Consider the following 72,089-nt stretch of genomic DNA (forward strand, 5'->3'; position numbering starts at 1 on the left):
TATATGAATATGTATGTATATGTGTATATGTTATAAATTGAAAATGTCAACAAAGTATTTAAACGTATAATGCTTTATATGAACGTATTTGTTTCAATATGATTATCGACGAAATTAAAAAAAAATATATTAAATGATTGAATTATCAGAAACATTGAATTATGATTACAAGTCTCTGTTGAGAGGTCCACTATGATTTGAGAAAATCTATTCCTCTTAACGATATTCGAAATAATTTGTAAAGCTATTTATAAATAAAAATAAAAAGTGTCATTTACGAAAGTTAGACAAAAGCTAGTGGAAAATTGGTTTCCATAATATTCTATTAATCTATTTTCAAACGTATAAAAACATTTTTAGTTTAAAAAGAACTTTATTATTAAAACGTATATAACTTTTATAAATATCTAGAATCACTTTTGACAACTCATTACTTAACCAGTATAATAAATATAACGATATTTATATTTTATTTCATTAAATATATATAACGATTTAAATTAATATTATATATATTTATACGCGTATTATACATACATAGTTTTTATACTTTTACTATACTTTAACTTTACCTTTACTTTACTTTTACTTTACTTTAACTTTAATAATTCACTTTAATAATTCATACTTTAATAATTCACTTTAATAATTCATACTTTAATAATTTACTTTAATAATACATACTTTAATAATTCACTTTAATAATTCATACTTTAACAATTCACTTTAATAATTCATACTTTAATAATTCACTTTAATAATTCAAAAATCTATTATAAATAGAATTCAATAGGTTTCATTATTTCATATAAACTTAAAAATATATTATTCTAAACTCTCTCAATCGATTTACATATATATATATATATATATATATATATATATATATATATATATATATATATATATATATATATATATATATATATATATATATATATATATATATATTGCTCTGTATTATTTCAAGATATTATTAGTATACATAAAATATTACGACGGAGTGATGTCCGAGTGATTTCAAAATAGTTTTTTGAATGAGTCGAAGCTAAAGAAATTATGGGTTATAGCTATGGAGGTGATGGGTATGGTTCATGGGTATGCTCGTGAGGTCAATCTAGTGTTTATCATCTCCGTTGCGTCTACGTACTTTCCTGCAATATTGAATCTCAATATTGATACGTGAGCACTCATAACTTAACTTTTATATATCAATAGTGTATCCCTGACTAGTGCTCGAGTATATAGGATTATGCATGCTTGTACATTCGATATTGTCCTTAGATAGGTTTGTTGAATCCTGAATTAGATACATATGCTACTGAGATAGGGTATATGATATGCTTGTCATTGGAAAGCTAGCGAAAAATTAAGAACTTTTCATTTAGATATCGAATGGTTTCGATGAACGGATTAGAAGTTATAGTCAACTGAATTTTAGTATTATTGTTAAAATGATTATTATTACTATCGTCGTTATTATTTTAATAGAAATATCATTGTTATTATAAAATATCATTATTACTATTATGTTAGTATTATCATTTTATCATAATACCATTTTTAGTAAATATAAATATTGTTATAGAATAATAATAATTATTATTACAAAATAATACAACTTTTACTTATTATTATTATGATCAATATTATTTTATCAAATAAATAGGGGATACAAAGATATTTTTCACCACGCGTAATATAATTACATTAATAATACTTACCACTATAGTTTTACGATATTAAGTGAACTTTATAAATTTTACTACTTAAGATATATAAAAGTATATATTATATATAAACGTTAATATAAATTTTTATTAATAAATGACTTTTATTATTATAAAATCTAATAAATATATTTAAATATATAAAACGACTATAGTTAAGTTATATAATAAACACGTATAAATTTTAGAAGTCATTTTGGGTCAAGTTGACTTTTGTTGACTTTTGCATATTAGTCTCGAGCATTAGGATTGTGGTACACTATGACTTGACCAAAAATTGTTAGACAAATATTGACCAACATATAAATATATATAATTAATATAGGTTCGTGAATCCGAGACCAACCTTGCACTTGTTAAATGACGTTATATGTATTTTTACTACGAAATACAGTATGGTGAGTTTCATTACTCCCTTTTTATATATATTTTTGGGCTGAGAATACATGCGCTGTTTTATAAATGTTTTACGAAATAGGCACAAGTACTAAAACTAATTCTATGTGGGTTTAAACCAGAAATATACCCTTAGCTTGGTAACATTAAACTACTTGTCTATGTACGGTAGGCGCGAATCCTAAAGATAGATCTATTGGGCCTGACAAACCCCATCCTGACTATGGGATGCTTTAGTACTTCGAGGTTTATATAACACACCTGATTCGGTGTACTTTTAGAGTGTAAAACATGAACGTTAAGGCTTGTTACCGAGTGCCTACAACTTATAGAATACTTTTATACACTTGCGATTGTACATATATTTATAAACGAAAATCTTGTGGTCTATTAATATATTGAAATGATTGTTATGATAAACCTATGAACTCACCAACCTTTTGGTTGACACTTTAAAGCATGTTTATTCTCAGGTATTAAAGAAATCTTCCGCTGTGCATTAGCTCATTTTAAGGATATTACTTGGAGTCATTCATGGCATATTTTGAAAGATGTTGCATTCGAGTCATTGAGTTCATCAAGATTATTATTAAGCCAATTATAGTTGGATGTATTATGAAATGGTGTGCATGCCGTCAACTTTCGTTGTAAAGAAAGTTTATCTTTTAAAAACGAATGCAATGTTTGTAAAATGTATCATATAGAGGTCAAATACCTTGCGATGTATACAACTATTGTGAATCGTTTCGGGTCCTTTCAACTGCACTGCGACTGCATTTCTGAATTAAACCACATCTTCTATTTGATTAACCCGTATTTATTTTTCAAGCCAAACAATCCATTAAACATGGCCCAATCAGTTCATGAGCCCACCATTTAATTATATTGAAACTCATCATAGTGATTTAATAAGCCGAATACCATTATCTAAAATGATTTCGTGAGTTTGGTCAGGAAATAGGAACTTCGAGCGAGTAAAAGTAGAACGAAGAAAATATTACGCATCCAGTCATCATCATCTACAACATTACACTATTCATTATCTTCTTCTTTCCTTTCATTTCATCATCTTTCTTTGATTAAATAGTAGCAACGGTTAATGGTGTTCGAACCCAATTAAGACTGAACCAGTATGCAGTAATTGTGACAGATACAAGGGTACAGCAGCTCAATGTTGATAAATAAAAAAATGAACATTGAGGTTTTGGGTAATGGTTGTAGTGGTGGTGAGTGGCCGGCCTTCGCACAGAAACATAAAAACATTAGTAGTAGTCTGTTGTTCGAACCCAAACAGGCAGCTACATTAGAAAATTTTAATAGGTTTATCAAGGTTTTTGCAGTTGGTTTTTGGTTTAAACAGATTCAAAGAAGAGGAAGAAGGAAAAAAAATTGTATCTACAATGGTTGTTTTGGTTGGGTTGTGGTTTTGGTGGTCAAAAAAAGCAAAACAGGAAACATATATGATGCAGTAACAATGGCGATGGTTAGTGATTTGATTATTGTGATGATTTCATCGAATAAAAAAATAATACGAACGAGATATTTAGAGAGAGAGAGAGAAAAAGAGGGTGGTTACCGGTTGTTTATTATGGTGGTTCATGGTGATATAAGGTGATTGGGTTGTTTGGTCGACAGAAGCAAAATAGAAGTGGAAAATGGGTTTTGGTCTCGGTGGTGGTAGTCATGGGAGAAAAGAGGGTGGTTTGAGTGGATAACAAAAGGAGGAATCAAGAAGAAGGAATGTGATCATTTATGCGAGTGTGTTATTTATGTGTCTATTACCTATATATTTATATATCTATATGCACCGAATGTTTAAACTTATAAAGCAAGTTACACAATATCTTTGTTGACTAATATCATATATACAAAACTCAAATAGTAATATATATTTTAAATGAAGACAACAAAAACGTGCACAATCATCAGTCACTTTACAGTTCTTATATTTGATATTATCTGCCGACAATTTTCACGGATATTATATTGTACTCCGATGATAATTAGTGGCGGATAAAAGTGTTCTGAAAAATCCCAAAATTTTACAGTAATTATCTTTATTTATTTTAGTCAATTATGGTATAAAATTTGGTCATTAATTAATAAATAAAAATTAACTCAGTTATCCGCGCTCGATCCTGGGTAAAATATAAAAAGTGTTGAAATTTATTAATTAGCTTCTAAATATATTTTTAATAAGCCTAAAATATAACTCATTTTCAGATCACCGTTTATTTTAAATCACATAAGTTCATTTTTAACTTGATTAATAACTATCAAGATGACAAACGAGTGCTACGAGCATTTATTAAATAAATTCTAAATCATATATATATATATATATATATATATATATATATATTCAATATACTTTTCATATATATATATATATATATATATATATATATATATATATAGATTTATAATAATATCATATATTATTTTATTTACACAAATGAATTACATCGTATAAGTTTCTATTTCAACTTAATATATATATATATATATATATATATATATATATATATATATATATATATATATATATATATATATATATATATATATATATATATATATATATTTATTTATTTACGGATAGTGGTTCGTGAATCGTCGAGAATAGTCGAAGGTCAAATTGAATTCATGAAAACAGTTCAAAATTTTTGAGACTCAACCTAACAGACTTTGATTATCGTGTCAAAAATATATTATCGTATCGAGAGTTTGGTTTAAAATTAGTCGAAATTTTCCGGGTCGTGACAGTACCTACCCGTTAAAGAAATTTTGTCCCAAAATTTGATCGAGGTCGTCATGGCTAACAATAAAAATGTTTTCATGACGAATATGAGTTGAGAAATAGAGTTATATCACCATAGAGTAATATGGATAAAACAATTCAGTTACTCGAAGAGTATGAGTGAAGCTATCGGAAAAGAGTGAAATGAGAAAATAAAGTTTCGTCTTAACTTCTGACGTATTCACGGTTTATTTCTGGAATTCAAAGGATTTAAAGAAAATATTTGAAATCTATATAAGATTTGATTCTTCGGTAATTAAGAAAATTAGGATCCTCTTTAATTAAATGCGGTAATCTGCCTCGAATACTACGTCTGATATTTCATTATAAATTGATCTCTTACGTTCCATTATTTTCACCAATCCTATACTTTCTGCCTCAATCCATACTTTCAAAAGATTTTGAAAATGCTAAATCCAGTTCTGATTCTTGATATTTTCCTGGCTATCGTATCCTTCTTTCTTCTTTTTTATTTACCACCAGAGAAATCTGTTTACTTCTACTATGCTCTAGGGATTATAGTGTTTATTATTCTCCCGTGTCTTTATATTGCTATTCGCATAGATACACACGGTTTATAATTTCTATGTTGTTGTTGTGCTTATATTTCGGAGCTCCATGCTTTTGTTTTCTCTTCCCGACCTGAAGTAAAGCGATCAAGACGTCTTAGTTTTGTTGGTATAAAGTTCGGATGAACATGATTAAGATTCTAAGCAGAAATGAAAGGTAATAGCACGATTGGATTTGTAGATTACCGAAAATCACGGAAGATAGAACTATCAAAAATATATTTTCTTGATATGTTCGGAGGTTAAATAGAATAAAAGAGTTATGTAACATGGCATATGATGAGGGTATGATCTGTGAACCATCATCACGTTCCATTAGAAATTCAGCATGACTTACTATAATATAATCACGTTGGCCGGGCGTCATTATATTATACTAACTCATGCTTCAACTCCCAACACTTCTCCGGAAATCATTCATAATTTAAACTCAAATTTTATAGAAGGATAGAAACTAAAACAGTTTCTTTTATGATGTAACATAGATAGCATGAAGAGATAGATAATTTCGGACAAAGATATTGATGAAGGTATCTTCAGAAATATCGAGGATATTTATAACGAAAGATACGATGATATCTTAGAATTTAGAATATTTAGACTCAGAAGATGATGAAGAAATTTGTCCTCAAGGATTTTGAATAAATAAGGAGCAAGATAATCGTTTAAAGGTTTTAGCAGATACTGAATCATCTGGATTCATTAAGTAAAAGTTTAGTCCTGGTGATTTGTCTACAACCTCCTTCATAGTTTGCTCAATCTATTTTCTAGTACCAATTTTCTATTGAGTGTTTCCAACACTCCATTCTTTATTATCAAGCTTTTTGGTCATTAAGACCATCTACAGTGTTTGCTGCTTCATCAGCACTCTCATATCTGAATCATTGGTTATCAATCTGAGGTGTTTCAATAATTATGAAGGGTTTGAATAAAGATTGTAATTATCAAGATACAAATGATGTTTAAGATGGAATCAAGTGGCAAACTTGAGGAATTATTTAACTGTAGTAGATGTAACTTATTAACGACATTTTAAGTCAAAATGTTGTAATTAATATTTCCTACTCTTTTAATACTTTTTAATTGTCCAAGGTTAGTAGTCCAATGTTAGTAGTCCAATAGCCCAATAGTCCAGTAGTTCAATATATAATTTAATTAATCAAGACATATCGTGACCCATTGTATACATGTCTCAGACTCGATCACAACCCATGGTATATATATTATTTTAGAATCAACCTCGACTCATTATATGCTAACTCGAGCATTACTGCATATAGTGTCTTATGGGTTATTCAAAATAATATATATAGATGATGTCAATATGATATGTCAAAACATTGTATACGTGTCCCGATTTATCTGACGATATTTAAAGTGCGTAAAATAAATAACAGAATTTAAATGACGATAAATAAAATTGCGAGAATTAAAATTGAGATAAATAAATTGCGATAAATAAATGTAATAAGGAATTAACAGTTAGCTAGGAATAGTTAGCTAGGATTTTGTTAGCGTGGATTCTTAACAAAATTTCTCATAGTTAATTTGTTTGTTTCTAACAAATTTTATTTTGTCCAATGTTTTCTTCATTATGCCACTTGTTAGATTCTGATAGGCCAAAATCCAAATATGAAATTGAATGAAAATAGTTATTCTGCGGTGAACGGATATGTATATCTGTATAATTGAGCAGTATTGTTAATGACTACTGAATCTGAATTGAAGAATGTACAGTGTACTTATTAATGTGAAATCTAAATATTCATCGGGTATTACCTACCCGTTAAAATATTTTCAACATTAACAGTTTGTACAAAGGAATTTTTAATTACAATCTTTATGAAAATATATTTACATATATATTTTATTCAGATGTAATCTTGGATTTGATGAATTAATATGCTATTAATCTCATCCGATTTACGGCTAGAACTAGACTATATAATTTCTAAAACTTTAGATATTACATAATCGCCGTAAAATATTTCTTCAATGAAGTTATGAATTAATACTTCATCGTAGGTTGTTGTTGGTATTCCTTGGTATCTGTGATGAAAGGACCCGTTCATATACATTATAAACGCTTCACAATAGTTGATTACATCGCGAGGTATTTGACCTCTATATGATACATTTTACAAACATTGCATTCGTTTTAAAAAAAAATAAACTTTCTTTACATCGAAAATTGACATGCATGCATACCATTTCATAATATCTACTATTCAACTATAATCGACTTAATAATAATCTTGATGAACTCAATGACTCGAATGCAACGTCTTTCGAAATATATTCCATGAATGACTCCATGTAATATCTTTAAAATGAGCAAATGCACAGCGAAAGATTTCTTTAATACCTGAGAATAAACATGCTTTAAAGAATCAACCAAAAGGTTGGTGAGTTCATTAGTTTATCATAAATAATCCGTCAATTCCATATTTTTAATAGACCGCAAGATTTAAATTCCATTTCTCATAAACATCATCTCGTATCAGGCATTTCGTACGGCATAGAGATAAAAGTCATTCATACGAACTACAAACACCTGGTAATTGACCTTAACAAAATGCATATAGAATATCCCCGCATACCGGCATTTCGCACGGTCATGCTCAAAGCTTACAATCAGGACACTCTTTTAAATATGATGGTTGTGTACACCTCACAAACAGATCATATCTTTTAAAGCTGGCGGTTGTAATACCTATTTCGAAGTACTAAAGCATCCGTAACCAGGATGGGGTCTGTTAGTTCCCGTAGATCTACCTTTAGGATTCGCGTCAATTTGGAGATCGGTTTCCAAATTCTCAGATTATCAGACTAAAAGGGGTGGTATCTGGTGTACGTCATAACTCATTCGTAGAATGTTTTTAAGTACTTGTGTCTATATCGTCAAACATTTATAAAAATTGCGCATGTAACCTCAGCCCAAAAATGTAAAGGGTAAAAAGGCAAATGAAACTCACCATACTGTATTTTGTAGTAAAAATACATATAACGTCATTGAACATGTGCAAGGTTGGCCTCGAATTCAAGAACCTAAATTAATTATATATATTTATATGTTGGTCAATATTTGTTTAATAAATTAGGTTAAGTCATAGTGTACCACAATCCTAATGCTCGAGACTAATATGCAGAAGTCAACAAAAGTCAATTTGACTCAAAAATGATTTTCAAAATTTATACATGATTATTATATAACTTGAATATCATCTTTTTATATATTTAATATTTTTAAAAGTCATTTGTTAATAATATTTATATTTAAAATTTGTATATGATAAAAATATTCTTTTATATATCTTAAGTAAATAAATTTATAAAGTTCATTTAATATCATAAAAATATAGTGATAGGTATTATTAATGTAATTATATTACTTGTAATAAAATATCTTTGTATTACATATTCATTTGATAAAATAATATTGGTAATAACAATAATAAGTAAAAGTTGTATTATTTTGTAATAATAATTATTATTATTCTACTAATAAAAATAACTATATTTATATTTACTAAAAATGATATTAATTATGATAAAATGATAATTTATAATAACAATTATATTTCTATTACAAATAATAATTTTAGTAAAAATGATAGTTTTATTATTAGTAATAATTTTAATAATAATAATAATGATAAAATTAATAAGAACGATAATTTTATCTAAATCACTATCTTACAATATTTTAATTTCATCATGATACTCATACTCATTATTTCCTAATCAATTTGTTAATAGCTTTTAATCGTCTTTTATATCGCGTTTATAATAATGATAATAATAGTAATCATAATAATTAGGTGTTACTAATATTAGTTTTAATTATAATAATACTAATAATAATAAATATTATGATAATATTAATGATAATACTAATAACTATTTAAATGATAATAATAATACTAATTATAACTTTAATGATAGTAACAATAATATTAATAATAAAATAACAATTTTTAATGATAATACCTTTTATTGATAATGATAATAATAATAATAATAATAATAATAATAATAATAATAATTATAATAATAATAATAATAATAATAATAATAATAATAATAATAATAATAATAATAATAATAATAATAATAATAATAATAATAATAATAATAATAATTAGATAAAAACTATAACGATGATAATAACGACGATAATAATAATCATTTTTAATAATAATAATACAAAAATTCAATTGACTATAACTTCTAATCCGTTCATCGAAACCATTCGATATCTAAATGAAAAGTTCTTAATTTTTCACTAGCTTTCCAACGACATGCATATCTTATACCTTATCTCAATCACATATGTAACTAATTCAAGATTCAACATATCCTATCTAATGGCAATATCAAAAGCATAAGCATGCATAATCCTATATACTCGAGCACTAGTCAAGGATACACTATTTATATACAAAAGTGAAGTTATGAGTGCTCACGTATCAATATTGAGATTCAATATTACAGGAAAGGTACGTAGATGCAACGAAGATGATAAACACTAAATTGACCTCACGGGCATACCCCTGATCCATACCCATCACCTCCATAGCCATAAACCATAATTTCCTTAGCCCTATTCTACTCGAAAACCAATTTTAAAAACCCGTTTTGAAAATGCTCGCGCATACCCCCGTTGTAGTATTTTATGTATATGGATACTAATACTACTTATAATAATATTAGGATTAATAATAATAATAATAATAATAATAATAATAATAATAATAATAATAATAATAATAATAATAATAATAATAATAATAATAATAATAATGTATATAATAAATATACGAAGTAATATTTTTGGTGAAATGAATCGCAGAAGAGTTCGAGCTTTATAGCCCCAGACCTCGACCCTCCACCTCCGCGATCGCGATGGTATTTGGCTACACAGCTCTGCGATCGCAGCCACACTGGTACCAGCTCATTCCCATTTATCTCGTGGGCTGCCGACGATTTTTATTATATTTTATATATAATATATTTAATTTATATAATTAATTATATATTATATTATATTTACGTGCATAGTTAATTTATAATTTTAGTTCTAATGACTCGTAGGTTGTCACTCGACTTATGTCCTATTTTCGGTTTTTCGAACGCATATTCGTACGCTTAGAAAACTAGCATTTTATGTTTAGTGACTCGTACTTTTATATATGACAAGACTCAAATCAATGAAAAACTAATCCACTCAAAATATAACTTATTCATTTGATTGTTTTGGTCATTTGCTTCTTTAAATCGAAGTTTCGTTGTTTAACAAAATGTATATTTTTAAATCAAACGTTTTATGACTAAGTAAATATTATATTTATCACTTTGTAAAATATATATATATATATATATATATATATATATATATATATATATATATATATATATATATATATATATTCATTAAAAATATAAATTTGTATGTAGTTGAAATATTTACTTAATAATATAATATTTGATTTTTAAAACTAATTCTATTTTATAATTTATTTAAAATCGTTTAGAAAAAATAATATAACGCGTAACGTTTTCATTTTAAAATTTAAATAGATACAATTCATTTATGCATTAATTGTTTTAAATATCAATTGCATCACTAGGCAAGTGTTACTATCGTGTACTTAATTAAAAACATATATATTTAAAGGAACGCATTCTAAATACACGTTACAAGTTATATATATATATATATATATATATATATATATATATATATATATATATATATATATATATATATATATATATATATATATATATAACAACTAATATTCCAACTTAAGTTTATTAAATCAAAGACATTTTAAATAAACAAGTTCTATTATATCGAAAAGCATTTTCGTACATTTGAAACTAAATTAATTGATTGATATGCAATTTATTCTTCCACTAGCTTTTGTCTAATCCTTGTTAATGACACTTTTGTTCTTACTTGTAAATCACTTTACCATTTTCCGAATATGGTTAAGAGGAATAGATTTTCTCAAATCATAGTGGACCTTTCAACAAAGACTTGTAATCATAATTCAATGTATCTGATAATTCAATCATTTGATCTTATCTTCTAATTCCATCGATAAACATTTTGAAACAGATACAATCATGTAAAGTATTAAATCTAATATTTTGTTTACGTTTCAAGTTATAATATATATATACACACATATACATATATAATCATATTCGTTTAATGGTTCGTGAATCGTTGAGAACAGTCGAAAGGTAATTGGTCATATGAACATAATTCAAAGTTTTTGAGATTTCAACATTGAAAAATTTGCTTATCGTGTCGGAGACATATAAAGATCAAGTTTAAATTTGTTCGGAAATTTCCGAGTCGTCACAGTACCTACCCGTTAAAGAAATTTCGTCCCTGAAATTTGATAGAGGTCGTCATGGCTAATAATGAGAATGTTATTATGACAATTATGAGTTGATAAATAGAGTTTTATCATCATTGAGTGATATGGATAAAACAATTTGATTATATGAAGAGTACGAGTGAAGTTATCACCAAAGGGTGAAATGAGTAGGTATAGATTCGTCATATCTTTTGACATAGATAAGATTGATTTCCAAGTTCAAGAGATTTGGAGGAAAATCTTCATAATGAGATTTATGTCTTTGATAATCAAGGAAATTAGAATCCGCTTTAAATGCGATCATCTATTTTGATTGCTCTGTCGGATCTTTTACTATAAATCCACCCCCCTTTCGTTTCTTTACGACTCACTCCTTCTATTCTTTCTTCCTTAACTCATATTTTAAAGTATTCGTCAATATGCTTCATCCAGTTCTGATCCTTGCTATACTCCTATCTTTCATATCTGTCATTCTTCTTTTTCATCTACCACCGGAGGATTTTGTTTACTTTTACTATTACCTTGGGGTTATAGTATTTTTAATTCTCCCGTGCCTTTAAGTTGCAATACGTATTGATATGCACGGTTTGTAATTTACGTGTTGTTGTCGAACTTTATATTTTCTATTATATTCAAGAGTTCCATACTTTTGTCTCCTCTTCCCGACTTCAAGTCAAGTGAATAACGGTTCAGAATTCGTAGGTATGGATTTCGAAATGAATATAGTTAATGTTTCAAGAAAGAAATTATAATAGTACGGTCTTGATTTGTCAAATTACCAGAATACCCTGGAAAAGACCGAATTATCAAGAAAATATTTTCTTGATATTTTAGAGGTTAAATAGAATACAAGACTCGTGTAACATGGCACATGATGACGTTTTGATCTGTGAATCATCACGTTCCATTTAGAAACTCAGCATGACTTACTGTAATATAATCACGTTGATCAAGTGTCATTATATTATATTAATTTATGCTTCAGTTCCCAACACTACTTCAAAACATTCTTATTTTAAACTCGAAGGTTTCAAAATTTAGAAACTAAAACAGTTTCCTTTATGATATGATTCAGATAACGCGAGGAGTCAAATAATTTCAGATAAGAATAGGTATGGAAATATCTTCAGAAATATGGGGATATTTATAATGAAAGATATGATGATATTTTAAAATATCTAAGATCAGAGGATGATGAAAAATATTGTCCACAAGAGTTTTAAAGTAAGGAGTAAGATATTCGCTAAAGACTTCAGCAGACACTGAATCATTTGGATTCTTTGAAGGAAGATTTAGTCTTTGTGATTTGTTCACAGCTTCCTTCATACTTTGCCCAATCCGTTTTCCAGTACTAAATTTTTCGTTTGAGCTTTTCCATTCTTCTATTCTTTATTATCAAACTTCTAACTGTAATTGCAGTCTACAGTCTTTACACTTCATTGGCCTTTTTCAAAACTTCATAGTACTGATTCGTAGGCTGGGGTGTTTTTCAGAAATTTCACATTTGAAATATGTAAGTTTAGGAGATAGACGTTATATGAATATATATAACCGTTGAAGGGAAAACGCTGCTAGATTTCAAAATACTAATTACTGATTTCCAGTAATTGGCATGACATTTCTTGTTACAAGATGCGAATGAGTAAATGATGGGGTTTCGATAAATATAATGATTTTTCGGGAAGTCAAAGATCAGTGAAGTTGTTGGTAAGTTTATTGCTAATGTGGTGAGACATAAAAGATTCTTCGGTAATGGTGACAAAAGGGCAACATCTATATCAAGGTTATAATAAGACTGTTTCAACTGAAAAGTCGAAGTTGACTTGCTGGAGCTGTGACAAAACTAACTAATTTGAAAAGGAATCACAAAGTTATTTTTGCTGATAAATGCTAAAGGATCTGACACGGATACGTGTTAAACTATGACTTTTGTTTCGAGAGCTTTTCAGATACTTAACTATGGGTAATATGTGGTTGGATCATCATCTCGATTTTTCATTTGTTGAAGTGTCTTCAGGAATTTTCGAGGGGTTTGAACACGTATTGTAATCGTTAATATACATATGATGTTCTAGCACAGTTTTGAAGTCAAAGTATAGCTTTGAAAGATGTAGGGATCTAAGAGTGATAATACCGGTTGAATCTTGACTTAAATTTTGATTTGTCAAAATCATAATACATAATCAAATTTGGTTGAGAATGGTTGTTTTGATTTCTATAAAAGAATGTATATTTTTGTGAGAGTAGTGAGTATAGTTGATGATTGCTGAATCAGATTCGAAGAATGTAACATATAAATTGTGAATTAATATATATATATATATATATATATATATATATATATATATATATATATATATATATATATATATATATATATATATATATATATATATATATATATATATATCTCGGGTATTACCTACCCGTTAAAAAAAAATTCACAATTAATATTTTGTACAAAAGAATTTTATTACAGTCTTTATGAATATATATATATATATATATACTTTCTTCAGATGTAACATTGATTTTAATGAGTTAATACTAAATTAAACTCATTCGATTTACAGTTGAAACTAGAATTGCATAATCCCTAAAGGCTTTAGAAATTACATAACTTTTACGAAGTATTTATCCAATGAAATTTGAAATTATGAATTAATACTTCGTTATTTGTTAATGCATGATGTTGGTGGTTGTGGAATTCTTGTGAATTTTGCAAGGTACGAATAATGTTATCAGAAAAGTTTCGAGTACATCGATGATGAAAGTGTAAAATCAAACATATATTTGAATAATATACTTGATTTATTATGAATTGGAATTTATTGAATTGAGATAGGGATTGTAATTAACGATGGTTAAGTTGCGGGCGAAGGATGTACATTATTGTATATTTGTAATATGAATTAACCGAGTAGTTAAGATCCATACATAATAGCTTAGTAAGGAAAGATTTATTTTGATCTCAACATTTATATATATATAAAATATACATATAATTTCCTCAGAGGAAATGAGTTAATACTTCATAACTCGTTGATACAATATACGCGTTATTGATTCGTAATGATGCCCACAGTGATTCTTGAACTGACGGAGTTTTTGATGTTATAGGTGCTGTTGATTTTGACGATGCTGACGGCACTGCCTGTGCTGATGATGCTATGGTACTGTTGATGCTGTTGGTAAAACAAGTCTAGCATGTAAATCACACACCATTCTTTTCAGGGTTTCTACTCTTCCTTTTATCACTTTGGTTTACACAAGATTTATGGTTAGGGCTAGAATAGATAATCTCTACGACTTTAGAGTCTACATAATCGTCGCAGAATGTTTCTCTAATGAAGTTATGAATCAACACTTTATCGTTTGTTGTTGTTGGTAGTCCTTGGTATCTACAGAGCGTATGACATTGGTGCTCGTGGGACAGATTGTAAAGTTGAGATTTACGACGCGTTTGTGGTTTAGGGTGGTACTGGTAGTGTTGGCGTTGATGATGGTGGTACTGGTTATGCTGCTGATGCTGCTGCTGGTGTTTGTAACCTTTGCATCATGTTCTCCAAAGCCACTAACTGAGCGGATAAATAAAGTCTAAAATTTGATGTAATATATAATCATGACGAGATACTCTGGAAATGAGAGAGAAAATGGTGTTTTAGACAGGTTCGCTGGTAAGTGCTTTAGGTTCATCGCTAAGAGGGCAATGTGGTGGATGGAAGGGATCGCCTTCTTCTTGTCTCCAATAATTGAGGAGGCTACGAACCCATCCCCAATTCATCCAGAATAGATGATGGCTGATTGGTTGATCCATTTCGGTCACACTGCTTTCGGAGCTTTAGTGGGATTCCATTTCAGAATCCGAGGAACTTGAATTAACGACGAATTCCATTTCGTACAATTGGATAAAGGATTTTTCGATATGAAATGATTTTCTGGCTATCGGATGGTATTCTAATTACATAGAGCATCCATATTTATAGAACAAAAGATTTTGTAGGTTATGGAGGAATTTACGGAATATGTCAGGCAAAGTTTACAGTAATAGATACGATAAGATATGATTTAGTAGATACGCTAAGATTTGAATTTTGTCTATACACTATTCATGAAATCAATGCAGTAAGACGTGTCTATACTAAGAATGATAAGCAGGTAATTTCCTAAGGATGATAAGTAGATGATTTTCGACACAAAATGATAAGCAAAACTTTTGACATGCAGACACGGTCGAAGTCCAGACTCACTAATGCATCCTAACGACTTATCAGTTAGACACACTAATGCAGACCTGGTTCGCTAAGACCACCGCTCTGATACAAACTGAAAGGACCCGTTCATATACATTATAAATGATTCACAATAGTTGATTACATCGCGAGGTATTTGACCTCTATATGATACTGATGTGCGTAGAGGTGTATACAAAATAGTTATATTTTTATTGCGAAATACTATTAAATACGATACAATTTTACACAAGTTATTTATTTATTTATAGAGTGGATATACCTAAACCTTGCTACAACACTTATAGGCAGTGTACCTAATCGTACAGTAGTGTAGTTTTTAGTAAGTCCGGTTCGTCCACAGGGAACTAGCCAAGTTTAACGCTATATTTTTAAAACTATATTTGTAAATATATAAATATATATATATAAGTAGTATTATTATTTTAAAAGGGGGTTTTTACCGTTTAATGATCGGTTTGTCGATTTTAAAACTTTAGTCGCAGTTAAAACCTAATGTAAAATATTAAAAATAAATATAACTTAATTTAAACCGTAAATTAAATGACAATAATTAAAGTGCGATAAATTAAAATGCAATAAATAAAATGACAATAAATAAAATTGCGATAATTAAAAAGTACGATAATTAAAAGTGCAATTAAATAAAATGACAGTAAATAAAAGTGCGATAAAGTATGAAATAAAGAAATTATGCTTATTTAAACTTCCGTAATCATGATGTTTGACGTGTTGATTTTAGTTTATTACCATGGGTTAATTGTCCTTTGTCCTGAATTATTCGATATTTCTATCTGGTTTTTGTCCATAACAGTCCATCAGTCATAAATATAAAGTGCGAGTGTTCTCGTCAAATTATCCTTATATCCGAAGTCAAATATTCCAACTAATTGGGGACTTAAACTATAATTACACCAATTTTCCTTGTATGTAATTCACCCCTGTTTTAATAAGTCCATTGACTATTAATCCATTCCCGTATCTGGTTAAATAAACGATTATTAGTACTTATAAATATTCCGCCCATCGTGTCCGATCGAGTGTATGTGGTTATTTATAATTACATCCAATTGTAAATCTTTATATTAAATTAACGAATTATCATTCAATTAAACAAATATAAAGCCAATTAATAGCCCATAGTCTAATTTCCACAAGTGTCGGTCTTTTGTCCAAACCCCAATTATGGTACAAAGCCCAATTACCCCGTCTTTAATATTTTAGCCCAACATAACGATTACTTCAATTTAAATAAGCATAATAATAACTTAGCTACGAGACATTAATTTAAAAAGGTTGAACATTACTTACAATGATTAATAATAGCGTAGCGTTACAGGACAGAATTTTGACTTACACACTTACAACATTCGCTAACATACCCTTATTATTATTAATCTTAAATTAAAATTAAAATTATAATATAAATATAATTATATATCGTGAGAGAGAGAGGATAGAAAAAGATGTAAAACATTCAACCAAAAACTGCAAAATTTATAGATGTGGCCTGCCTTTCACTGCCATGCGATCGTATGGAAATTGTGCCTTCTGGCCATGCGATCGCATGGCCTACTTTTCCAGCTCACAAAGATTCCAAAACGTGGGCTGCTGCATTTTTTTAATATATATATATATATATATATATATATATATATATATATATATATATATATATATATATATATATATATATATATATAATATATAATTTATATAATTATATATATATTATATTATATTCTTATACATAGTTGACTCGTAATTTTAGGTCCGTTGCGTCGCGCGTTGAGAGTTGACTCTGGTCTCGATTTCGAATTTTCGAACGTCCTTTCGTACTATTTAATATCTTGTACTTTGCGTTTTGCAGCTCGTACTCTTGTAATTTTTAGACGTTTCTCATCAATAAATTGAACCACTTTGATTGTACTTTGTACTTTTGAGCCTTTTGGTCATTTGCGTCTTCAATTCGTCGAATCTATCTTTTGTCTTCACCTTTTATTATTTAAACGAATAACACTTGTAAATAGAACAATTGCAACTAAAAGCTTGTCTTTCTTGAGGGATAATGCTATGAAATATATGTTCGTTTTTAGCATTATCAAATATTCCCACACTTGAGCGTTTCTTGTCCTCAAGAAATATAGTCTTGAAATAAAAATACTAGAATCACTTCTTTATTCTTCACACTTTGTACATCAGTGATTTCTATACGACGGTATGAACAATGGTAGTAACATTGTGGTTTACAGTCCCACATGACTATGAAAATTTAGATCCTTTAGGAAATTGGATCTTTATGAAAATATTTGATCTTTTGAAAATTAAATCTAGCTTTTACCCTAGATAAGTTTTCTGGAATAACCCTTCACCGGTGTTTGCAAATTGTTTTTGTGGGTTTGGTGGGTTTCAGATTTGAAAATTTTAGCTCAAAACTTGCGGTTTTGTGTCACCCACTTGCTAACCTTGTATTGGGAAAGCAACACGTCCAGTATACTTGCTCCATATATTACCTTTCGGTAAACTACCGTCCGGTTGTAAAGGAAAGCATTGAACAAGCAACTGTTAAGGCAATGTCCCGTGACATGCTTTTGATTATGGTCTATATCGTGTCAGATGCAATTACTATCCTTTGTAGGAGCAATAGTAAAGCTCACCCAATGGTTTTTCGATCTGGCATAAGGTCCTGTCTTCGACCATGCTATGCAACCACCGTTCTTATAGTTGACACCCGATTTGGTTCAGGTGACCTAATGAATTTCAGGTGAATTCCTAGGATTTTACGTTCAATGGTAATGAACGCATTAAAAATGGGTTTTCAGAAAACTAATCGGTTTGTAATTTTGATCAAAATATTTTCTCGTTCAAGCTCGAGTTTAGATATCATCGAATTCCACGAGTTTGTAATTCTCAATCTTTAAAGTCAATCTCAAGGATTGAATAATATCAGTCTTAAAAGCTGATTTTTGATATTTAAGGAGATTATCCTTTCTGAGGATCTGATTCATTAGTCTTATAAGCTAATTTGCACGGTGCCTCCCATTGTACGAGACATATCCTATCATGGTTAGGATAAGTCTAACCACTTGGAGACCCTGTTTGATGCCGAGGTCCGTGGATTTCCAGCTGATTTTCGAAAAAACTTTTCAAGGTTTTTCGTAGACTCTACAACTGGTCTGTACGACAACTTCCTAACCTAAATCAAGAAGCGCGTTTCTTTTTCGGAATACTTTACTTCCTTTTAATGTTGGAATTGATTCATCGTGTAGATCCATCTTTTCTTTCAAATATATTATAAGAAATTGGGTAAAACTGATAAAATTGTCCAAAACAAAAGTATCTTCAATTATTTCTACAAAAATATGTGATATATGTTCTAAATAACTTGGTAAATTTTTTCCACACTTGGATTTTATTTTCCTTTCTTTGCCTTTTTATTTTCCTCTATTCCATTTTAAATGAATTCTAACATTTTGGGTTGTTTCTCAATTTATGTCCTTTCCGAGGTAACAATAATTTTGGTGTTAACACCTAGTTTTATCGCTCATAAATATGTATAAACATGATTTTGAGTTCATTTAATTGAAAATTCTTAAAAATTTTACTAGAATTGGGTAGTCAGTATATAAGACTAGGGCTGTTCTTTATTATCAGAGAGCACTAGATTCTAATACAACTACTGCGTTACTAGTATTTTTAATGGTAACCAAGTGTATAAGTTAAAATTTTAAAAAATCCGAAATAATTTAACCCCTACCCACACTTAAGATCTTGCAATGCCCTCATTTGCAAGAAATCAGTAGCTATTTAAATTTTTGAGGGTGATTAGCGTAGAAAAATGATTAAATTTTACCAAAGTTTCCAAACATATTGGCGTTTGTTTGTTGAATGATAAATGGTGCACATCATTTGTTCATTCCGTCTTGTTGTTACATCACATTTGTTTTTCTTTTTGTCGTCAAAATTAGTAGCTTTTGCTGAACTTAATGCCAGTCTTTGAAAGTTCGATGTTTTACCCTGTTGTGTACAATTGACAATATACATACATACAAATAATAACATGCATGGTAATTTGAAATGGGACTTAACATCCCACTTTCAAATCAAATATGAAATATTAGTACAACATAATAAAAATATTAAACATTACATTAAAAGTATCACAATATTATATGTTTTAAACATAAGTAAATAATAAAAGATAAAAATCACCAACGAAAACTATATCAATCTGGATAGGGGTTCCAGTTCATGTCATCGGGCGGGTTCCACGGTTGGTTATAGGTGTACTGATAGGCCTAGTTAGGGTCGTAAAGAGTAAATGATGGTCGCATATCGGGCTGGTGTGGAGGATAGTAAGCAGGTCAGGTCGATACGTAGTTATTTAGTACCTGAGGTGATAGCTGGCTCATGATCTGATGCTGATGATAGTGCCATCTATCATGCTGTCGTTGCCTAGAATTCTCGTACACATTCTCGGCGTGCCACTGCTCGAACTGACTATGTCTAGCGTCGTTTGTCATTTCTACCTCATCTATACACTGGTAAACATCAGTCATAGCCTCCCTAATGACATCCCTAATGTCATCCGGTTCCTCCATTTCCTCATCTGAACCTCTCTCTACATGTGGATGACGACCATCATATGGTACTGCCTGATTGCGTCTGCTCTTTAATACCTTTGCACCCTGATAGACCTTCAATCCTAAAGTATCAACCTGTTCCGTACACACCATTAGTGGACTCCCTTGATCCCTTTCTACACCTAAATACTCTCCAATGAGAGTAACAAAAATACCTCCTCCTATTATTCCCCCGTCCTGTATTCCCGCCATTATTTTGGACAGATAAAAACCAACACAGTAGGGGATATTAACAAAGCTTCTAGTGTTTCGAATACACTTAAGGTAAAATAAGTCGTGTAAGGTCATATTCTCCTTATTTTTACCTCTTTGTGTAATCGAATTAGCTAAAAATCTATGTATAATACGTAGCTCAGCTTTGTTAATATCTAAATAGGAGTGTCTTCCTCTCAGCAAAAAAACATTATAATTTGACATACGCCTCCAGACGGCGTCCGCGTCAAAATTCATATCTACCCTTTCACCATGATAAATCAAATTTGTACAATCAGGTAGTAGTAATTCACCAGGAGTGTAAATATGTAAAGCCCTGGCCATGTCCAGCATGGACATCCTGTACATCCTACGGCCAAGTAAAAATCTAAGAAAACTTCTATCATCTAACCTAACTACATCCGCATTAAGTGATATAGTACTCATAAACTCAACACACCATTCCTTATATACAGGCCTACGAATGGTGAATAAACGTTCCCAATCGGGAAAAGAAGAGTTGCCATACCTTTGGATCAAATGCTGTCTAACTGAGTTAACTAGTTGGACCCTTTCCAAAGGCTCCCAATCGATTACCCTCGGTACTTCTACATTTTTCTGTACCAGTTTAAATTTGTTACTTTGATACGTCGGGCAATCTCTCCAACATCGATCAAATCTCAAATTAGGATGCAACTGTTCTTCATGAATCATTGGGTGTTCTATTATCAGATGAATCGGAAATTGTACATAGGTATTAACATATTCTTGTTGCGGATCATAGTATGGTACATGTTGATCAGGTTGTTGTTGTTGTTCCTGTTGTTGCTCCTGTTCATATTGCATTTCTGGTTCAGGTTCCGGAGCAGGTTGCCTAGATGATGATGATGCACCATCAGTATCGGTATATCTCTGCAAAACACATTAAACACAAAATATGTGCATCCAAATATGAATTAGTGTTAGCAAAATAATAACTTGAAACAATTACAATAACATGTTTAATCCATATTAAACTTATACACATTTTCACAATTTTTACAATTCTACACTTTTTCAAATAAGCATATATGAAAATGTTTACAAAGTTCATAAGCATTCAACTTAAATAACATGTTAAAATTACCATTACTAGCAATTAAACAAGTTTCAAATGGCATTTATATCAAATTAATCAAGTTCATGAATTTTGGACTTAAAAAGTCCACTTTAATTCTCAAAAATCATGTTTAGGATCAAAGTTTGGATCATTTAGCTACCAAAACATGTTACACTACTTAATTTAGCAATAATTCATGACAAAAATGGCCATAACCTGTTTATATCAAAAAGCCCCAAAATGTTCAAGAACACAAACCCTAGATTTCTAGAAAATTTGAAGTTTTTGGCTTCAAATCATGTTAAATAGCATCAATCTAGGTTATACATGCATAATATACTACCAATTTAACTCTATTTACGCTAAAAATTAACAAAATCAAATTAGGTAAAATATTGGTAATTATCACAAAAACTAGGAAATTTAAGAGTTTAGGGGTGTAATTTTTACCTTCTTGTTAAAAAATCCAAACCTAGGCATGATTGTAGCGAAGTTTTGTGAGAAATTTGGAGTAATTTGGTGAAAAATTGATGAAAATTGAGAAGATTTTAGAGAGTGTTCGTGTTTTGTGTGTGTGTTGTGTGGACAGAAGCAGGCAACTGAATTCTTGTAACCTGCCCAGTTTTTCAAGGCCATGCGACCGCATGGTTTTGTAGGCCAAACCCCATGCGATCGCATAGAGTATTGTTTTTTTATTTTTTTAAATAACCTTTAACTAATAAAACATAATTTAATAAATTTTAAAAATTTGTTTCTTTTAGAATGAGGGCGTTTCGGTCGTTGTCCTAGTCCGTCTCTCAACAAAATTTTAAAAATTTGTCATTTCAAAGCGTTGTTTTAAAAGCAAAGATTTTTGGGTTTTTTAATGTTTTTGGCATACTTTAATTCAATAAGATAAAAATAATGATAATAAAAGTTCTCGTCCCACCCTCGGGTAAAGCAATTTCGGTTCAACGACCTAGTTTTCAACTCACGACGAATTTTTAGATATCAAATTTTTAACTTAATAAAATAAAGTAAATTTTTGTTTTTAAATTCACACCAAACTTAAATTTAAAATACATAAAATTAAAAATTCATATTATTAATATTTTTATACATACAAACTTATATTTAAAAAAAAATTTATTTTTTTAAAATATTTAAAAACTTAAATATATTGATTTAAAAAGATTTACAATAGTAATTTAATATTTATATATTAATTTTAAAAACAAGGTAAAAATTAAAATTAAAAATCTTTTTGGTCTTTTATCCCACTTTAATTAATCAAATATTATCAAAAATATACGCCCCTCTTTTCGGTAAAGTAATTTCGGTTCCATAACCTAGTTTTACTCCTGACGAATTTTTGAAATATTTTAGGTTGATTGATTAAAGATATTTATACCTTAAGAATAAATGGTAAATTTCGCTGTGAAGTAATAAATTTTTGTATGATATCAATAATTTCGGTTACGCATACCTAATTTTATTGAATACCAATTTAATACTTTATAGCGAACAATTCAGCGTTTATTATCAAAAGGTTAAAAGCAATAAAATCAAATAAAAACTGTACATACTTACCTGTGAGATAGAATTCTCAGAGACCTGCTTTAGCCAACTCAAAGGAGAGTCGTGTGATTTGGTTCTCCATAGCTACGCAAGCGTAACCTCGATTCTTCAATATCTTTTCTTCTATACATATAAACGGTCCTTATCTGCATAGAGTAACAAATTCGGTATTTGAATATGTTTGATTGTTTGAACACTTACCTTCGTGTGACCATTTTTCGCATTTATGACATCTTTCAAGGTGTCGTGCTCTTCTTTTTGTTACGGATTTTGATTTTCCTTTACCAAAATGTATCTTATGATGATCTTTCCTGAGTTCTTTTCTTACTCCGTCCATTTTACCTCTTATGAATGATACCAATTCACTCGGGAGTGTGTCATTATTACATTTAGTAATCAAAGCGTGTAGCATTAGACCATGGTTCAAATCAAAGGAATTCTTCATCTCGTAAAATCTAAAAAAAATAAAAATTCAGAATGGAGGGAGAATACTAGTTCTTTAGGGTCTGCTAGGGAAAGACCATTCGGATTCCATTTTCGAAAACTACACGAAAATAGAATATCTAACTCTAACATAAATATATATTACCCTTAAAAGATTCTAACTTTGCCACACTTAGTTAGCTGTGGTGTCGAAATTGTGATTAACTTCATCTTCATCTTCCATTGGATTATCTATGTAATGTTTAACTCTGTGACCATTAACCTTAAATTCAATTCCATTTGAATTTATTAATTCTGTTATTCTGTACGGGAAAACTCTTTTGACTATGAATGGTCCAGACCATCTTGATTTCAATTTTTCAGGAAATAGCTTGAATCGTGAATTAAAAAGAAGAACTCTGTCTCCGTCTTTAAATTCTTTTGAACTTCTGATTATTTTATCATGCCATTTCTTCATTCTTTCTTTATAGATTAACGAATTTTCATATGCTTCATGTCTTAATTCTTCTAATTCATTTAGCTGACTTAACCGTAGACGTCCGGCTTCATGCAAATCAAGATTACATGTCTTCAAAGCCCAAAATGCTTTGTGCTCAATTTCTACTGCAAGATGACATGCTTTTCCATAAATGAGTTTAAAAGGTGTGGTTCCAATTGGAGTTTTGTAGGCTATTCTAAAAGCCCAGAGTGCATCCTCCAATTTCATGGACCATTCCTTTGGATTTGATCCTATGATTTTTTCTAGAATACGTTTTAAAGCTCAGTTGGTATTTTCAACTTGTCCACTTGTTTGTGGATGATAAGCAGTGGAGATTTTATGAGTTACTCCATATCTTTTGAGAACTTTCTCAAGTTGATTATTACAGAAATGAGTACCCCGATCACTTATTAAAGCTTTCGGTGTTCCGAACCTTGCAAAAAGATGTTTTAAGAAGTTGACTACAACTCGTGCATCGTTAGTTGGAAGAGCTTGTACTTCTGCCCATTTAGATACATAATCAATGGCAACGAGAATGTAGAGATTATTATGAGATTTTGGAAATGGACCCATAAAGTCAATACCCCAAATGTCAAATACTTCACATACTTAAATGACATCTTGTGGCATTTCATCACGTTGACTTATTTTTCTGGCCCTTTGACAAGCATCACAGGATTTTCAAAGAAAGTTTGCATCTTTGAAAAATTGTAGGCCAATAGAATCCAGCATCGTAAACTTTTCTTGCTATGAGTTGAGGCCCATAATGCCTCCTGTTGGTCCTGTGTGACAATGGTTTAAGATTTGACTGGCTTCATCCCCGAATACACATCGGCGTATTATTCCATCCGGACAACTTTTAAACAAATGTGGATCTTCTCAGAAATAGTGTTTTATATCACTAAAGAATTTCTTTCATTTTTGGTACGACAACCCTTTTTCAAGGAATCCACATACTAAGTAGTTTGCATAGTCTGCAAACCATGGAATACTATTATAATCGATCTTCAATAGATATTCATTAGGAAAGTTATCTTGTATGGCCGATTCATTTAGAACTTCTAATTCGGGATTTTCAAGACGAGAAAGATGATCAGCGGCGAGATTTTCTGCTCCCTTTTTGTCTCGGATTTCAATATCGAACTCTTGTAGGAGTAAGATCCAACGGATTAATTGTGGTTTGGCATCTTGTTTCGAAAATAGGTATCTAAGAGCAGAATGGTTGGTATAGACCACCGTTTTAGCTAGAACGAGATATGAATGAAATTTGTCAAAAGCAAAGACAATATCAAGGAGTTCTTTTTCAGTAGTTGTGTAATTCGTTTGTGCTCTTTGTAACGTCTTACTAGCGTAATAAATAGGTTGAAATCGTTTTTCAATCCCTTGTCCTAAAACGGCTGCCATTGCAAAATCACTTGCATCGCACATGATTTCAAATGGTAGATTCCAATTTGGAGTTATCATGATCGGCGCATTAGTGAGTTTTTCTTTAAGAATATTAAAAGATTTGATGCATTCATCTGAAAAGATGAATGGATCATCCTTTTTAGGAGTTTATTCATAGGAGTGGCAATTTTAAAAAAATCTTTTATGAAACATCGGTAAAAACCGGCATACCCTAGAAAACTCCTAACTCCTCTAACATTGGTGGGATGTGAAAGTTTAGCAATTACATCTACTTTAGCTCTATCTACTTCAATTCCTTCTTTTGAAATTTTATGACCAAGAACGATGGCTTCTCTAACCATGAAATGGCATTTCTCCCAATTAAGTACTAGATTTGATTGTTCGCATCTAATAAGCATTCGTTCAAGATTAACTAGACATGTTTCAAAAGTATCACTGAAGACTGAAAAGTCATCCATGAAAACTTTCATGCATTCTTCTATCATGTCATGAAAAATCGCCATCATGCACCTTTGAAAGGTTGCAGTTGCGTTGCAAAGTCCAAATGGCATGCATTTGTAAGCAAAAGTACCATAAGGGCACGTAAATGTGGTTTTCTCTTGGTCCTCGGGTGCTATTGGAATTTGAAAATATCCGGAAAAACCGTCAAGAAAACAATAGTAACTATTTTCGGCTAATCTTTCCAACATTTGATCAATGAAAGGTAAGGGAAAGTGATCTTTTCTGGTGGCGTCATTTAATTTTCTATAATCAATACAAACACGCCATCCTGTTACAGTCCTAGTAGGAATAAGCTCATTTTTTTCATTTGTGATGACAGTCATGCCACCCTTCTTAGGTACACATTGAACTGAGCTTACCCATGGACTATCAGAGATTGGATAAATTAAACCTGCATCAAGCAGTTTAATAATTTCTTTCTTAACAACATCTTGCATATTAGGATTTAGTCTTCTTTGGTGTTGCACATACGTTTTATGACCTTCTTCCATAAGGATTTTATGTGTGCAATACAAAGGACTTATGCCTTTAATGTCATGAATCTTCCATGCAATAGCTGGTTTATGAGCTTTTAGCACAGAAATGAGTTGAGATTTTTCATTATCAGTAAGAGAAGACGATATTATTACAGGTAATTCAGATTCACCATGTAAATAAGCATATTCCAAATGGTTTAGAAGTGGTTTTAACTCTAATGTCGGTGGTTCTTCTATCGATGATTTGTATCGATATCTGTCTTCCTCTTTTAGCATTTGAATTTCTTCTGTTGTTGGTTCATATCCATTAGCCATGAGTGTAGCTAACATTCCAGCTTCATTAATTGGTTCAGTTCCTTCTCCTAAAGAACATTCTCTTGTTCCTTGTAATTCTGGAAATTCTTTTAACAATTCTGCATGTGAATCTATAGTTTGAATATAATAACATGTATCATCTACAGATTGTGGTTTTTGCATGGCTCTATCCACAGAAAAGGTAACACTCTCGTCCTCTATACTTAGGGTCAGTTTCTTACCGAACACGTCTATTATTGCTTTAGCGGTGTTTAAGAATGGTCTTCCTAATATGAGAGGAACTCTATAATCTTCTTCCATGTCCAGAATAACAAAATCTACTGGAAATACTAAAGTACCAACTTTAACTAGTATGTTCTCCATTATCCCTCTAGGATATTTTACTGATCGATCGGCTAGTTGTATGCTTATTCGTGTTGGTTTCAATTCTCCATGGTCTAGTTTAGCGTATAGTGAATACGGCATTAAATTTATACTAGCACCTAAGTCTGCCAATGCTTCTATTGAACTAAGACTACCCAGAAAACATGGAATTGTGAAACTTCCTGGATCTGATAATTTTTCTGGTATCTTATTCAACAACACTGCAGAACAATTAGCATTCATTGTAACAGCCGAGAGTTCTTCCATTTTCTTTCTATTTGTGATTAGATCTTTCAGGAATTTAGCATATCTTGGCATTCCTGAAATTACATCAATGAAAGGAAGATTTACATTTATTTGTTTAAACATATCCAAGAATTTGGATTGCTCGGCTTCAAGTCTTTCTTTTCTCATTTTACTCGGGTAAGGAAGTCGTGGTTGGTATGGTTTAACATAAGGTTTAGCCTTAACTGTGTTATCTTCATTAACCTTTTCAACTACCGGTTCTGTTTCCTTCTCTTGATCAGATTGTTGTACCTGTGGAGGTGGAATAACATCATCAGAAATTACAGGCATTTCAGGTGGTTTAAGTGTAATACCACTTCTTGTGGTAATGGCTTTAGCTGTTTCATTCCGGGGGTTAGCATTTGTATCGCTAGGTAGACTTCCCAGTTTTCTTTCACCTATCAACCTTTCTAGGTTGCTTACTTCTTGTTCCAGATTTTGAATAGAAGCTTGTTGATTTCTAAATGCTTGAGCATTTTGTTCATTGGTTTGTTTCTGAGATGTGAAAAACTGCGTTTGATATTCAACTAGCTTCGACATCATATCTTCTAAATTTGACTTTTTATCATCGGTTTGTGGTGGTTTATTTTAAAAAATAGGTCTTTGCTGATTGTAAGTATTATTGGATACTTGTTGATTTCTAGGACCTTGTTGATTATTGTATGGAACATTTCGGTTATAATTCTGGTTTTGATTGTAGATTGGTCTTGGCGGTTGATAATTATTCTGATAATTATTTCCAGGCCTTTGGTTCATGTATGAAACATTCTTTCTTTGTTCCATTATTTGTTCAACACTGAGACAATCTTTTGTCAAATGTGGTCCTCCACACTGCTCACAACTAATTCGTATTGAATGAATATCTTTAGTCATCTTTTCCATTCGTCTCTCGACAGCATCTATCTTTGCGGAAATGGAATCAAAGTCTTGGCTAGAATCGGCTCTAGCTGCTTTAGATGATCTAACGATATATTTTTCTTGGTGCCACTCATGTGAGTGGGAAGCAGTGTTATCAATAATTTGTAAGCTTCAGTTGCGGTTTTCTTCATAATGGAACCACTAGCTGCTATATCGATGTCTTTTCGTGTAGTGATGTCGCATCCTTGGTAGAATATTTGTACTATTTGATAAGTGTCTAAACCATGTTGCGGACATCCTCTTAACAACTTTCAAATTCTTATCCACGCCTCATATAGAGTTTCATTTGGCTTTTGCGTGAACGTAACAATTTCTCCTTGAAGTCTCACAGCTTTAGATGCCGAAAAGAATTGTTTAAGAAAATTTTCAACTAAAACGTCCCATGTATCAATCGCCCCTTCAGGTAACGATTCTTTCCAATCTTTGGCTTCTCCCTTTAAAGTCCAGGGAAATAACATGAGATATATCTGTTCATCCTCCACTTCTCTTATTTTAAATAAAGTACAGATCCTATTAAAGGTTCGAAGATGTTCGTTTGGATCTTCCTTCGGCACACCACTAAATTGGCATTGATTATTTACCATGTGTAGAATTTGTCCTTTGATTTCATAATCTGGCGCATTAATGTCTGGTTGAGTAATTGCGTGACCTTGGCCAGTGCGTTTAGCTCTCATTCGGTCTTCCATACTTAGAGGTTCCAGATTTTCCATGATTGAATTTGTTGAATCTGAATCACTAGAGGATTCTGACTTAATGGTTTCTTCCTCGACAATCTCTAGATGAGTGATTTGTGGTTCAGGAGGAATGATTAGTGATTCAGGATCTCTGAATTGCCCCTGAATATCCTCCGGATTCTCAATGGTGAGGTTGGGTTCAAAAAATGGATTATCTGAAATTTGATTTGGAGTACTTGGTCGACTAGATGACGATTCTAAAGAAAAATCAATGGCGACAATATTGGCTAGATGTCTTGATCAAGTTACAGGTGGTGAACGTATGAAAGGTGGTGAACGTTTTTCTCGGTGCATTCACTGAAAAACCTATTAGTTATAAAAGATAAAAATTATATAAGTTATCAAATTAATAGACTTTTTTGATTTTGCCCACGTTTTGAATAGCCAATAGATGCAGCAGGTAGCCAGGACCCTTTAAATCGGAAGCCCACAACTCGCCACTAACAAATCCAACTATTACTACGAACCAGAAAATTTGGGATGTCTATCAATTTAACCGCTTAAAATAATTTTTCATTTTGAAATTTTAGAGAAGAAATAGAAAATTCTATGTCCTAAAAACTAGAGCATCGAGAAATAAGAAAGAAAAAGAGCGCGTCGAAAAAGTCGAAAAATAAAAGGTCGAAAAATAAAAATAAGAAAGAAAAACGTCGAAACTTAAAATTCTAAAAATTAAAAATTAAAACTTGCGTCTAAAGGTATTAAGCTTAAAAGGAATTCTATATCCAAAACGGCAATAACTTAAAAAGTACTAAAATCTTAAAACGGCGTCGCAAAATTCTAAAGCACCTATATCTTAGTCTAAAGAAAAAGCACTTAAGGGATTTTACGGCAAAGCTTAAAAATATAAAAATAAACTATGGCTTTAACTAGACTATAACTTAAAACTAATTACGAACGATAAATATTATAAAAGATACGATTTAAACGATTAAAAATATGCTAAAATATAAAAAAAATTAAACTTAAAGTTATAAAAATACAATTTTTATAAAAAATATTATTTTTTAATTATTTATTTATAAAAGTATTAATTTTATAATTTAATAAAACTAGTTTAAAACTAAAAATACAAAATAATAAAACTAAAACTAATTAATAAATAAATAAAACTCTAATTAGGTTTTAATTAATAGTAATAATTAATATTAAACCCTAAACCTGTTCGGCAGTCAAAGGTTTCAGGGCTGTCAACTCAAACCATGCGATCGCATGGGTTGATAGTTAAAATCTCATGCGATCGCATGAGCCTCGGATCCGGTTCAAAAATTGGGCTGCTACAGTTCTCGGGCCCGATTGATTTTTATATTTTTTTCCTATTTTTAATATATATAAAATATAAATATAAATTATTAGTAAATAAAAAAATATTACTTATTAGTTTTTATAACTTTTCACAATAAATAAAAAATATAAACTTTTTAATTTAACTAAACTTTAAAATATAGATATATTTTTCTTTTTCTTGTTTTTGTATTTTTTGTATATTTTTTTTAAAAAAAATTTAAAACTTATATTTTATACAAAAACTTAATTAAAACTAAAAAAAATCTTTTTTTTATAGCGTTGCACTTTCGGCGTTTAGGAGTCCCCGGCAGCGGCGCCAAAAATACTTGGTGTGCGTAGAGGTGTATACGAAATAGTTATATTTTTATTGCGAAATACTATTAAATACGATACAATTTTACACAAGTTATTTATGTATTTATAGAGAGGATATACCTAAACCTTGCTACAACACTTATAGGCAGTGTACCTAATCGTACAGTAGTGTAGTTTTTAGTAAGTCCGGTTCGTCCACAGGGAACTAGCCAAGTTTAACGCTATATTTTTAAAACTATATTTGTAAATATATAAATATATATATATATATAAGTAGTATTATTATTTTAAAAGGGGGTTTTTACCGTTTAATGACCGGTTTGTCGATTTTAAAACTTTAGTCGCAGTTAAAATCTAATGTAAAATATTAAAAATAAATATAACTTAATTTAAAGCGTAACTTAAATGACAATAATTAAAGTGCGATAAATTAAAATGCGATAAATAAAATGACAATAAATAAAATTGCGATAATTAAAAAGTACGATAATTAAAAGTGCAATTAAATAAAATGACAGTAAATAAAAGTGCGATAAAGTATGAAATAAAGAAATTATGCTTATTTAAACTTCCGTAATCATGATGTTTGACGTGTTGATTTTAGTTTATTACCATGGGTTAATGGTCCTTTGTCCTGAATTATTCGATATGTCCATCTGGTTTTTGTCCATAACAGTCCATCAGTCATAAATATAAAGTGCGAGTGTCCTCATCAAATTATCCTTATATCTGAAGTCAAATATTCCAACTAATTGGGGACTTAAACTATAATTACACCAATTTTCCTTGTATGTAATTCACCCCTGTTTTAATAAGTCCATTGACTATTATCCATTCCCGTGTCCGGTTAAATGAACGATTATTAGTACTTATAAATATCCCGCCCATCGTGTCCGATCGAGTGTATGTGGTTATTTATAATTACATCCAATTGTAAATCTTTATATTAAATTAACGAATTATCATTCAATTAAACAAATATAAAGCCCATTAATAGCCAATAGTCTAATTTCCACAAGTGTCGGTCTTTTGTCCAAACCCCAATTATGGTACAAAGCCCAATTACCATGTCTTTAATATTTTAGCCCAACATCAAGATTACTTCAATTTAAATAAGCATAATAATAACTTAGCTACGAGACATTAATTTAAAAAGGTTGAACATAACTTACAATGATTAATAATAGCGTAGCGTTACACAGACAGAATTTCGACTTACACACTTACAACATTCGCTAACATATCCTTATTATTATTAATCTTAAATTAAAATTAAAATTATAATATAAATATAATTATATATCGTGAGAGAGAGAGAGGATAGAAAAAGATGTAAAACATTCGACCAAAAACTGCGAAATTTATAGATGTGGCCAGCCTTTCACTGCCATGCGATCGCATGGAAATTGTGCCTTCTGGCCATGCGATCGCATGGCCTGCTTTTCCAGCTCACAAAGATTCCAAAACGTGGGCTGCTGCATTTTTTTAATATATATATATAATATATATAATTTATATAATTATATATATATTATATTATATTCTTGTACATAGTTGACTCATAATTTTAGGTCCGTTGCGTCGCGCGTTGAGAGTTGACTCTGGTCCCGGTTCTGGATTTTCGAACGTCCTTTCGTACTATTTAATATCTTATACTTTACGTTTTGCGGCTCGTACTCTTGTAATTTTTAGACGTTTCTCATCAATAAATTGAACCACTTTGATTGTACTTTGTACTTTTTAGCCTTTTGGTCGTTTGCGTCTTCAATTCGTCGAATCTGTCTTTTGTCTTCACCTTTTATTATTTAAACGAATAACACTTGTAAATAAAACAATTGCAACTAAAAGCTTGCCTTTCTTGAGGGATAATGCTATGAAATATATGTTCGTTTTTAGCATTATCAGATACATTTTACAAACATTGCATTCGTTTTTTAAAAAATAAACTTTCTTTACATCGAAAATTGACATGCATGCATACCATTTCATAATATCCACTATTCAACTATAATTGACTTAATAATAATCTTGATGAACTCAATGACTCGAATGCAACGTCTTTCGAAATATATGCCATGAATGACTCAAAGTAATATCTTTAAAATGAGCAAATGCACAGCGAAAGATTTCTTTAATACCTGAGAATAAACATGCTTTAAAGTGTCAACCAAAAGGTTGGTGAGTTCATTAGTTTATCATAAATAATTCGTCAATTCCATATTTTTAATAGACCACAAGATTTAAATTCCATTTCTCATAAACATCATCTCGTATCAGGCATTTAGCACGGCATAGAGATAAAAGTCATTCATACAAACTACAAACACCTAGTAATCGACCTTAACAAAATGCATAGAGAATATCCCTCGCATACCGGCATTTCGCACGGTCATGCTCAAAGCTTACAATCAGGCCACTTTTTTAAATATGATAGTTGTGTACACCTCATAAACAGATCATATCTTTTAAAGCTGGCGGTTGTAATACCTAGTTCGAAGTACTAAAACATCCGTAACCGGATGGGGTCTGTTAGTTCCCGTAGATCTACCTAATCAATTTGTTAATAGCTTTTAATCGTCTTTTATATCGCGTTTATAATAATGATAATAATAGTTATCATAATAATTAGGTGTTACTAATATTAGTTTTAATTATAATTATACTAATAATAATAAATATTATGATAATATTAATGATAATATTAATAACTATTTAAATGATAATAATAATACTAATTATAACTTTAACGATAGTAATGATAATAATAATAATAAAAATAACAATTTTTAATGATAATACCTTTTATTGATAATGATGATGATAATAATAATAATAATAATAATAATAATAATAATAATAATAATAATAATAATAATAATAATAATAATAATAATAATTAGATAAAAACTATAACGATGATAATAACAACGATAATAATAATCATTTTTAATAATAATACAAAAATTCAATTGACTATAACTTCTAATCCGTTCATCGAAACCATTCGATATCTAAATGAAAAGTTCTTAATTTTTCGCTAGCTTTCCATTGACATGCATATCTTATACCATATCTCAACCGCATATGTAACTAATTCAAGATTCGACATATCCGATCTAATGGCAATATCAAAAGTATAAGCATGCATAATCCTATATACTCGAGCACTAGTCAAGGATACACTATTAATATACAAAAGTTAAGTTATGAGTGCTCATGTATCAATATTGAGATTCAATATTGCAGGAAAGGTACGTAGACGCAACGGAGATGATAAACACTAAATTGACCTCATGGGCATACCCCTGATCCATACCTATCACCTCCATAGCCATAACCCATAATTTCCTTAGCCCTATTCTACTCGAAAACCAATTTTAAAAACCCGTTTTGAAAATGCTCGCGCATACCCCCGTCATAGTATTTTATGTATATTGAAATGTCCCGTTCTTATTGATTAAAAACGTTCCATATTAATTGATTTCGTTGCGAGGTTTTGACCTCTATATGAGACTTTTTTTCAAAGACTGCATTCATTTTAAAACAAATCATAACCTTTATTTCATCAATAAAGGTTTAAAAAGCTTTACGTAGATTATCAAATAATGATAATCTAAAATATCCTGTTTACACACGACCATTACATAATGGTTTACAATACAAATATGTTACAACAAAATAAGTTTCTTGAATGCAGTTTTTACACAATATCATAAAAGCATGGACTCCAAATCTCGTCCTTATTTAAGTATGCAACAGCGGAAGCTCTTAATAATCACCTGAGAATAAACATGCTTAAAACGTCAACAAAAATGTTGGTGAGTTATAGGTTTAACCTATATATATCAAATCATAATAATAGACCACAAGATTTCATATTTCAATACACATCCCATACATAGAGATAAAAATCATTCATATGGTGAACACCTGGTAACCGACATTAACAAGATGCATATATAAGAATATCCCCATCATTCCGGGACACCCTTCGGATATGATATAAATTTCGAAGTACTAAAGCATCCGGTACTTTGGATGGGGTTTGTTAGGCCCAATAGATCTATCTTTAGGATTCGCGTCAATTAGGGTGTCTGTTCCCTAATTCTTAGATTACCAGACTTAATAAAAAGGGGCATATTCGATTTCGATAATTCAACCATAGAATGTAGTTTCACGTACTTGTGTCTATTTTGTAAATCATTTATAAAACCTGCATGTATTCTCATCCCAAAAATACTAGATTTTAAAAGTGGGACTATAACTCACTTTCACAGATTTTTACTTCGTCGGGAAGTAAGACTTGGCCACTGGTTGATTCACGAACCTATAACAATATATACATATATATCAAAGTATGTTCAAAATATATTTACAACACTTTTAATATATTTTGATGTTTTAAGTTTATTAAGTCAGCTGTCCTCGTTAGTAACCTACAACTAGTTGTCCACAGTTAGATGTACAGAAATAAATCGATAAATATTATCTTGAATCAATCCACGACCCAGTGTATATGTATCTCAGTATTGATCACAACTCAAACTATATATATTTTGGAATCAACCTCAACCCTGTATAGCTAACTCCAACATTCACATATAGAGTGTCTATGGTTGTTCCGAAATATATATAGATGTGTCGACATGATAGGTCGAAACATTGTATACGTGTCTATGGTATCTCAAGATTACATAATATACAATACAAGTTGATTAAGTTATGGTTGGAATAGATTTGTTACCAATTTTCACGTAGCTAAAATGAGAAAAATTATCCAATCTTGTTTTACCCATAACTTCTTCATTTTAAATCCGTTTTGAGTGAATCAAATTGCTATGGTTTCATATTGAACTCTATTTTATGAATCTAAACAGAAAAAGTATAGGTTTATAGTCGAAAAAATAAGTTACAAGTCATTTTTTTAAAGGTAGTCATTTCAGTCGAAAGAACGACGTCTAGATGACCATTTTAGAAAACATACTTCCACTTTGAGTTTAACCATAATTTTTGGATATAGTTTCATGTTCATAATAAAAATCATTTTCTCAGAATAACAACTTTTAAATCAAAGTTTATCATAGTTTTTAATTAACTAACCCAAAACAGCCCGCGGTGTTACTACGACGGCGTAAATCCGGTTTTACGGTGTTTTTCGTGTTTCCAGGTTTTAAATCATTAAGTTAGCATATCATATATATACAGAACATGTGTTTAGTTGATTTTAAAAGTCAAGTTAGAAGGATTAACTTTTGTTTGCGAACAAGTTTAGAATTAACTAAACTATGTTCTAGTGATTACAAGTTTAAACCTTCGAATAAGATAGCTTTATATGTATGAATCAAATGATGTTATGAACATCATTACTATCTTAAGTTCCTTGGATAAACCTACTGGAAAAGAGAAAAATGGATCTAGCTTCAATGGATCCTTGGATGGCTCGAAGTTCTTGAAGCAGAATCATGACACGAAAACAAGTTCAAGTAAGATCATCACTTGAAATAAGATTGTTATAGTTATAGAAATTGAACCAAAGTTTGAATATGATTATTACCTTGTATTAGAATGATAACCTACTGTAAGAAACAAAGATTTCTTGAGGTTGGATGATCACCTTACAAGATTGGAAGTGAGCTAGCAAACTTGAAAGTATTCTTGATTTTATGTAACTAGAACTTGTAGAATTTATGAAGAACACTTAGAACTTGAAGATAGAACTTGAGAGAGATCAATTAGATGAAGAAAATTGAAGAATGAAAGTGTTTGTAGGTGTTTTTGGTCGTTGGTGTATGGATTAGATATAAAGGATATGTAATTTTGTTTTCATGTAAATAAGTCATGAATGATTACTCATATTTTTGTAATTTTATGAGATATTTCATGCTAGTTGCCAAATGATGGTTCCCACATGTGTTAGGTGACTCACATGGGCTGCTAAGAGCTGATCATTGGAGTGTATATACCAATAGTACATACATCTAAAAGCTGTGTATTGTACGAGTACGAATACTGGTGCATACGAGTAGAATTGTTGATGAAACTGAACGAGGATGTAATTGTAAGCATTTTTGTTAAGTAGAAGTATTTTGATAAGTGTCTTGAAGTCTTTCAAAAGTGTATGAATACATATTAAAACACTACATGTATATACATTTTAACTGAGCCGTTAAGTCATCGTTAGTCGTTACATGTAAATGTTGTTTTGAAACCTTTAGGTTAACGATCTTGTTAAATGTTGTTAACACAATGTTTATAATATCAAAAGAGATTTTAAATTATTATATTATCATGATATTATGATGTACGAATATCTCTTAATATGATATATATACATTAAATGTCGTTACAACGATAATCATTACATATATGTCTCATTTCAAAATCATTAAGTTAGTAGTCTTGTTTTTACATATGTAGTTCATTGTTAATATACTTAATGATATGTTTACTTATCATAATATCATGTTAACTGTATACATAACCATATATATGTCATCATATAGTTTTTACAAGTTTTAACGTTCGTGAATCACCGCTCAACTTGGGTGATCAATTGTCTATATGAAACCTATTTCAATTAATCAAGTCTTAACAAGTTTGATTGCTTAACATGTTGGAAACATTTAATCATGTAAATATCAATCTCAATTAATATATATAAACATGGAAAAGTTCGGGTCACTACAGTACCTACCCGTTAAATAAATTTCGTCCCGAAATTTTAAGCTGTAGAAGGTGTTGACGAATCTTCTGGAAATAAATGCGGGTATTTCTTCTTCATCTGATCTTCATGCTCCCAGGTGAACTCGGGTCCTCTACGAGCATTCCATCGAACTTTAACAATTGGTATCTTGTTTTGCTTAAGTCTTTTAACCTCACGATCCATTATTTCGACGGGTTCTTCGATGAATTGAAGTTTTTCGTTGATTTGGATTTCATCTAACGGAATAGTGAGATATTCTTTAGCAAAACATTTCTTCAAATTCGAGACGTGGAAAGTGTTATGTACAGCCGCGAGTTGTTGAGGTAACTCTAGTCGGTAAGCTACTGGTCCGACACGATCAATAATCTTGAATGGTCCAATACACCTTGGATTTAATTTCCCTCGTTTACCAAATCGAACAACGCCTTTCCAAGGTGCAACTTTAAGCATGACCATCTCTCCAATTTCAAATTCTATATCTTTTCTTTTAATGTCAGCGTAGCTCTTTTGTCGACTTTGGGCGGTTTTCAACCGTTGTTGAATTTGGATGATCTTCTCGGTAGTTTCTTGTATAATCTCCGGAACCGTAATCTGTCTATCCCCCACTTCACTCCAACAAATCGGAGACCTGCACTTTCTACCATAAAGTGCTTCAAACAGCGCCATCTCAATGCTTGAATGGTAGCTGTTGTTGTAGAAAAATTCTGCTAACGGTAGATGTCGATTCCAACTGTTTCCGAAATCAATAACACATGCTCGTAGCATGTCTTCAAGCGTTTGTATCGTCCTTTCGCTCTGCCCATCAGTTTGTGGATGATAGGCAGTACTCATGTCTAGACGAGTTCCTAATGCTTGCTGTAATGTCTGCCAGAATCTTGAAATAAATCTGCCATCCCTATCAGAGATAATAGAGATTGGTATTCCATGTATGGAGATGACTTCCTTCAAATACAGTCGTGCTAACTTCTCCATCTTGTCATCTTCTCTTATTGGCAGGAAATGTGCTGATTTGGTGAGACGATCAACTATTATCCAAATAGTATCAAAACCACTTGCAGTCCTTGGCAATTTAGTGATGAAATCCATGGTAATATTTTCCCATTTCCATTCCGGGATTTCGGGTTGTTGAAGTAGACCTGATGGTTTTTGATGCTCAGCTTTGACCTTAGAACACGTCAAACATTCTCCTACGTATTTAGCAACATCGGCTTTCATACCCGGCCACCAAAAATGTTTCTTGAGATCCTTGTACATCTTCCCCGTTCCAGGATGTATTGAGTATCTGGTTTTATGAGCTTCTCTAAGTACCATTTCTCTCATATCTCCAAATTTTGGTACCCAAATCCTTTCAGCCCTATACCGGGTTCCGTCTTCCTGAATATTAAGATGCTTCTCCGATCCTTTGGGTATTTCATCCTTTAAATTTCCCTCTTTTAAAACTCCTTGTTGCGCCTCCTTTATTTGAGTAGTAAGGTTAGTGTGAATCATTATATTCATAGATTTTACTCGAATGGGTTCTCTGTCCTTCCTGCTCAAGGCATCGGCTACCACATTTGCCTTCCCCGGGTGGTAACGAATCTCAAAGTCGTAATCATTCAATAATTCAATCCACCTACGCTGCCTCATATTCAGTTGTTTCTGATTAAATATGTGTTGAAGACTTTTGTGGTCGGTATATATAATACTTTTGACCCCATATAAGTAGTGCCTCCAAGTCTTTAATGCAAAAACAACCGCTCCTAATTCCAAATCATGCGTCGTATAATTTTGTTCGTGAATCTTCAATTGTCTAGACGCATAAGCAATCACCTTCGTTCGTTGCATTAATACACAACCGAGACCTTGCTTTGATGCATCACAATAAATCACAAAATCATCATTCCCTTCAGGCAATGACAATATAGGTGCCGTAGTTAGCTTTTTCTTCAATAACTGAAACGCTTTCTCTTGTTCATCATTCCATTCAAATTTCTTCCCTTTATGCGTTAATTCAGTCAAGGGTTTTGCTATTCTGGAAAAGTCTTGGATGAACCTTCTGTAGTAACCAGCTAGTCCTAAAAACTGGCGTATGTGTTTCGGAGTTTTCGGGGTTTCCCACTTTTCAACAGTTTCTATCTTTGCCGGATCCACCTTAATACCTTCTTTGTTCACTATGTGACCGAGGAATTGAACTTCTTCCAACCAAAATGCACACTTTGAAAACTTAGCTTACAATTCTTCCTTCCTCAATACTTCTAACACCTTTCTCAAATGTTCACCGTGTTCTTGGTCATTCTTTGAGTAAATAAGTATGTCATCAATGAAAACAATGACAAACTTGTCAAGGTGTGGTCCACACACTCGGTTCATAAGGTCCATGAACACAGCTGGTGCATTAGTTAAACCAAACGGCATGACCATAAACTCGTAATGACCGTAACGTGTTCTGAAAGCAGTCTTTGGAATATCATCTTCTTTCACCCGCATTTGATGATACCCGGAACGTAAGTCAATCTTTGAATAAACAGACGAGCCTTGTAGTTGATCAAATAAGTCATCGATTCTCGGTAGTGGGTAGCGGTTCTTGATGGTAAGTTTGTTCAACTCTCGGTAGTCGATACACAACCTGAATGTACCATCTTTCTTCTTGACAAACAAAACAGGAGCTCCCCACGGTGATGTGCTTGGTCGAATGAAACCACGCTCTAAAAGTTCTTGTAATTGGCTTTGTAGTTCTTTCATCTCGCTGGGTGCGAGTCTGTAAGGAGCACGAGCTATTGGTGCAGCTCCTGGTACAAGATCTATTTGAAATTCAACGGATCGATGTGGGGGTAATCCCGGTAATTCTTTCGGAAATACATCAGGAAATTCTTTTGCGACGGGAACATCATTGATGCTCTTTTCTTCAGTTTGTACTTTCTCGACGTGTGCTAGAACAACGTAGCAACCTTTTCTTATTAGTTTTTGTGACTTCAAATTACTAATAAGATGTAGCTTCGTGTTGCCCTTTTCTCCGTACACCATTAAGGGTTTTCCTTTTTCTCGTATAATGCGAATTGCATTTTTGTAACAAACGATCTCCGCTTTCACTTCTTTCAACCAGTCCATACCGATTATCACATCAAAACTCCCTAACTCTACTGGTATCAAATCAATCTTAAATGTTTCGCTAACCAGTTTAATTTCTCGATTCCGACATATATTATCTGCTGAAATTAATTTACCATTTGCTAATTCGAGTAAAAATTTACTATCCAAAGGCGTCAATGGACAACTTAATTTAGCACAAAAATCTCTACTCATATAGCTTCTATCCGCACCCGAATCAAATAAAACGTAAGCATATTTATTGTCAATAAGAAACGTACCCGTAACAAGCTCCGGGTCTTCCTGTGCCTCTGCCGCATTAATATTGAAAACTCTTCCACGGCCTTGTCCATTCATGTTCTCCTGGTTCGGGCAATTTCTAATAATGTGGCCCGGTTTTCCACATTTATAACAAACTACATTGGCATAACTTGCTCCGACACTACTTGCTCCGCCATTACTCGTTCCGACACCATTTGTTCCTTTCGTTCTATTAACCCCTGGTCCGTAGATCTCACACTTCGCCGCCCTATGACCATTTCTTTTACACTTGTTGCAAAATTTGGTGCAGAACCCCGAGTGATTCTTTTCACACCTTTAGCATAGCTGCTTCTGATTGTTGTTGTTGTTGCGGTTATTATTGTTGTTGGGATGATTGTTGTAGTTGCTGTTGTTGTTGTTGTTGGGTCGTTTGTTGTAGTTGCGATTGATGTTGCGATTGTTGGGATAATTGTTGCGATTATTGTTGTAATTGCTGTTGTTGTTGTATTGGTGATTCTTATCACCGTTTTTCTCCCACTTTCTTTTGACTTGCTTCACATTGGCCTCTTCAGCAGTCTGTTCTTTAATTCTTTCTTCAATCTGGTTCACTAGTTTGTGAGCCATTCTACATGCCTGTTGTATGGAGGCGGGCTCGTGTGAACTTATATCTTCTTGGATTCTTTCCGGTAATCCTTTCACAAACGCGTCGATCTTCTCTTCCTCGTCTTCGAATGCTCCCGGACACAATAGGCACAATTCTGTGAATCGTCTTTCGTACGTGGTAATATCAAATCCTTGGGTTCGTAACCCTCTAAGTTCTGTCTTGAGCTTATTGACCTCGGTTCTGGGACGGTACTTCTCGTTCATCAAGTGCTTGAATGCTGACCACGGTAGTGCGTACGCATCGTCTTGTCCCACTTGCTCTAGATAGGTATTCCACCATGTTAACGCAGAACCTGTGAAGGTATGCGTAGCGTACTTTACTTTGTCCTCTTCAGTACACTTACTTATGGCAAACACCGATTCGACCTTCTCGGTCCACCGTTTCAATCCGATCGGTCCTTCGGTTCCATCAAATTCCAAAGGTTTGCAGGCAGTGAATTCTTTGTAGGTGCATCCTACACGATTTCCTGTACTTCTAGATCCAAGGTTATTGTTGGTATGTAGCGCAGCCTGTACTGCGGCTATGTTTGAAGCTAGAAAAGTACAGAATTCCTCTTCATTCATATTCACGGTGTGTCGAGTAGTCGGTGCCATTTCCTTCAAAATAGTCAAATGGAACAAGTTAATCATACAGAATATTAAGAGTAGTTAATAGTATTTCGTAGCATAATATGAACTCATTTATAAAAGCTTTTTCTTCATATTAGCATTTTATAAGTTTAAATTCGGGTAGTACCTACCCGTTAAGTTCATACTTAGTAGCTAATATACAATTCAACTACTACAATTCTATATGAAAAACTGATTATAATAATATTTCGCGTTCAAACTTTTACAAAACATTTTACAAACTTACAATACCGCTTATTTTACATATAGCATGAAATATAGCACACAATAAATTTGATACAAGATGGTTGTGAAGATAATTCTAGCTAGTACACAAGTCGTTCAGCAAAGGCAATAAAGACACGTAATTCATACGTCCAGAAACAAGTCATGCATTCTGGTTTTACAAGGACTACTTCCCATCCTTGGTCTTGTGGAACATAACCATTATGGCCGTTGATAAGACAGCGTGTTGTAACGTCGTCAAAGGGACGAGGGTTACGTAATGTCCAACAGTCCCGTAACAATCTAAAAACCTCATTTCTTACCCCAATTACCGACTCCGTCACTTGTGGGAACGTTTTGTTAAATAGTTGTAGCCCGATGTTCTTGTTCTCACTTTGGTGAGAAGCGAACATTACTAATCCGTAAGCATAACATGCTTCTTTATGTTGCATGTTAGCCGCTTTTTCTAAATCACGAAGTCCAATATTCGGATATATTGAGTCAAAATAATTTCTTAACCCATTGCGTAAAATAGCATTTGGGTTCCCCGCAATATATGCATCAAAGTAAACACATCGTAACTTATGGATTTCCCAATGTGATATCCCCCATCTTCCGAACGAAAGTCTTTTATAAACCAAGGCATTCTTGGAACGTTCTTCGAATGTCTTACAAAATGATCTCGCCTTAAATAGTTGTACCGAAGAATTCTGACCGACTCTAGAAAAGATTTCATCAATCATGTCTCCGGGTAGGTCTCTTAAAATATTGGGTTGTCTATCCATTTTGTGTTTTTATACTGTAAAATAGACAAGAGTTAGATTCATAAAAAAAAAAATACTTATTAATACAAGCAATTTTTACATATATCATAAAGCATAAGCACACTATATTACATATATTACACCACACGAATACAACTATCTTATTCCGACTCGCTTGTTTCTTCTTCTTCGGTTTTGGTTCGTTTTGTCAAGTTTCTAGGGATATATGATGTTCCCCTAATACGAGCTGTCGTTTTCCACAACGGTTTAGAAAAACCTGGTGGTTTAGAGGTTCCCGGGTCATTGTTACAACTTAAGGGCTTCGGGGGTTGACGATACATATAAAGTTCATCGGGGTTGGAATTAGATTTCTCTATTTTTATGCCCTTTCCCTTATTATTTTCTTTTGCCTTTTTAAATTCAGTTGGGGTAATTTCTATAACATCATCGGAATTCTCGTCGGAATCCGATTCATCGGAGAATTGGTAATCCTCCCAATATTTTATTATTTCCCCCACCGGTTCTATTTCCTCCTCCCGTTCCTCCTCTTCCGGTTCTGATTCTTCTTCCGGTTCTGATTCTTCTTCCGGTTCTGATTCTTCTTCCGGTTCTTATTCGGGAACTTGTGAATTAGTCCAATATATATTCGACTCTTCGTTATTATTAGGTGAGTCAATGGGATTTGTGCTAGAGGTAGACATCTATCACACAATATCAAACATGTTAAGAGATTAATATATCACATAATATATACATGTTAATAATATATAGTTTCCAACAAAAATGTTAAGCAATCATTTTTAAAGAAAACACGGTCGAAGTCCAGACTCACTAATGCATCCTAACAAACTCGATAAGACACACTAATGCAAATTTTCTGGTTCTCTAAGACCAACGCTCGGATACCAACTGAAATGTCCCGTTCTTATTGATTAAAAACGTTCCATATTAATTGATTTCGTTGCGAGGTTTTAACCTCTATATGAGACTTTTTTTCAAAGACTGCATTCATTTTAAAACAAATCATAACCTTTATTTCATCAATAAAGGTTTAAAAAGCTTTACGTAGATTATCAAATAATGATAATCTAAAATATCCTGTTTACACACGACCATTACATAATGGTTTACAATACAAATATGTTACAACAAAATAAGTTTCTTGAATGCAGTTTTTACACAATATCATAAAAGCATGGACTCCAAATCTCGTCCTTATTTAAGTATGCAACAGCGGAAGCTCTTAATAATCACCTGAGAATAAACATGCTTAAAACGTCAACAAAAATGTTGGTGAGTTATAGGTTTAACCTATATATATCAAATCATAATAATAGACCACAAGATTTCATATTTCAATACACATCCCATACATAGAGATAAAAATCATTCATATGGTGAACACCTGGTAACCGACATTAACAAGATGCATATATAAGAATATCCTCATCATTCCGGGACACCCTTCGGATATGATATAAATTTCGAAGTACTAAAGCATCCGGTACTTTGGATGGGGTTTGTTAGGCCCAATAGATCTATCTTTAGGATTCGCGTCAATTAGGGTGTCTGTTCCCTAATTCTTAGATTACCAGACTTAATAAAAAGGGGCATATTCGATTTCGATAATTCAACCATAGAATGTAGTTTCACGTACTTGTGTCTATTTTGTAAATCATTTATAAAACCTGCATGTATTCTCATCCCAAAAATACTAGATTTTAAAAGTGGGACTATAACTCACTTTCACAGATTTTTACTTCGTCGGGAAGTAAGACTTGGCCACTGGTTGATTCACGAACCTATAACAATATATACATATATATCAAAGTATGTTCAAAATATATTTACAACACTTTTAATATATTTTGATGTTTTAAGTTTATTAAGTCAGCTGTCCTCGTTAGTAACCTACAACTAGTTGTCCACAGTTAGATGTACAGAAATAAATCGATAAATATTATCTTGAATCAATCCACGACCCAGTGTATACGTATCTCAGTATTGATCACAACTCAAACTATATATATTTTGGAATCAACCTCAACCCTGTATAGCTAACTCCAACATTCACATATAGAGTGTCTATGGTTGTTCCGAAATATATATAGATGTGTCGACATGATAGGTCGAAACATTGTATACGTGTCTATGGTATCTCAAGATTACATAATATACAATACAAGTTGATTAAGTTATGGTTGGAATAGATTTGTTACCAATTTTCACGTAGCTAAAATGAGAAAAATTATCCAATCTTGTTTTACCCATAACTTCTTCATTTTAAATCCGTTTTGAGTGAATAAAATGGCTATGGTTTCATATTGAACTCTATTTTATGAATCTAAACAGAAAAAGTATAGGTTTATAGTCGAAAAAATAAGTTACAAGTCGTTTTTGTAAAGGTAGTCATTTCAGTCGAAAGAACGACGTCTAGATGACCATTTTAGAAAACATACTTCCACTTTGAGTTTAACCATAATTTTTGGATATAGTTTCATGTTCATAATAAAAATCATTTTCTCAGAATAACAACTTTTAAATCAAAGTTTATCATAGTTTTTAATTAACTAACCCAAAACAGCCCGCGGTGTTACTACGACGGCGTAAATCCGGTTTTACGGTGTTTTTCGTGTTTCCAGGTTTTAAATCATTAAGTTAGCATATCATATATATATAGAACATGTGTTTAGTTGATTTTAAAAGTCAAGTTAGAAGGATTAACTTTTGTTTGCGAACAAGTTTAGAATTAACTAAACTATGTTCTAGTGATTACAAGTTTAAACCTTCGAATAAGATAGCTTTATATGTATGAATCGAATGATGTTATGAACATCATTACTACCTTAAGTTCCTTGGATAAACCTACTGGAAAAGAGAAAAATGGATCTAGCTTCAATGGATCCTTGGATGGCTCGAAGTTCTTGAAGCAGAATCATGACACGAAAACAAGTTCAAGTAAGATCATCACTTGAAATAAGATTGTTATAGTTATAGAAATTGAACCAAAGTTTGAATATGATTATTACCTTGTATTAGAATGATAACCTACTGTAAGAAAAAAAGATTTCTTGAAGTTGGATGATCACCTTACAAGATTGGAAGTGAGCTAGCAAACTTGAAAGTATTCTTGATTTTATGTAACTAGAACTTGTAGAATTTATGAAGAACACTTAGAACTTGAAGATAGAACTTGAGAGAGATCAATTAGATGAAGAAAATTGAAGAATGAAAGTGTTTGTAGGTGTTTTTGGTCGTTGGTGTATGGATTAGATATAAAGGATATGTAATTTTGTTTTCATGTAAATAAGTCATCAATGATTACTCATATTTTTGTAATTTTATGAGATATTTCATGCTAGTTGCCAAATGATGGTTCCCAAATGTGTTAGGTGACTCACATGGGCTGCTAAGAGCTGATCATTGGAGTGTATATACCAATAGTACATACATCTAAAAGCTGTGTATTGTACGAGTACGAATACGGGTGCATACGAGTAGAATTGTTGATGAAACTGAACGAGGATGTAATTGTAAGCATTTTTGTTAAGTAGAAGTATTTTGATAAGTGTCTTGAAGTCTTTCAAAAGTTTATGAATACATATTAAGACACTACATGTATATACATTTTAACTGAGTCGTTAAGTCATCGTTAGTCGTTACATGTAAATGTTGTTTTGAAACCTTTAGGTTAACGATCTTGTTAAATGTTGTTAACCCAATGTTTATAATATCAAAAGAGATTTTAAATTATTATATTATCATGATATTATGATGTACGAATATCTCTTAATATGATATATATACATTAAATGTCGTTACAACGATAATCATTACATATATGTCTCGTTTCAAAATCATTAAGTTAGTAGTCTTGTTTTTACATATGTAGTTCATTGTTAATATACTTAATGATATGTTTACTTATCATAATATCATGTTAACTATATATATAACCATATATATGTCATCATATAGTTTTTACAAGTTTTAACGTTCGTGAATCACCGCTCAACTTGGGTGATCAATTGTCTATATGAAACCTATTTCAATTAATCAAGTCTTAGCAAGTTTGATTGCTTAACATGTTGGAAACATTTAATCATGTAAATATCAATCTCAATTAATATATATAAACATGGAAAAGTTCGGGTCACTACATATATGGATACTAATACTACTAATAATAATATTAGGATTAATAATAATAATAATAATAATAATAATAATAATAATAATAATAATAATAATAATAATAATAATAATAATAATAATAATAATAATAATAAATATACGGAGTAATATTTTTGGAGAAATGAATCGCAGAAGAGTTCGAGCTTTATAGCCCCAGACCTGGACCCTCGACCTCCGCGACTGCGATGGTATTTGGGTACACAGCTCCACGATCGTGGCCATAGTGGTACCAGGTCATTCCCATTTATCTCGTGGGCTGCCGATGATTTTTATTATATTTTATATATAATATATTTAATTTATATAATTAATTATATATTATATTATATTTACGTGCATAGTTAATTTATAATTTTAGTTCTAATGACTCGTAGGTTGTCACTCGACTTATGTCCTAGTTCTGGTTTTTCGAACGCATATTCGTACGCTTAGAAAACTAGCATTTTATGTTTAGTGACTCGTACTTTTATATATGACAAGACTCAAATCAATGAAAAACTAACCCACTCAAAATATAACTTATTCATTTGAGTATTTTGGTCATTTGCTTCTTTAAATCGAAGTTTCGTTGTTTAACAAAATGTATATTTTTAAATCAAATGTTTTATGACTAAGTTAATATTATATTTATCACTTTGTGAAATATATATATGTAACGACCCGTCCTAATCCTCCTGGACGAAGTCATCAACATTTGGTCCCATTGCGATGATCGACTCCAAGTAATGTCCTTAAAATAAGCAAATGCACAGCGAAAGACTTAATTCGTACCTGAGAATAAACATGCTTAAAAGTGTCAACCAAAAGGTTGGTGAGTTCATAGGTTTATCATGATAATCATATCAATATATATTAATAGACCACAAGATTTCCGTTTATAAATATATGTACACTCGCAAGTGTATAAAAGTATTCTATAAGTTGTAGGCACTCGGTAACAAGCCTTAACGTTCATGTTTCACCCTCTGAAGTACACCAGATCTGGTGTGTTTAAAAATAGCCTCGAAGTACTAAAGCATCCCATAGTCAGGATGGGGTTTGTCAAGCCCAATAGATCTATCTTTAGGATTCGCGCCTACCGTACATAGACAAGGAGTTTAATGTTACCAAGCTAAGGGTATATTTCTGGTTTAAACCCACATAGAATTAGTTTTAATACTTGTGCCTATTTCGTAAAACATTTATAAAAACAGCGCATGTATTCTCAGTCCCAAAAATATATATATAAGGGAGCAAATGAAACTCACAGTACGATATTTTGTAGGAAAAATATGCATACGACGATACTGAACAATGCAAGGTTGGCATCAGATTCACGAACCTATATCATTTAATATATATTAACACATATAGTTGTAATCGAACAAAATTATATATTATTAGTGATATAATTGTTATTTTGATAAATTATATGTTTCATTAATAATTTAATTAGATATATTTATTCTTATATACTTCAAATAGATAATTAGAATTTATTACAAAAATATTAATATAGTTGTTTTATGTCAAAAATATATTTTTTATTTAGAAAATCTTTATTTGATATATATTAATAATTAATAATACTAATAATAATAATAATAATTTTGATAAAAAGTGATAATTTTCTAATAATGATAATAATAATAATAATAATAATAAAAGATATAATGTTAGTAAAAATAATAATAATAATAATAATAATAATAATAATAATAATGGTAATAATAAAAATGATAATAATAAATAAAAATAGAAATTAAATACTACCTTAAAGAGTTTTCTCAAAAAAATGTCCTAGACTAGGCTCGAACCCGCGACCTCCAATTATCCACACGTAACACCAAACCACTCCTCTACCATTACTTATCTAATTTAATCCATAGCCTAAATGTATTTAACCCAAAAATTCATTTATTTTGGTCCATATTTACTCTCGGCCCAAGTCTATTATTTCAACCCATATTTAACCTTGGCCCAAGTTTTAATATAAGTCCATGAACAAGCCCGATCCAACTGCCATTTTTAAGGGTTTCATTTTGGTAAATGGTTCTTCGTATGGCAGTAAAAAAAACACAATCATGATCATCTTTAATATAATACATCATCATCATTCTTATTTTATACCCTCTTCACTGTAACGATCATTATCATTATTCTTATACCAAATTCCATCTTAATCGTCATCATCATTAAATCACTCATAACATCATATTCATCGTCCTCCACCATCATCATTATTCATCATCTTCTTCATCTCATCGATAAAAAAAAAACGAAACAGAAACAGAAATCTAGTAACAACAGTAATTGGTGATCGTGTATGGTGGTTTGGGTGGGATTTTCATTTGAACAGGAAGAAGAAGAACCACGTTGCACAATAGTAATCGGACAGGTGATAAAACAGAAAATAAGTGGGTTTAGTTGGTGGTTATCAAGGTGTTTTGATGGTGTGGTGAGGTTTATCGATTATCAAACAAACAAGGAACACGAGTTATCATTTGTAGAAGTGGGTTCATATATGAAGATGAGAGATAGATGAAGGTGGTAACGGTTGATTCAATAGAAAAACATAACAAAAGAAAGGTGGTGGTTAGGGTCGGGTGGCTCACAGTGGAAGTGGTGGCGAGTGATGTTTGAGGTGAAGTGGTGGAGTTCTAAATGATGGTAACGGTTGTAGTGTAGTTCTATGGTGGTAACCGATGGTGGTGATCGAATTGATGTTTCACGATGGTGACAGGAGGTTATCAAGGTGGTGGTTGTGATTGTCCCGTCGTGGTGTTGATCGAATAACGAAACGAGTCAATAAGTTGGTCATGGTTCGATGGGTACTAAAACAGAAAAATAAAATGGCAGTACCCATGGGTTTTAGTGTGATCAATATAGAAGCTAGATAGATGATGGTTTTATGTTGGTGATGAGTACACAAGGTGGTAGTTGCAGTGATTACGAAAAAGAACTAAGGAAGGTGTGGTTTGTGTTAGTGTTAATATGTATGTGTAATGTTTAAATATAATACTTCTGTAAATTATAGAGTGCAAGGAAAACAAAACAAAAACAGTGATTTCCAAATCACAAATTAATAATAATATAATAATAATAAATAATATACTAATGTATTCTAAGTAAAAAAAACGTGTGAAGCCACAGTTACCCTTTTATTATTGTGCCGACACTAGATATTTTTAGTTCGCAGAGTGCTATATCGTGTCCATTGCTAAACAGTTGACGTATGAAAGTGTACCTAAAAATCCTAAATTTTTAGGTTAAATATATTTAATTACTTCACTCATTTACTGTTTGAAACCTGATAAAAAAAGATTGGATAATTATTTATTTTCTGTTCCAATTTATATGTACGGAGTACTAGTATTTAATCTTAAAAATGTAAAAATATTTTTAACAAATCTAATATCTTCGTAATCAATTTACATTCTAACTTTTATCTTAATCTTTCATAAACTCGTATTAGATCTATATGAATATTAATGAAATGCCAACCGGGTATCCCAATTGTTTACTATTTAAGTTTGAAATCATTTATTTTTAATATAATCTCGTTCTATATATAAACAGTTTAAAAGGCAGTTTAACTACTAAAGTAAATATATTATATATTTTTAAACAATTAAATTTATTATAATTTTATATATTTACAACAAATATTTATATATATATATATATATATATAAATATATATATATATATATATATATATATATATATATATATATATATATATATATATATATATATATATATATATATATATATATATATAATATATATGTAACCATTTACAAATAGTTGTTCGTGAATCGTCGGGAATGGTCGAAAGTCAAATGAATATATAATACATTTCAAAAATTTTGAGACTCAACATAACAAACTTTGCTTATTATGTCAAGAATATTAAATCGTGCCGAGAATTTGGTTTAAAATTAGTCGAAATTTTCCCGGGTCGTGACAGTACCTACCCGTTAAAGAAATTTCGTCCCCGAAATTTGATCGAGATTGTCATGGATAACCTTAAGAATGTTTTTTTTTCATGACAATAAGAGTTGATAACTAGAGTTTTATCATTATTGATCAATATAGATAAAACGATTCGATGATATGAAGCGTACGAGTAAAGCTATCACAAAAGATTGAGATAGAGATTAAACTTTTTGGCGTAGTCACGGTGGATTTTCGGAATAAAATTTTTTTTTTTAAAGAAAATCATCTAATCAGAAAGAAAATGTAATGGCACAATTTATTAGCAATTTGTTTGAATTACGGAAGAACAGAAATATCAAAGAAATATTTATGTGATATGCTTAGAGATTAAGTAGAATTAAAGAATCGTGTAACATGGCACATGATGAGGGTAAGATCTGTGAACCATCATCACGTTTCATTAGAAATTTAGCATGACTTACTGTAATATAACCACGTTGGCCCGGCGTCATTATATTATACTAACTCATGCTTCAATTCCCTACACTTCTCCAAAAATCATCCATAATTTAAACTCAAATTTCATAGAAGGATAGAAACTGAAACAGTTATTTTTATGAGATATCATAGATAGCACGAGAAGATAGATAATTTCGGACAGGAATATTTATGAAAATATCCTCAAAAATATCGAAGATATTTTATGATGATATTTTGGAATTTCTAAGTTCGAAGATTGATGGAAAAGATTTTTCGCAAGATTTTAACATGACTTCGGAACAAGATATTCTCTAAAGATTCCATCGGGTCCAAAATTACCTGGATTCTTTGAATATAGGGTTTAGTACTTGTATTTATCCTTGGTCTCCTTCATGGTGTGCTCAATCCGATTTCCAGTACCAGTTTTCTATTGAGTGTTCCAAACACTTCCTTCTTTATCATCAACTTTTGGCCATTAAGGCCATCTACAACATGCTGCTTCGTCAGCATTTTCAAAGTTAACGGATCTGGGTCATTGGTTATTAAACCGAGGGGTTTTCAGGAGAATTGCGTTTTGAGATGATTAAATGCTGATGGTAGTATGGTGGAATATGAAAGGTTCTCCGGTAATAATAAAAGGGTACGCATATATATATATATATATATATATATATATATATATATATATATATATATATATATATATATATATATATATATATATATATATATATATATATATATATATATATATATATATATATATATAAAGGTTTTAATAAGGTTATTTTGAGTGAAAAGTCGAAGCTGTCTTGCTGGAGCTGTGACAAAATTTGGCTATTTTGAAAAGGGATTGCAAAGTGATTTTCGGTAGTAACATCGCCAAAGGAGCTAACGCATATACGTGTTAAACCTTTACTCAGGTTCCAAGAGTTTTTCAGGTGCATAACTATATACATAAATCTTTTCTTCCGTAGATGAAGTGTAGTTGGTTCATCTTCTCGATTGAGGTGTTTTCAAGAATCATGGAAGGTTCGAACGCAGATTGTAATCGTCAAGATACAAATGAGGTTTAAAATGAAATCAAGTGGCAAACTTGAAGAAATGTTTAGTTTCATATGTTATAATCAATATTTTAATTCATTTTAATTGTCCAATATTATTAGTCCACAGTCTATAGTCCACATTTAACAGTCTAATAGTTCATATATAGTTTAATATATAACATTCGAATTAATTAATACGTATCGTGACCCGTGTACCGGTCTCAGTATTGATCACAACTCAAACTATATATATATTTTGGAATCAACCTCAACCCTGTATAGCTAACTCCGTCATTTGCATATAGAGTGTCTATGGTTGTTCCAAGATAAATATATAGATGGGTCAATATGATATGTCGAAACCTTGTATACGTGTCCCGTTATTTAAAGTGCGTAAAATAAATACAGAAATTAAATGACGATAAATAAAATTGCGAGAATGTAAATTGCGATAATTAAATTGCGATAAATAAAATGTAACCAGTTAGCTAGGAACAGTTAGCGTGGATTCTTAACAATATTTCAATTAGTTAGTTCGTTTGTTTCTAACAAATTTTACTTTGTCCGATGTTTTCTTCATTATGCCACTTGTTGGATTTTGATAGATCAGAATCCAAATATGAAATTGAACGAAAATGGATTCTGTGGTGAACGGATACGTATATCTATGGATACAAGTAGGATAGTGACTGACTGTTTGTAGTGACCCGAACTTTTCCATGTTTATATATATTAATTGAGATTGATATTTACATGATTAAATGTTTCCAACATGTTAAGCAATCAAACTTGTTAAGACTTGATTAATTGAAATATGTTTCATATAGACAATTGACCACCCAAGTTGATCGGTGATTCACGAACGTTAAAACTTGTAAAAACTATATGATGACATATATATGGATATATATATATAGTTAACATGATACTATGATAAGAAAACATATCATAAAGTATATTAACAATGAACTACATATGTAAAAACAAGACTACTAACTTAATGATTTTTAAACGAGACATATATGTAACGATTATCGTTGTAAAGACATTTAATGTATATATATCATATTAAGAGATATTCATACATGATAATATCATGATAATATAATAATTTAAAATCTCATTTGATATTATAAATATTGGGTTAACAACATTTAACAAGATCGTTAACCTAAAGGTTTCAAAACAACACTTACATGTAACGACTAACGATGACTTAACGACTCAGTTAAAATGTATATACATGTAGTGTTTTAATATGTATTTGTACACTTTTGAAAGACTTCAATACACTTATCAAAATACTTCTACTTAACAAAAATGCTTACAATTACATCCTCGTTCAGTTTCATCAACAATTCTACTCCTATGCACCCGTATTCGTACTCGTACAATACACAGCTTTTAGATGTATGTACTATTGGTATATACACTCCAATGATCAGCTCTTAGCAGCCCATGTGAGTCACCTAACACATGTGGGAACCATCATTTGGCAACTAGCATGAAATATCTCATAAAATTACAAAAATATGAGTAATCATTCATGACTTATTTACATGAAAACAAAATTACATATCCTTTATATCTAATCCATACACCAACGACCAAAAACACCTAAAAACACTTTCATTCTTCAATTTTCTTCATCTAATTGATCTCTCTCAAGTTCTATCTTCAAGTTCTAAGTGTTCTTCATAAATTCCAAAAGTTCTAGTTTCATAAAATCAAGAATACTTTCAAGTTTGCTAGCTCACTTCCAATCTTGTAAGGTGATCATCCAACCTCAAGAAATCTTTGTTTCTTACAGTAGGTTATCATTCTAATACAATGTAATAATCATATTTAAACTTTGGTTCAATTTCTATAACTATAACAATCTTATTTCAAGTGATGATCTTACTTGAACTTGTTTTCGTGTCATGATTCTGCTTCAAGAACTTCGAGCCATCCAAGGATCCATTGAAGCTAGATCCATTTTTATCTTTTCCAGTAGGTTTATCCAAGGAAATTAAGGTAGTAATGATGTTCATAACATCATTCGATTCATACATATAAAGCTATCTTATTCGAAGGTTTAAACTTGTAATCACTAGAACATAGTTTAGTTAATTCTAAACTTGTTCGCAAACAAAAGTTAATCCTTCTAACTTGACTTTTAAAATCAACTAAACACATGTTCTATATCTATATGATATGCTAACTTAATGATTTAAAACCTGGAAACACGAAAAACACCGTAAAACCGGATTTAAGCCGTCGTAGTAACACCGCGGGCTGTTTTGGGTTAGTTAATTAAAAACTATGATAAACTTTGATTTAAAAGTTTTTATTCTGAGAAAATGATTTTTATTATGAACATGAAACTATATCCAAAAATTATGGTTAAACTCAAAGTGGAAGTATGTTTTCTAAAATGGTCATCTAGACGTCGTTCTTTCGACTGAAATGACTACCTTTACAAAAACGACTTGTAACTTATTTTTCCGACTATAAACCTATAATTTTTCTGTTTAGATTCATAAAATAGAGTTCAATATGAAACCATAGCAATTTGATTCACTCAAAACGGATTTAAAATGAAGAAGTTATGGGTAAAACAAGATTGGATAATTTTTCTCATTTTAGCTACGTGAAAATTGGTAACAAATCTATTCCAACCATAACTTAATCAACTTGTATTGTATATTATGTAATCTTGAGATACCATAGACACGTATACAATGTTTCGACCTATCATGTCGACACATCTATATATATTTCGGAACAACCATAGACACTCTATATGTGAATGTTGGAGTTAGCTATACAGGGTTGAGGTTGATTCCAAAATATATATAGTTTGAGTTGTGATCAATACTGAGATACGTATACACTGGGTCGTGGATTGATTCAAGATAATATTTATCGATTTATTTCTGTACATCTAACTGTGGACAACTAGTTATAGGTTACTAACGAGGACAGCTGACTTAATAAACTTAAAACATCAAAATATATTAAAAGTGTTGTAAATATATTTTGAACATACTTTAATATATATGTATATATTGTTATAGGTTCGTGAATCAACAGTGGCCAAGTCTTATTTCCCGACGAAGTAAAAATCTGTGAAAGTGAGTTATAGTCCCACTTTTAAAATCTAATATTTTTGGGATGAGAATACATGCAGGTTTTATAAATGATTTACAAAATAGACACAAGTACGTGAAACTACATTCTATGGTTGAATTATCGAAATCGAATATGCCCCTTTTTATTAAGTCTGGTAATCTAAGAATTAGGGAACAGACACCCTAATTGACGCGAATCCTAAAGATAGATCTATTGGGCCTAACAAACCCCATCCAAAGTACCGGATGCTTTAGTACTTCGAAATTTATATCATATCCGAAGGGTGTCCCGGAATGATGGGGATATTCTTATATATGCATCTTGTTATTGTCGGTTACCAGGTGTTCACCATATGAATGATTTTTATCTCTATGTATGGGATGTGTATTGAAATATGAAATCTTGTGGTCTATTGTTACGATTTGATATATATAGGTTAAACCTATAACTCACCAACATTTTTGTTGACGTTTAAAGCATGTTTATTCTCAGGTGAATATTAAGAGCTTCCGCTGTTGCATACTAAAATAAGGACAAGATTTAGAGTCCATGTTTGTATGATATTGTGTAAAAACTGCATTCAAGAAACTGATTTCGATGTAACATATTTGTATTGTAAACCATTATGTAATGGTCGTGTGTAAACAGGATATTTTAGATTATCATTATTTGATAATCTACGTAAAGCTTTTTAAACCTTTATTTATGAAATAAAGGTTATGGTTTGTTTTAAAAATGAATGCAGTCTTTGAAAAACGTCTCATATAGAGGTCAAAACCTCGCAACGAAATCAATTAATATGGAACGTTTTTAATCAATAAGAACGGGACATTTCAGTTGGTATCCGAGCGTTGGTCTTAGAGAACCAGAAAATTTGCATTAGTGTGTCTTATCGAGTTTGTTAGGATGCATTAGTGAGTCTGGACTTTGACCGTGTTTTCTTTAAAAATGATTGCTTAACATTTTTGTTGGAAACTATATATTTTTAACATATGAATATTATGTGATATATTAATCTCTTAACGTGTTTGATATTATGTGATAGATGTCTACCTCTAGAACAAGTCTCATTGACTCACCTAATAATAATGAAGAGTCAAATGTAAATTGGAATGATTTGTGGACTGATTCACAAGTTCCCGAAGAGGAACCGGAAGAAGAGTCGGAACCGGAAGAAGAATCGGAACCGGAAGAAGAATCGGAACCGGATGAAGAAATAGAACCGGTGGGGGAAATAATAAAACGGTTAAGTAAAAGAAAATCCTCAACCAACCGACCAAAGTTAATTATGGTCAATGGTGTTTCCGCCAAGGAAGCAAAATATTGGGAGGATTACCAATTCTCCGATGAATCGGATTCCGACGAGAATTCCAATGATGTTATAGAAATTACCCCAACTGAATTTAAAAAGGCAAAAGAAAATAATAAGGGAAAGGGCATAAAAATAGAGAAATCTAATTCCAACCCCGATGAACTTTATATGTATCGTCAACCCCCGAAGTCCTTAAGTTGTAACAATGACCCGGGAACCTCTAAACCACCAGGTTTTTCTAAACCAATGTGGACAACGACGGCTCGTATTAGGGGAACATCATATATCCCTAGAAACTTGGCAAAACGAACCAAAACCGAAGAAGAAGAAACGAGCGAGTCGGAATAAGATAGTTGTATTCGTGTGGTGTAATATATGTAATATAGTGTTCTTATGCTTTATGATATATGTAAAAATTGCTTGTATTAATAAGTATTTTTTTTATGAATCTAACTCTTGTCTATTTTACAGTTTAAAAACACAAAATGGATAGACAACCCAATATTTTAAGAGACCTACCCGGAGACATGATTGATGAAATCTTGTCTAGAGTCGGCCAGAATTCTTCGGCACAACTATTTAAGGCGAGATCAGTTTGTAAGACATTCGAAGAACGTTCCAAGAATGTCTTGGTTTATAAGAGACTTTCGTTTGAAAGATGAGGGATATCACATTGGGAAACCCATAAGTTACGATGTGTTTACTTTGACGCATATATTGCGGGGAACCCAAATGCTATTTTACGCAACGGGTTAAGAAATTATTTTGACTCAATATATCCGAATATTGGACTTCGTGATTTAGAAAAAGCGGCTAACATGCAACATAAAGAAGCATGTTATGCTTACGGATTAGTAATGTTCGCTTCTCACCAAAGTGAGAACAAGAACATCAGGCTACAACTATTAAACAAAACGTTTCCACAAGTGACGGAGTCGGTAATTGGGGTAAGAAATGAGGTTTTTAGATTATTACGGGACTGTTGGACATTACGTAACCCTCGTCCCTTTGATGACGTTACAACACGCTGTCTTATCAACGGCCATAACGGTTATGTTGCACAAGACCAAGGATGGGAAGTAGTCCTAGTAAAACCAGAATGCATGACTTGTTTCTGGATGTATGAATTACGTGTCTTTATTGCCTTTGCTGAACGACTTGTGTACTAGCTAGAATTTTTTCACAACTATCTTATATCAAAGTTATTGTGTGCTATATTTCATGCTTTATGTAAAATAAGCGGTATTGTAAGTTTGTAAAATATTGTATAAAAGTTTGAACGCGAAATATTATTATAATCAGTTTTTCATATAGAATTGTAGTAGTTGAATTGTATATTAGCTACTAAGTATGAACTTAACGGGTAGGTACTACCCGAATTTAAACTTATAAAACGCTAATATGAAGAAAAAGCTTTTATAAATGAGTTCATATTATGCTACGAAATACTATTAACTACTCTTAATATTCTGTATGATTAACTTGTTCCATTTAACTATTTTAAAGGAAATGGCACCGACTACTCGACACACCGTGAATATGAATGAAGAGGAATTCCGTACTTTTCTAGCTTCAAACATAGCCGCAGTACAGGCTGCGCTACATACCAACAATAACCTTGGATCTAGCAGTACAGGAAATCGTGTAGGATGCACCTACAAAGAATTCACTGCCTGCAAACCTTTGGAATTTGATGGAACCGAAGGACCGATCGGATTGAAACGGTGGACCGAGAAGGTTGAATCGGTGTTTTCCATAAGTAAGTGTACTGAAGAGGACAAAGTGAAGTACGCTACGCATACCTTCACAGGTTCTGCGTTAACATGGTGGAATACCTATCTAGAGCAAGTGGGACAAGATGATGCGTACGCACTACCGTGGTCAGCATTCAAGCACTTGATGAACGAGAAGTACCGTCGCAGAACCGAGGTCAATAAGCTCAAGACAGAACTTAGAGGGTTACGAACCCAAGGATTTGATATTACCACGTACGAAAGACGATTCACAGAATTGTGCCTATTGTGTCCGGGAGCATTCGAAGATGAGGAAGAGAAGATCGACGCGTTTGTGAAAGGATTACCGGAAAGAATCCAAGAAGATATAAGTTCACACGAGCCCGCCTCCATACAACAGGCATTTAGAATGGCTCACAAACTAGTGAACCAGATTGAAGAAAGAATTAAAGAACAGACTGCTGAAGAGGCCAATGTGAAGCAAGTCAAAAGAAAGTGGGAGGAAAACGGTGATAAGAATCACCAATACAACAACAACAGCAATTACAACAATAATCGCAACAATTATCCCAACAATCGCAACATCAATCGCAACTACAACAAACGGCCCAACAACAACAACAACAACAATAGCAACTACAACAATCATCCCAACAACAATAATAACCGCAACAACAACAACAATCAGAAGCAGCTATGCCAAAGGTGTGAAAAGAATCACTCGGGGTTCTGCACAAAATTTTGCAACAAGTGTAAAAGAAATGGTCATAGCGCGGCGAAGTGTGAGGTCTACGGACCAGGGGTTAATAGAACGAAAGGAACAAATGGTGTCGGAACGAGTAATGGCGGAGCAAGTAGTGTCGGAGCAAGTTATGCCAATGTAGTTTGTTATAAATGTGGAAAACCAGGCCACATTATTAGAAATTGCCCGAACCAGAAGAACACGAATGGACAAGGCCGTGGAAGAGTTTTCAATATTAATGCGGTAGAGGCACAGGAAGACCCGGAGCTTGTTACGGGTACGTTTCTTATTGACAATAAATCTGCTTACGTTTTATTTGATTCGGGTGCGGATAGAAGCTATATGAGTAGAGATTTTTGTGCTAAATTAAGTTGTCCATTGACGCCTTTGGATAGTAAATTTTTACTCGAATTAGCAAATGGTAAATTAATTTCAGCAGATAATATATGTCGGAATCGAGAAATTAAACTGGTTAGCGAAACATTTAAGATTGATTTGATACCAGTAGAGTTAGGGAGTTTTGATGTGATAATCGGTATGGACTGGTTGAAAGAAGTGAAAGCGGAGATCGTTTGTTACAAAAATGCAATTCGCATTATACGAGAAAAAGGAAAACCCTTAATGGTGTACGGAGAAAAGGGCAACACGAAGCTACATCTTATTAGTAATTTGAAGGCACAAAAACTAATAAGAAAAGGTTGCTATGCTGTTCTAGCACACGTCGAGAAAGTACAAACTGAAGAAAAGAGCATCAATGATGTTCCCATTGCAAAAGAATTTCCCGATGTATTTCCGAAAGAATTACCGGGATTACCCCCACATCGATCCGTTGAATTTCAAATAGATCTTGTACCAGGAGCTGCACCAATAGCTCGTGCTCCTTACAGACTCGCACCCAGCGAGATGAAAGAACTGCAAAGCCAATTACAAGAACTTTTAGAGCGTGGTTTCATTCGACCAAGCACATCACCGTGGGGAGCTCCTGTTTTGTTTGTCAAGAAGAAAGATGGTACATTCAGGTTGTGTATCGACTACCGAGAGTTGAACAAACTTACCATCAAGAACCGCTACCCACTACCGAGAATCGACGACTTATTTGATCAACTACAAGGCTCGTATGTTTATTCAAAGATTGACTTACGTTCCGGGTATCATCAAATGCGGGTGAAAGAAGATGATATTCCAAAGACTGCTTTCAGAACACGTTACGGTCATTACGAGTTTATGGTCATGCCGTTTGGTTTAACTAATGCACCAGCTGTGTTCATGGACCTTATGAACCGAGTGTGTGGACCATACCTTGACAAGTTTGTCATTGTTTTCATTGATGACATACTTATTTACTCAAAGAATGACCAAGAACACGGTGAACATTTGAGAAAGGTGTTAGAAGTATTGAGGAAGGAAGAATTGTACGCTAAGTTTTCAAAGTGTGCATTTTGGTTGGAAGAAGTTCAATTCCTCGGTCACATAGTGAACAAAGAAGGTATTAAGGTGGATCCGGCAAAGATAGAAACTGTTGAAAAGTGGGAAACCCCGAAAAGTCCGAAACACATACGCCAGTTTTTAGGACTAGCTGGTTACTACAGAAGGTTCATCCAAGACTTTTCCAGAATAGCAAAACCCTTGACTGCATTAACGCATAAAGGGAAGAAATTTGAATGGAATGATGAACAAGAGAAAGCGTTTCAGTTATTGAAGAAAAAGCTAACTACGGCACCTATATTGTCATTGCCTGAAGGGAATGATGATTTTGTGATTTATTGTGATGCATCAAAGCAAGGTCTCGGTTGTGTATTAATGCAACGAACGAAGGTGATTGCTTATGCGTCTAGACAATTGAAGATTCACGAACAAAATTATACGATGCATGATTTGGAATTAGGCGCGGTTGTTTTTGCATTAAAGACTTGGAGGCACTACTTATATGGGGTCAAAAGTATTATATATACCGACAACAAAAGTCTTCAACACATATTTAATCAGAAACAACTGAATATGAGGCAGCGTAGGTGGATTGAATTATTGAATGATTACGACTTTGAGATTCGTTACCACCCGGGGAAGGCAAATGTGGTAGCCGATGCCTTGAGCAGGAAGGACAGAGAACCCATTCGAGTAAAATCTATGAATATAATGATTCATAATAACATTACTACTCAAATAAAGGAGGCGCAACAAGGAGTTTTAAAAGAGGGAAATTTAAAGGATGAAATACCCAAAGGATCGGAGAAGCATCTTAATATTCGGGAAGACGGAACCCGGTATAGGGCTGAAAGGATTTGGGTACCAAAATTTGGAGATATGAGAGAAATAGTACTTAGAGAAGCTCATAAAACCAGATACTCAATACATCCTGGAACGGGGAAGATGTACAAGGATCTCAAGAAACATTTTTGGTGGCCGGGTATGAAAGCCGATGTTGCTAAATACGTAGGAGAATGTTTGACGTGTTCTAAGGTCAAAGCTGAGCATCAGAAACCATCAGGTCTACTTCAACAACCCGAAATCCCGGAATGGAAATGGAAAAACATTACCATGGATTTCATCACTAAATTGCCAAGGACTGCAAGTGGTTTTGATACTATTTGGGTAATAGTTGATCGTCTCACCAAATCAGCACACTTCCTACCAATAAGAGAAGATGACAAGATGGAGAAGTTAGCATGACTGTATTTGAAGGAAGTCGTCTCCAGACATGGAATACCAATCTCTATTATCTCTGATAGGGATGGCAGATTTATTTCAAGATTTTGGCAGACATTACAGCAAGCATTAGGAACTCGTCTAGACATGAGTACTGCCTATCATCCACAAACTGATGGGCAGAGCGAAAGGACGATACAAACGCTTGAAGACATGCTACGAGCATGTGTTATTGATTTCGGAAACAGTTGGGATCGACATCTACCGTTAGCAGAATTTTCCTACAACAACAGCTACCATTCAAGCATTGAGATGGCGCTGTTTGAAGCACTTTATGGTAGAAAGTGCAGGTCTCCGATTTGTTGGAGTGAAGTGGGGGATAGACAGATTACGGGTCAGGAGATTATACAAGAAACTACCGAGAAGATCATCCAAATTCAACAACGGTTGAAAACCGCCCAAAGTCGACAAAAGAGCTACGCTGACATTAAAAGAAAAGATATAGAATTTGAAATTGGAGAGATGGTCATGCTTAAAGTTGCACCTTGGAAAGGCGTTGTTCGATTTGGTAAACGAGGGAAATTAAATCCAAGGTATATTGGACCATTCAAGATTATTGATCGTGTCGGACCAGTAGCTTACCGACTAGAGTTACCTCAACAACTCGCGGCTGTACATAACACTTTCCACGTCTCGAATTTAAAGAAATGTTTTGCTAAAGAAGATCTCACTATTCCGTTAGATGAAATCCAAATCAACGAAAAACTTCAATTCATCGAAGAACCCGTCGAAATAATGGATCGTGAGGTTAAAAGACTTAAGCAAAACAAGATACCAATTGTTAAGGTTCGATGGAATGCTCGTAGAGGACCCGAGTTCACCTGGGAGCGTGAAGATCGGATGAAGAAGAAATACCCGCATCTATTTCCAGAAGATTCGTCAACACCTTCAACAGCTTAAAATTTCGGGACGAAATTTATTTAACGGGTAGGTACTGTAGTGACCCGAACTTTTCCATGTTTATATATATTAATTGAGATTGATATTTACATGATTAAATGTTTCCAACATGTTAAGCAATCAAACTTGTTAAGACTTGATTAATTGAAATATGTTTCATATAGACAATTGACCACCCAAGTTGATCGGTGATTCACGAACGTTAAAACTTGTAAAAACTATATGATGACATATATATGGATATATATATATATAGTTAACATGATACTATGATAAGAAAACATATCATAAAGTATATTAACAATGAACTACATATGTAAAAACAAGACTACTAACTTAATGATTTTTAAACGAGACATATATGTAACGATTATCGTTGTAAAGACATTTAATGTATATATATCATATTAAGAGATATTCATACATGATAATATCATGATAATATAATAATTTAAAATCTCATTTTATATTATAAACATTGGGTTAACAACATTTAACAAGAACGTTAACCTAAAGGTTTCAAAACAACACTTACATGTAACGACTAACGATGACTTAACGACTCAGTTAAAATGTATATACATGTAGTGTTTTAATATGTATTTGTACACTTTTGAAAGACTTCAATACACTTATCAAAATACTTCTACTTAACAAAAATGCTTACAATTACATCCTCGTTCAGTTTCATCAACAATTCTACTCGTATGCACCCGTATTCGTACTCGTACAATACACAGCTTTTAGATGTATGTACTATTGGTATATACACTCCAATGATCAGCTCTTAGCAGCCCATGTGAGTCACCTAACACATGTAGGAACCATCATTTGGCAACTAGCATGAAATATCTCATAAAATTACAAAAATATGAGTAATCATTCATGACTTATTTACATGAAAACAAAATTACATATCCTTTATATCTAATCCATACACCAACGACCAAAAACACCTACAAACACTTTCATTCTTCAATTTTCTTCATCTAATTGATCTCTCTCAAGTTCTATCTTCAAGTTCTAAGTGTTCTTCATAAATTCTAAAAGTTCTAGTTTCATAAAATCAAGAATACTTTCAAGTTTGCTAGCTCACTTCCAATCTTGTAAGGTGATCATCCAACCTCAAGAAATCTTTGTTTCTTACAGTAGGTTATCATTCTAATACAAGGTAATAATCATATTCAAACTTTGGTTCAATTTCTATAACTATAACAATCTTATTTCAAGTGATGATCTTACTTGAACTTGTTTTCGTGTCATGATTCTGCTTCAAGAACTTCGAGCCATCCAAGGATCCATTGAAGCTAGATCCATTTTTCTCTTTTCCAGTAGGTTTATCCAAGGAAATTAAGGTAGTAATGATGTTCATAACATCATTCGATTCATACATATAAAGCTATCTTATTCGAAGGTTTAAACTTGTAATCACTAGAACATAGTTTAGTTAATTCTAAACTTGTTCGCAAACAAAAGTTAATCCTTCTAACTTGACTTTTAAAATCAACTAAACACATGTTCTATATCTATATGATATGCTAACTTAATGATTTAAAACCTGGAAACACGAAAAACACCGTAAAACCGGATTTAAGCCGTCGTAGTAACACCGCGGGCTGTTTTGGGTTAGTTAATTAAAAACTATGATCTACTTTGATTTAAAAGTTGTTATTCTGAGAAAATGATTTTTATTATGAACATGAAACTATATCCAAAAATTATGGTTAAACTCAAAGTGGAAGTATGTTTTCTAAAATGGTCATCTAGACGTCGTTCTTTCGACTGAAATGACTACCTTTACAAAAACGACTTGTAACTTATTTTTCCGACTATAAACCTATACTTTTTCTATTTAGATTCATAAAATAGAGTTCAATATGAAACCATAGCAATTTGATTCACTCAAAACGGATTTAAAATGAAGAAGTTATGGGTAAAACAAGATTGGATAATTTTTCTCATTTTAGCTACGTGAAAATTGGTAACAAATCTATTCCAACCATAACTTAATCAACTTGTATTGTATATTATGTAATCTTGAGATACCATAGACACGTATACAATGTTTCGACCTATCATGTCGACACATCTATATATATTTCGGAACAACCATAGACGCTCTATATGTGAATGTTGGAGTTAGCTATACAGGGTTGAGGTTGATTCCAAAATATATATAGTTTGAGTTGTGATCAATACTGAGATACGTATACACTGGGTCGTGGATTGATTCAAGATAATATTTATCGATTTATTTCTGTACATCTAACTGTGGACAACTAGTTATAGGTTACTAACGAGGACAGCTGACTTAATAAACTTAAAACATCAAAATATATTAAAAGTGTTGTAAATATATTTTGAACATACTTTAATATATATGTATATATTGTTATAGGTTCGTGAATCAACAGTGGCCAAGTCTTACTTCCCGACGAAGTAAAAATCTGTGAAAGTGAGTTATAGTCCCACTTTTAAAATCTAATATTTTTGGGATGAGAATACATGCAGGTTTTATAAATGATTTACAAAATAGACACAAGTACGTGAAACTACATTCTATGGTTGAATTATCGAAATCGAATATGCCCCTTTTTATTAAGTCTGGTAATCTAAGAATTAGGGAACAGACACCCTAATTGACGCGAATCCTAAAGATAGATCTATTGGGCCTAACAAACCCCATCCAAAGTACCGGATGCTTTAGTACTTCGAAATTTATATCATATCCGAAGGGTGTCCCGGAATGATGGGGATATTCTTATATATGCATCTTGTTATTGTCGGTTACCAGGTGTTCACCATATGAATGATTTTTATCTCTATGTATGGGATGTGTATTGAAATATGAAATCTTGTGGTCTATTGTTACGATTTGATATATATAGGTTAAACCTATAACTCACCAACATTTTTGTTGACGTTTAAAGCATGTTTATTCTCAGGTGAATATTAAGAGCTTCCGCTGTTGCATACTAAAATAAGGACAAGATTTGGAGTCCATGTTTGTATGATATTGTGTAAAAACTGCATTCAAGAAACTGATTTCGATGTAACATATTTGTATTGTAAACCATTATGTAATGGTCGTGTGTAAACAGGATATTTTAGATTATCATTATTTGATAATCTACGTAAAGCTTTTTAAACCTTTATTTATGAAATAAAGGTTATGGTTTGTTTTAAAAATGAATGCAGTCTTTGAAAAACGTCTCATATAGAGGTCAAAACCTCGCAACGAAATCAATTAATATGGAACGTTTTTAATCAATAAGAACGGGACATTTCACTGTTGAATCAGAGTCGAAGAATGTACCGTGTAACTGATTAATATGAAATCTAAATATTCCTCGGGTATTACCTACCCGTTAAAATATTTTCACCATTAACAGTTTGTACAAAAGAATTTTAATTACAATCTTTATGAAAATATACTTGCATATATATTTTCTTCAGATGTAATCATGGATTTAATGAGTCAATAAGATATTAAACTCATTTGATTTACCGTTAATACTAGATTACATAATCTCTAAAACTTTAGAAATTACATAATCGCCATGTCGAGCGAAGATAATCGATGTAGAACGATTCGTAGAACGTTGATTATGCTCGAGGTACAGAATGAGTTGGTGAGGCATGGATTGTTGAAACTTGGGTTATTGGTGGTACTGGTACCGTTGGTGCTGAAGCTGGTGATGTTACTGGTGTTGGTGATACTGCTGGTGCTTGCAAATTGTGTACCGTGCTCTCTAAAGTTAACACTCGAGCTCAGAGTTCTTTAACTTCTTCTACTAACCCTGGTTGGTTATCAGTGTGAGGTAAAGGTCGAATATCTTCTCTAGTTCCGTTAATGGTAGCCTCAAGATGAAAAATTCTTGCAAAAAGGGTATAAACAGTGTTGCGAACAGGTTCGCCGGTGAGCGGGTCGAGCACTCCGATGTTAGGTGGTAAGTTCGGTTCGTGATATGGAGTACCTTCTTCATTTCTCCATAGGGTAAGTATTTCGCGAACCCATCCCCACTTTCTAAAGAAATCACGGTAGTTGATCGGTTGGTGCGCTCCCGTCACGCTATCTTCGGAGTCAGAAGAACTTGGTCGATTCGTAGAGGCCATCGTACGCGATCACAGAAAAGATTTTTGGTATGAAAAGCTTAGTGACAGCAAATGATAGTTGGATGGTATTCTCAATGCATAATATGCATAGATATATATAGTACCAGGATCCCTTAAATTACGGAGAAATTTACGGAAGATATCAAGCAAAGTCTATCGTAATAGATGCGCTAAGATATGATTTAGCAGATACGCTAAGATATGAGTTTTTTCTATACACTAATCATGCAGTCAATGCAGTAAGATGTGTCTAGACTAAGAATAATGAGTAGGTAATTTCCTAAAGATGATAAGCAGATGATTTTTGACAAAAATGATAAGCCAAAACTTTTAACATGCAGACACGGTCGAAGTCCAGATCCACTAATGCATCTAAACAACTATCAGTTAGACACATTAATGTAAGACCTGTTTCGCTAAGACCACCGCTCTGATACCACCTGTAACGACCCGTCCTAATCCTCCTGGACGAAGTCATCAACATTTGGTCCCATTGCGATGATCGACTCCAAGTAATGTCCTTAAAATGAGCAAATGCACAGCGGAAGACTTAATTCATACCTGAGAATAAACATGCTTAAAAGTGTCAACCAAAAGGTTGGTGAGTTCATAGGTTTATCATGATAATCATATCAATATATATTAATAGACCACAAGATTTCTGTTTATAAATATATGTACACTCGCAAGTGTATAAAAGTATTCTATAAGTTGTAGGCACCCGGTAACAAGCCTAAACGATCATGTTTCACCCTCTGAAGTACACCAGATCTGGTGTGTTTAAAAATAGCCTCGAAGTACTAAAGCATCCCATAATCAGGATGGGGTTTGTCAAGCCCAATAGATCTATCTTTAGGATTCGCGCCTACCGTACATAGACAAGTAGTTTAATGTTACCAAGCTAAGGGTATATTTCTGGTTTAAACCCACATAGAATTAATTTTAATACTTGTGCCTATTTCGTAAAACATTTATAAAAACAGCGCATGTATTCTCAGTCCCAAAAATATATATAAAAGGGAGCAAATGAAACTCACAGTACGATATTTTGTAGTAAAAATATGCATACGACGATATTGAACAATGCAAGGTTGGCATCAGATTCACGAACCTATATCATTTAATATATATTAACACATATAGTTGTAATCGAACAAAATTATATATTATTAGTGATATAATTGTTATTTTGATAAATTATATGTTTCATTAATAATTTAATTAGATATATTTATTCTTATATACTTCAAATACATAATTAGAATTTATTACAAAAATATTAATATAGTTGTTTTATGTCATAAATATATTTTTTATTTAGAAAATCTTTATTTGATATATATTAATAATTAATAATACTAATAATAATAATAATAATTTTGATAAAAAGTGATAATTTTCTAATAATGATAATAATAATAATAATAATAATAAAAGATATAATGTTAGTAATAATAATAATAATAATAATAATAATAATAATAATAATAATAATAATAATAATAATAATAATAATAATAATAATGGTAATAATAAAAATGACAATAATAAATAAAAATAGAAATTAAATACTACCTTAAAGAGTTTTCTCAAAAAAATGTCCTAGACTAGGCTCGAACCCGCGACCTCCAATTATCCACACGTAACACCAAACCACTCCTCTACCATTACTTATCTGATTTAATCCATAGCCTAAATGTATTTAACCCAAAAATTCATTTATTTTGGTCCATATTTACTCTCGGCCCAAGTCTATTATTTCAACCCATATTTAACCTTGGCCCAAGTTGTAATATAAGTCCATGAACAAGCCCGATCCAACTGCCATTTTTAAGGGTTTCGTTTTGGTAAATGGTTCTTCGAATGGCAGTAAAAAAAAACACAATCATGATCATCTTTAATATAATACATCATCATCATTCTTATTTTATACCCTCTTCACTGTAACGATCATTATCATTATTCTTATACCAAATTCCATCTTAATCGTCATCATCATTAAATCACTCATAACATCATATTCATCGTCCTCCACCATCATCATTATTCATCATCTTCTTCATCTCATCGATAAAGAAAACGAAACAGAAACAGAAATCTAGTAACAACAGTAATTGGTGATCGTGTATGGTGGTTTGGGTGGGATTTTCATTTGAACAGGAAGAAGAAGAACCACGTTGCACAATAGTAATCAGACAGGTGATAAAATAGAAAATAAGTGGGTTTAGTTGGTGGTTATCAAGGTGTTTTGATGGTGTGGTGAGGCTTATCGATTATCAAACAAACAAGGAACACGAGTTATCATTTGTAGAAGTGGGTTCATATATGAAGATGAGAGATAGATGAAGGTGGTGACGGTTGATTCGATAGAAAAACATAACAAAAGAAAGGTGGTGGTTAGGGTCGGGTGGCTCACAGTGGAAGTGGTGGCGAGTGATGTTTGAGGTGAAGTGGTGGAGTTCTAAATGATGGTAATGGTTGTAGTGTAGTTCTACGGTGGTAACCGATGGTGGTGATCGAATTGATGTTTCACGATGGTGACAGGAGGTTATCAAGGTGGTGGTTGTGATTGTCCCGTCGTGGTGTTGATCGAATAACGAAACGAGTCAATAAGTTGGTCATGGTTCGATGGGTACTAAAACAGAAAATAAAATGGCAGTACCCATGGGTTTTAGTGTGATCAATATAGAAGCTAGATAGATGATGGTTTTATGTTGGTGATGAGTACACAAGGTGGTAGTTGCAGTGATTACGAAAAAGAACTAAGGAAGGTGTGGTTTGTGTTAGTGTTAATATGTATGTGTAATGTTTACATATAATACTTCTGTAAATTATAGAGTGCAAGGAAAACAAAACAAAAACAGGGATTTCCAAATCACAAATTAATAATAATATAATAATAATAAATAATATACTAATGTATTCTAAGTAAAAAAAACGTGTGAAGCCACAGTTACCCTTTTATTATTGTGCCGACACTAGATATTTTTAGTTCGCGGAGTGCTATATCGTGTCCATTGCTAAACAGTTGACGTATGAAAGTGTACCTAAAAATCCTAAATTTTTAGGTTAAATATATTAAATTACTTCACTCATTTACTGTTTGAAACCTGATAAAAAAAGATTGGATAATTATTTATTTTCTGTTCCAATTTATATGTACGGAATACTAGTATTTAATCTTAAAAATGTAAAAATATTTTTAACAAATCTAATATCTTCGTAATCAATTTACATTCTAACTTTTATCTTAATCTTTCATAAACTCGTATTAGATCTATATGAATATTAATGAAATGCCAACCGGGTATCCCAATTGTTTGCTATTTAAGTTTGAAATCATTTATTTTTAATATAATCTCGTGCTATATATAAACAATTTTTAAAAGGCAGTTTAACTACTAAAGTAAATATATTATATATTTTTAAACAATTAAATTTATTATAATTTTATATATTTACAACAAATATATATATATATATATATATATATATATATATATATATATATATATTTAATATATATGTAACCATTTACAAATAGTTGTTCGTGAATCGTCGGGAATGGTCGAAAGTCAAATGAATATATAATACATTTCAAAAATTTTGAGACTCAACATAACAAACTTTGCTTATTGTGTCAAGAATATTAAATCGTGCCGAGATTTTGGTTTAAAATTAGTCGAAATTTTCCGGGTCGTGACAATATATATATATATATATATATATATATATATATATATATATATATATATATATATATATATATATATATTCATTAAAAATATAAATTTGTATGTAATTGAAATATTTACTTAATAATATAATATTTAATTTTTAAAACTAATTCTATTTTATAATTTATTTAAAATCGTTTAGAAAAAATAATATAACGCGTATCGTTTTCATTTTAAAATTTAAATTGATACAATTCATTTATGCATTAATTATTTTAAATATCAATTGTATCACTAGGCGAGTGTTACTATCGTGTACTTAATTAATTTGAAAACATATATATTTAAAGGAACACATTCTAAATACACGTTACAAGTTATATATATATATATATATATATATATATATATATATATATATATATATATATATATATATATATATATATATATATATATATATATATATATATATATATATATATATATATATATATATATATATATATATATATATATATATAACAACTAATATTCCAATTTAAGTTTATTAAATCAAAGACATTTTAAATAAACAAGTTCTATTATACCGAAAAGCATTTTCGTACATTTGAAACTAAATTAATTGATTGATATGCAATTTAGTCTTCCACTAGCTTTTGTCTAATCCTTGTTAATGACACTTTTGTTCTTACTTGTAAAT

This window comes from Rutidosis leptorrhynchoides, chromosome 9, assembly GCF_046630445.1.
Source record: "Rutidosis leptorrhynchoides isolate AG116_Rl617_1_P2 chromosome 9, CSIRO_AGI_Rlap_v1, whole genome shotgun sequence".
Taxonomy (NCBI): Eukaryota; Viridiplantae; Streptophyta; class Magnoliopsida; order Asterales; family Asteraceae; genus Rutidosis; species Rutidosis leptorrhynchoides.